The sequence below is a fragment of the Dendrobates tinctorius genome, unplaced genomic scaffold (genome assembly GCF_039654945.1).
Source record: "Dendrobates tinctorius isolate UK_male_01 unplaced genomic scaffold, ASM3965494v1 ptg000011l, whole genome shotgun sequence".
NCBI lineage: Eukaryota > Metazoa > Chordata > Amphibia > Anura > Dendrobatidae > Dendrobates > Dendrobates tinctorius.
In genome coordinates, this window is record NW_027361679.1 from 123,155,533 (window position 1) to 123,227,621 (window position 72,089).

General features: G+C 45.7%; 2 protein-coding genes across 3 annotated transcripts; both read left to right on the forward strand.

Moving 5' to 3' along the window:
- The first annotated feature begins 2,978 nt into the window (after positions 1–2,978).
- ATP5F1D (ATP synthase F1 subunit delta) lies at positions 2,979–30,731 on the forward strand. Its single transcript, XM_073547190.1, has 5 exons — positions 2,979–3,202; positions 4,987–5,140; positions 16,542–16,630; positions 29,749–29,877; positions 30,675–30,731. The coding sequence occupies exons 1-4, from the start codon at positions 3,080–3,082 to the stop codon at positions 29,869–29,871; spliced, it is 489 nt and encodes a 162-aa protein (XP_073403291.1). The 5' UTR covers positions 2,979–3,079; the 3' UTR covers positions 29,872–29,877; positions 30,675–30,731.
- Positions 30,732–47,628: 16,897 nt separating this feature from the next.
- On the forward strand, positions 47,629–54,675 carry MIDN (midnolin). Of its 2 annotated transcripts, none has more exons than XM_073547192.1 (7): positions 47,629–47,920; positions 48,935–49,022; positions 49,104–49,166; positions 50,259–50,612; positions 50,769–50,901; positions 51,551–51,814; positions 52,802–54,675. In XM_073547192.1, the coding sequence occupies exons 1-7, from the start codon at positions 47,724–47,726 to the stop codon at positions 53,056–53,058; spliced, it is 1,356 nt and encodes a 451-aa protein (XP_073403293.1). In that variant the 5' UTR covers positions 47,629–47,723; the 3' UTR covers positions 53,059–54,675. The 2 variants fall into 2 exon arrangements, with proteins under 2 accessions (XP_073403293.1, XP_073403292.1); XM_073547191.1 differs by having other exon boundaries at positions 47,631–47,920; positions 50,766–50,901.
- The last annotated feature ends 17,414 nt before the right edge of the window (positions 54,676–72,089 follow it).

A 72,089-nucleotide genomic window follows, 5' to 3' on the forward strand; every position in this document is an offset into this window, starting at 1 on the left:
TGCCTCTGTACACACTAGGTGGAGTTAACCCCGTATGTTCCTCTATTGTACCGCCAAATATCGTCCGCCATTACCAAGCAGCAGTTACCATCTCTGCACGGTGGACCCCGGGCTGCGAACGCACCTAAATAACTTCTTTATTATTTGGTGCGTTCCTCCAGCCCGTAACAGTATAATACACTCCTCATAGTGCTCTATATAGTATAATGCACCGCCATAGTTATCCATGTAGTACAATTCACTTCCCATAGTATAATGCACCCCATAGTTCTTCATATAGTATAATGTATTCCCCACAGTCCTCGATACAGTATAATGCAGCCCACATATAGTATAATGAAGCCACCCCACAGAGTATAATGTGACACCCCCATAGAATATAATGCAGCACCCCTCATATAGTATAATGTAGCCCCCTCATAGAGTATGATGCAATCACCCCTCATAGAATATAATATAATACAGCCCCCCATAGAATATAATGTAGTCCCGAATAGAATATAATACAGCCCACCTCCCCATAGAATATAATATAGCCCCATCAAAGAGTATGATGCAATCCTCCCTCATAAAATCTAACACAGATCCCCATAGAATATACTGTAGCCCCCCCATAGAATATAATACAGCCCACCTCCCCATAGAATATAATGTAGCCCCCATATTATATAACACAGCCTCCCCCATAGAATATAATGTTCTCCCCATAGTATATAACACAGCCTCCCCAATAGAATATAATGTATAATGTACCCTTCATAGTATATAACACAGCTACTATTTAAAAAAAACAAAAAATCAATCCTCACCTCTCCTCGTGCCCGCGCTGCTTCTGGCTCCGGTCTCAGCGGCTGCACTGCCTAGCACACAGTGGGTGCGCGATGATATGCCTGGTCTGTCTGCCCCTAACGCCGGCCCTGGCCTTAGGCCACGTTCACACTATCAGTATTTGGTCAGTTTTTTACCTCAGTATTTCTCAGCCAAAACCAGGAGTGGGTGATAATCCAGAAGTGGTGACGGGTTTCTATTATACTTTCCTCTGATTGTTCCTCTCCTGGTTTTGGCTTACACATACTGAGGTAAAATACTGACCAAATACTGACCGTGTGACTGTGGCCTCCTGCATGGGTGTTGTTACAGCATGACATCGTGAGCGCTGCAGCCAGTCAGATGCCACTAAAGGGCTGCAGGGCTTACACCTCCCTAAGACACTGGAGTTTTGGGAGCGAAAAAGCCTATTAATAGATGCTGAGTGTTATGTTACGCTGCTTTCAGTATAAGGCCGGGGTCCCACTAGCCTATCCCCGACAGCATCGGATGTGAGATGCTACTGACACTCGGCTCCAGCTCTGCTGCGAGTGTGATCCTATGCTCTTGCATGAGAGAATCGCAGCACAGCTGTGGAGGAGACGGAATAAGTAATTTCTCCAATGTCGGCGTCCGCAGGAATCGCACTGTACCCGGGTGATATCTGAGTGCAGTGCGATGTTTCACACGCACCCATAGACTTATAGGAGTGCATGCGATCCGATCAGAGCAGGAAAAAAACCGCCATTGAGAACACAAGCATAAGGATTAAATAGGTGCGAATACAACCTGATTGCATTCGTCCGATTTAGTCGCAAGTGGGAGCGAGCCCTAACGCTGACATTGCTGGAATGGCGCCAGTGCAAGAGGAGAGTATAAGGCCACGTTCACACAATGAGTATTTGGTCGGTATTTTACCTCAGTATGTGTAAGCTAAAACCAGGAGAGGAACGATCAGAGGAAAATATAATAGAAACCCGTCACCACTTCTGGATTATCACCCACTGATGGTTTTGGCTGAGAAATACTGAGGAAATACTGACTGAATACTGAACGTGTGAACGTGGCCTAATGTTTTTTATTTTTTTTTTTCATTTTAAGTATGGGACTACAGCATCTAAGAAGGGTTGTTTGAGTAGTGAGCAACCCCTTTGAGGCTAGTAGGTATTAACCCCTAAACGTCCCTAAAGCATTATGGATATTATATATTAGGGTATATTTAGGTGGCATTTTTTTATGTGGATTCTAAAGCAGATCCGCTCCAAAAGCCACACAAAGGAAACTCCATGGGAACATACTGTCTCCTGCATGGACAGGGATTTGCTTTAGGGGTCAATACATCTCTAGCCCTATGATGCTGAAGTCGATTTCTTATTCAACAATTTCTTTTTTTTTCTGTTTTTTTACAAGTTTAACATCAAAAATGAAAAAATCACATTAATCTAGTACAGTGCAGCTAGGTGCCCTGATGTGAAAGCGGCTACAAAAGTTATAAAACTGGCATAAAAATGGGCGTCAAAGTCAGCACTGGAGGGCATTATTGAAAGGGTGAAATGACGTTGGACCCCTGATCTCACACCACCATTACATACAGTGATGCCCCGCATCAGGGTAAGGTCACTTCAGCCCGGCCCAAATGGGTTCTGGGCACCAAAGTGGGCAAATAGCCAATATTCACAGATATTCAAATATGGGAGAACAGGCTATTCGCCCACTTTGATGCCAGTTCTGATGCCCAGATCCCATTTGGGCCGGCCGGGAGAGACCTGAATTTGATGCAGGGCATCACCATGTAACGGTGGTGTGAAATCAGGGGTCCATCGTCATCCCTATCAATAACGCCCTTCTGTGCCCACTTGGATGCCCATCTTTGTGCCACGTTTATAACATTTGTAGCTGATTTTATACATATTCCTGTCAGGGAGCCTCGCTGCATTGTATTATATTCCTGTAATTCTTTTATTTTTGTAGTTAAACTTGTAAAACAAAACAGACAAAAAAGAAACTGTTGATTAAGCATGGCTGTAGCTCCCGGTACGCCATGCCGAGCTCTGAGGTAACTGCAACAGTGACATCTGCTAGAGCGAACAACGACAGCCCTCCCGGGTCACGTGACGCGCATCACACGCCGGAACTTGTAGTTCCTGGTAAGCTGTGGGCGGTGCGTCACTGTCAGGGGTCGCACTACAAGTCCCGTCACTCCTTGCGCGCCGGCCTTGCTTCTTATCCGGTGTCCTTGCCTTCGGTCACAGTTTGCCCGCCCGGCTTCACCATGCAGTCTGCCCGCAGTTTATTGGGTCTTCGCCGGGTAGTACTGGGCCACGTAAGATGCTATGCCGAGGCTGCACCGGCTGGCTCTCCAGCGATGAGCTTCACATTCGCCTCCCCCAGCCAGGTTGTATGCGGTTTCTTGTGTTATTCCTGGAGTGCTGGGGCATGTCACTGTATAAGGAGGGCACACAGCCTTGGGTACAGCAGGGGGCACTAAGGCCTCAGTGGCCTGTCCCTGTAGTCCCCTAGGGGGTCAGGTCACTACTAATGCTCTGTCCTCTATAAGCACCACACACAGCTAGCCCAGTGGCCAGCCTCCATGGCACGTCCTCTTTGTAGTAGTCGCGACTGGTTGTAATGGTCGTGGCTCTGTAGCCACACAGGAGCGGCCCTCTCAGTCCGCCTGGACCCATCCGCTCTGTGGTCCTCTATAGAGCGCTGTGCTATCGGCTTCTCAAGGTCACGTTCTGGCATGCAATGTGGTAATGGAAATCGTTGCTTGTGAAGTCGCCTGACACATTTTCTCAGGTTACACTAATATATTGGGTGAACCGTAAGGGTATGTGCACACGCTGCGGATTCTGCTGTGGATCCACAGCGGATTTGGCCCTGCGGAACCGCAGCAGTTCTGCAGGCAGTGTACAGTATGTTATCCTATGGATTTTTCCGTGCGGAAAAGCTGCGGTTTTAAATCTGCAGCATGTCAATTCTTTCTGCGGATTCCACAGCGGTTTGACACATTCCATTGTCCAGGTGTCAAACCGCAGGGGAAAACCGCTGGCCAATCCGCAGGAAAACCGCAGGTCATTTTACCTGCGGATCCGCACAGAAAAGTCCGCAGGTGAGTCCGCAGTGTGTGCACATAGCCTTACACTGTGCAAAGACGGTTCACTACTTTCATTCTATCCGCTGCCTCTTAGAATATAAACACAGAAATGGTAGAATGCTGAAAACTTCTATTTCTGCTTAGAATAAAACACATCGGGTTAAAATGGGCCAACAAGTGATCACAGCGTACATGAGCCAGTACTGGATTTTTACAGTGACTTATGCAGCTTGTGCTTATCATCGAGCTTAAAAAAAAATCTAACATTTACCTATCTATGCCGACCGGTGTATGGAATAAGAAGGGCCGAATCAGCCATGTAAATCAGACAGTTCGGGACAATGCCGTACCCAAACTGGTCAGCTGCTCACCCAACCGTTACAGCTCCTTGTAGATCTATGCAGTTGTCAGTCAGGTCGGGAGACCCGATGGCCAGTCCGTGCACCGCTTTCCGATCTCTTTCCAATTTACATTACTCCCAAAAAGATTTATGGAAAATTTAAAATATCATTGTGGTTTAAACTTTTTATCATGAAAGTAGGACATTCAAGTAAACATGCGAATTCCTCATCTCAATTTATTGAAGCAAAAAGCCAATAGTGGTGGATATACATTCATCATCCGATTCTGAAGAGCATAGTTCTCAATGAAGCGGTCATCAGTGTGGGATGTGGCCAAAGGACGTCCACTTCTCTGCCTTTCTGTGACGCTTCCAGTCTCTCTGTATCTGTGTTGCAACCTGCTGCCACTTCCGTCTTAGATCATCCTGGTTGAAGCCTCACAATGGCGAGGTACTCTTACTGCGCTGATCGTAAGCTGGACATCATTGTTTCAGGCAATCTAGGCATTTATTATATTTAACACCTGCATTATAGGTTGGGATAAGCCATCCTGGTCTACTTGTACATACCACATGTGTTTTCATTGACTTGTACACGTTCACCAAGGTGAAAATCATGGCGGCACACTCACAACTGCGTCCCGATTCTCCACATTTGTGCTTCTAGTTTATTCTTTGTAGTTCATGCAGTGTATTGGTGTCATTTCTGTGGCTGTCAATGTGACCAGTGTCTTCTCAACAGGTCTTTTACAATGGTGCTAATGTGAAGCAAGTGGATGTCCCTACAACAACAGGAATGTTTGGCATCCTGGCAAATCATGTCCCCACGCTACAGGTTCTCAGGCCCGGCCTTGTCACAGTGTTGAGTGAAGATGGGACCACTACCAAATACTTTGGTTTGTATACTTTGTGTGCTCAATATTACAGGACGGGGTAGGAGAAATTCTCCACTATAAAGTATCTATAAGATAAGTCTTCTTGAGGCTGTGTGCCCACTGTGAGTTCTTGACACTGCGTATGTTCACTGCTTCAAAAACACAGCATCTTACATTTCTAGAAAAATGGGATTTATAGAAATCATCTCATGAAAACGCATGTGAAAAAAGTGCTAAAAAATGCAATACAAAAATAACCTACCGTATTTACATAGTAACATAGTATTTAAGGTTGAAGGGAGACTTTAAGTTCATCTAGTTCATCCCATAGCCTAGACTAACATGTTGATCCAGAGGAAGGCAAAAAAACCCATGCGGCAAACAGTAAGCTTCACATTGGGCCAGGAATAATAATTCCTTTGCGACTCCACATACGGCAATCAGACAAGTTTCCTGGATCAACGCCCTATCAAGGAATCTAATATATATACCTTGTAACATTATACTTTTCAAGAAAGGCATCCAGTCCCTTCTTAAATTTTAGTAGTGAATCTCTCATTACAACATCATATGGCAGAGATTTCCATAGTCTCACTGCTCTTACAGTAAATAATCTTATATTTTCGGTCTATAAGGCGCACTTTTTTCCTCCAAAAATGTGGAGTAAAATGGGGGGGTGTCTTATAGTCCGGATGTACCGGCTCTGGCTGAGGTGGGGGAGCGGTTTCGGTTGAGCAGCGAGTCACAGAGGCAGGTTCCGGCGGCTGCGGTTAACTCCTGTGCCCGCTGCTAAAGAGAAATTAATATTCACATATTCACAGTGTGGAGGGCAATGAATATTCATTTCTCTTCAATGGCATCCTGATATGATTGGCACCGATCTCGGTCCTGGTATGATTGGTCCCATCCTTTCCTTATCCTGGTATAATTGGCCCCCCACCCCCCATCCTGGTATGCATGGCCCCATCAGAAAACATTAATAAAACAAACCTTTACACTTACCTTCCAAGGGCTCCCTCGCAGTGTCCAGCTCCAATGCCAGCAACTGCTTTATGCTTGTAAGCAGCGCATGGCAGGAACATTATGTGCTGTTTGCAAGCCGAAGGGCAGCTGCCGGAATACTCACCGATCCCCACACTGTGACTGTGTACGCGCAAAGCAGCGAGTATTCAATGCTCTCTAGCATGCACCGTGTCAGCCAGAGCCTTCCTGCTGCTGCCGGTGGTTGCGTGTGCTGATACTTAAGAAAAATGAATATTCACCCCATTGCATGAATATTCATTTCTCTTAAGTATCGACACATGTGACCGCCGGCAGCTGCCGAAGTCTCCAGCTGACACGGTGCATGCTAGAGAGCAATGAATACTCGCTGCTTTGCGCGCACACAGTCCCGGTGTGCAGAGCACTGAGTATTCCCACAGCTGCTCTTCGGCTTGCAAACAGCGCATAACATCCCTGTCATGCTCTGCTTACAAGCATAAAGCAGTTGCTGGCATCGAAGCAGGACACTGCGAGGGAGCACCAGGAAGGTACGTGTAATGGTTTGTCTTTTTAATGTTTTCTGATGGGGCCATGCATATCAGGATCGGAATGGGGTCAATCATAACGGTAAGGATGGGGCCATGCATACTAGGATAAGATGGGAACCCTGCATACCATAATAGGGGTGAGGGGGACCATTCCTCCCAGGGTAGGGACGAGGGGGTGGGCCATGCATCCCAAGGTAGGGACGAGGGGGGGGACCATGCATACCAGGGTAGGGACGAGGGGGGGCCATGAATACCAGGGTAGGAACGAGGGGTGGGGCCATGAATACCAGGGTAGGGATGAGGGATGGGGCTATGCATACCAGGATTGGGGATATAAAGTACAGAATTGACCACATTTTTTTTGCGTTAATTTTTTTCCCTAATTTCCTCCTCTAAAACCTAGGTGCGTTTTATAGTCCGGTGCGTCTTCTAGTCCGAAAAATTTGGTAATTGAATATCATATACTCCCCAAACGTTAATCGTGGGGACTTAGTCTAAAGGGGGTTTTACACATAGCGATATTGCTAGCAATATCGCTAAAACGTCACTGGTTTTGTGACGTTATAGCGATATTGCTAGCGATATCGCTATGTGTGATACTGACCTCCGACCGGCTCCCCCGCTGGTTATCGCTGATCGCGCGGCTCCATTTCTCGTCGTCCGCTTCCCGCTGTGTGAGACGAGCGACGCGTGGAGGTGGGCGGGAGGACGTCAGGATCGGTGTGTGTGAAAGGTAAGTATCATCCGCTGCGTCGCTGCTGCATCGCTGTGAGGTCTTCCTGTGTGGAAGCTCACTAGCGATCATTTAGCGATGCACCAGCGATCCTGACCGGGTCGTAAGCTGGTCGGATCGCTGGTGCATCGCTAAATGTAAAAGGGCCTTTAGTATAGATCACCAATATTAGATCCGTGGGAGGCCGACAACTGGCACCCGCACCAATCGCCTATTTACAGCTCCTGCTGTGGCCATGTATATACAATGTACAGAGCCATAACAGCATGGTGTATTGGCCGTTCTTGGTACTGCAGCTCAGCTGCTATAGAGATGAATGGGAGGTGAGCTGCAGCACCAGAGAGCGGTAACTATGAAGCGTACAGAGCTGTGCTGTACAGTATTTATATTTGGCTGCAGTGGGTGACTCAAATAGCCATTCTGTGATGGTTATTAGACCCCACCCATCTGAGATATTGATGACCTATCCTTTAGCATAAACAACCAATTTAAGTACTTAACGACTCCTTTTAGTTGGTGCCGTTTCGCTTTTCCCTTTCTAAAGCTATAGTTATACCTATTAATTTACCTAATATTTGTCTAGTAACAACCATGAAAACAAGAGCACACTCCGACTTCAAATTTATAACCCGTAATCAAGAATGAGGAATGAGTGATGCTCTAAAAAACCCTTTTAGTTAGTCTAGGAAAATCAGACGGTACATGACGATAAAATTTAAGGGAGCCCGTCCCCTGCTTCATGTTACCCGATCTCTGTCTCTCCTATAGGGTGATGCAATGAAATCAGGAGCTGCACGTTCTCTGCCCTCTTCGCTCCAAAGCTGTTTACTACACTTTCAAGTTGTAGGTATCATTGCAGCGAGAGGACCCAGAATGCGTCTGGCCACTGTGTACACCCGCTGTGAGTTATGCACGCGCTCAGCCTGCACAGCCAGTGTTAGTGCACACATGGGGGGGTAGCATTTGCTTTAAGAAGCAAGTGCTGTCACCAGAAGCAAAGGAAGTCCTTAAGATACAAAATGAGGATGTGTAACAGTGCACTCAGCTCTTGGCCACACCAAGGGTGCACCAAAGCCCCCTTATTTGCATAGGCATTAAGTTATTTTCCAGTTTGTACCTCCAGACAGCACACCAGGAGGAAGTCCTTCCTTGATCTATAACTGGACATGATCACAGAGAGGATAAAAGGAACCTCCATCCTCCAGTGTTTTTCCTGTCCCTACATGGAATAGTTGCATGAAGTGCTCCTAGAGTTGAGATATCTTATCCTGTGGGGCTTCATTGTATGTGACTCTGGAGCGTCAATGGGGAGTTGCGCCCTTTTTTTCCCTCCCCTCCTTTCCTGTCAAGCAGTCCGTCACTGTGTCCGAGTACAGACTCCTGTGGGATGGTGGGGTCTTTGCTTTCCCTTCCCCCTGTCAAGCGGTCCAGGTCAGACACCTCTTTGGGTAGAGATCCCTCATCCAACAGCCAGCCAGTGCTCCTGCTGCATTAATGCAGTATTCATGGTCTTGTCACCACTTCCCTCCATGGTGGGCTCTCTGCATTACCAGCTTCTTCTGTTCTTCTAATGGCATCCAGAGCTATGGAATGGTGGGGAGGCAGCACAGGTAAGTGTACTGTATAAATGTTGTGTTGAACAGCTGGATACTATCTGTCACGCCGTGCTCAACTGGGGGCGGGACCTCGGTCCCGACGTCATCTCTTCCGGAGCCGCGGTCACTCTGGGGGTCCCGTCGGGTGCGCACGCGCAGCTCTCGTCCCCGGGTCTCCTACATGTCATGTTTGCGCTTGCACGCTCCTGTCAGTGCTGTATAGGGCTCAGTCCTCTCTATGGTAATGGAGGACCTGACCCGGAACCTGTAGTGGTCATGTGCTTTCTGGCTAGGTCCTGACCCGGAACCAGTAGTAGTCATGTGCTATATCAGATGACCTCCCCCTAGGGGAGGTGCCTGATTATTGTTGTGCTTCCTGGCTTGGTCTGCCGTGTCCCTGCCTGGCTGTGCGCTGTATTCAGGTCCCCTGTCTTGCACTCTGTTGTGCCTCTTGGCACACGCTCTGAATCTGTATTCTGCTTTGTACTTGGTTGTGCCTCCTGGCACACGCTCTGACCCTGTGCTCTGTCTCATACTCGGTTGTGCCTCCTGGCACACGCTCTTACCCTGAACTCTGTCTCATCCTCAGTTGTGCCTCCTGGCACACACTCTGATTCTGTGCTCTGTCTTATACTCTGTTGTGCCTCCTGGCACACACTCTGATTCCGTGCTCTGTCTTATGCTCAGTTGTGCCCTCTGGCACACACCCTGCTCCTGTACTCTGTTACACCTCCTGGCACACCTGCTGCCTGACTCAGTGCTCTGACGTGCTCCTTGCACGCATCCTGCTTCACTCACACCCGGACGAACGAAGTCTCTGTATACCACGTGTTCCCGTGTCCACGCTTTACACGTTCCTGCAGACACACTCACCCACTCGTGTCTCCTGTGAGCCGGCCGCCTGGTGCCAGCAGTCGTGGTGCCTCACCCCCTGGGGCTTGCCCCTGACACTCCCTGTATAGGGGGTGGTCTTCACTAGGTCAGCTCGCCCTGGGAGGGTTGGTGTCACGACCCAGAGGGTCCACTCCAGGAGTCGTCACACTGTCCACATGCCTGTATGCCAAAGCTGGGCCTTGGGACTCATGTGCTGAAATTGACTTTAGCTAAGCCTTGGACATCTGTGCTAAAGTTAGGTTGTTTCTTATGGTTTGACTTCAGTTTTCTGCCTCGTGTCATGGCCGCTGCACATTGCCTCATAATTAGGCTTCAGAGTTTAACTTATGCCAAGAACTCATGTTTTTCCTCATTGTGTAGTTGAATAACATTCAGATGTTTCCCCTGTTGTATCGCCAGACCGCTATCATTCTATTTGCTCCATCTGTTTGAGGGCACATGGAGTTAATACAGCACATTTATCTCTGAAGACTGTCCTTCAGCTGCATGTCATTAGTTGGCTTTTTCAGATGGGGCTACTGTGCAGGAACTCCAGGCCTCATAGCGCCTGACTGCCTTAGGGCCTCGCACTTGACACATTGTGTCTCTAGCCTAGACTCCGGTTGGAGAGGCCTCCTATTTCTGGACCAAGGTCCAGCTTTCTTTGTCTCTTTCCTTGGAACTTGGCTTAGCCGAGTGAGTAGCTATGCTCGGATTGGCTTAGTATTTCTTCTGTTGAGAACAAGAGTCTCAGTTCAGCTACTGTCCATGCTCTGTCTAGTCAGAGGTGTTCAGGCTTGGCCCTTAACTTCTAAAATCCGGACTCTTCATAGTCAAGGTTGAAGAGAGACGTATGTCAATCGAGTTCATCCAATAACATAACATGCTACTGATCTGGAAGTAATCTCAAATGAGGTAGGAGCTAATTTCCTCTGGTCGTGGGGGAAAGTTCCTCCTGATTTCACAAACTATCGGACTAATTCCCTTGGTTAAAATTCTGTCAGATTGCAGTACATAATCTGTAATATATTTATTAAGGAAAGCAATCAGGCCTCCTACTTTTGTCATGATTTGACAGTACAGTATCATGAGACTACTTGCAGTGGAGAACCCCCTGTCCAAGGGTACCGTTACACCTAGTGACTCACCAGCGATCCCGACCAGTGATATGACGTGGTCAGGATCGCTGGTGAATCGCTAGGTGGTCGCTAGTGAGCTGCCACTCAGGCAGATCTCACCAGCGACATCGCAGGGGATGTGGATCGCTACTTACCTGTCAGACGCGGCGATCCTGCGTCCTCCCGCCCGGCTCCACGCGTCGCTCGTCGTCACAGCAGGAAGCGCCGCAGGAAGCAGACGACGAGAAATGGTCCAGCAGCTTCTCGCGCGATCAGCGATTACCAGCGGGGGAGCCGGTCGGAGGTAAGTATCACATGCAGCGATATCGCTAGCAATATCGCTGTAACGTCACAAAATCGGTGACTTTACAGCGATATTGCTAGCGATATCGCAGTGTGTAACGGGGGCTTAATGGATCTTACAGTAGAGATTCCATAATCTCACTGCCCTTACAGTAGATAATCTCCCTCTGTGATTGAAAGACACCACCTTCCTCTAGACAGAGTTGCAGTCCAGGTGTAACTATCATTGGTAACTTCTTGTGCTGTTCCCTCATTTACTTGTACATGGTAGTGGGATGACCTTTATTTCAACCAGGCTTAGTGAGCCCATGTTTGATTTGCTTGTCCTAGTTACCAAAAATAAAAAACATGACATATTATGCCTGTGTTGACTTGTATAGAGTAAAATTCAAGCTGAGTCTTTCTTTTGTGGGAAACGGTTCTTCCCACCAGCCCCTGAGAGTTTCCAAGGTCCTGTGTTGGGAGCCACCGTAGATAATATCAGTTTGTGTTTTTTTTTTTTTTCCTCCTATAGATGCGTCGCCCCAGAAATAGTACATCCATTAGATGTGCCAATTCTGTAGCTTACCATAAGCTTTTCTCACTTGCCCTGGTGCTTTGGTAAGTGGGATTTAGGGTTAATATCCACTGCGTAATGTCTGCTGACATCAAAGTCCAGGGGTTAATAATAGGGGGCTATCAGGCACCCCCCATTACTAACGCCATAGCCAAAATTAATAAAGACAGGCGCAGAGAAAAGTTCTTTAATTGAAAGAATCACTCCTTGATAATTACCCCATTAAACCCATTTATTACCATAGAAAAGCAGGTTGGTCACCTGTCTGCTGTAAATGCATAATAAGGACTTTTCTCGGTGTGTGTCTATAATCTGTTATTAATTGGTTGGGAACCTTTGAGTGTTGTCCCCTTCCCAGAATAGCAACACCAGCCCCCAGCTGTCTGCTTTCCATCAGCTGGTTAATAAAAATGAGGATCCCACTCCAATTTTTTTTTAAATAATTTATTATTTAATAGGTTTAAAAACACCTTTTAGTGCCACATAAACTAGCATCCTTAAGTATATTTTATTATATGTAATGCGCTTGTGATAGTCAATATCTGCAAGGACAACTATTCTATCTATATATGATTGCTTTATTACTTAGAAAGCTAGCTTTAAAGAACAAAGAATGACAGTATGTAAAAAGATGTTAAAAATGCATTGCATCAGCATGTCGTACAGATGACCCACAGATGTTGCTTGATAAAAATCGCATTGTACTCGCATGACACTCGCCCTACATTTCAGGGACAATATCGGAGCGTTATTTATGCTGATTAGTGCGAGTCCTTAGTCTGAGCCCAGGAGGACTGTGAAAGAACATTCCCGTGATAACCCTTTCACAACGTGCGCTGTATATATACGGCAAGTCTGAAGCAGTTGTATGGAGCGTGCTTACATAACGAGCCTGGCCCATACCCGGCATGCGATGGTTTTGCTACATATAGCACAAACGATCGTATGATCAAATCTGTGGCATCGCTGCAATAGCATATCTTCAAACCCCCTAAGGGGGCTAACAAAATCAGTAAAAAAAAAAAAAAAAGTTTAAATCACCATCCCTCCCCCCAGTGAAAATAAAGATATTAAAAAAAAAAATACAAATGTGATATCACCACGTCCAGAGAATTCCGATCTATCAAAATATATACACAACTAGCTGAAGAGCCCGGCGCTGCCCAGGCATAGTAACTAAGGTTAGTTATAACAAATTATAATTATACTCCATCCCATAGTCCCGTGCCCATATACCCATCATACATATCCACGATCCCATAGGCCCGTGCCCATATATCCATCATACATATCCTCCATCCCATAGTCGCGTGCCCATATACCCATCACACATCCTCCATCCCATAGTCCCATGCCCATATACCCATCATACATATCCTCCATCCCATAGTCGAGTGTCCATATACCCATCCCACATCCTCCATCCCATAGTCCCATGCCCATATACCCATCATACATCCTCCATCCCATAGTCCAGTGCCCATATACCCGTCATACATATCCTCCATCCCATAGTCCAGTGCCCATATACCCATTATGACATCATCACCATGGCAACCATTATGACATAACCGTCACCATTGCAACCTATAAAGACATCATCGTCACCATTGCAACCATTGTGACAGCATCTTCGCCATTGCAACCTATTATGACATTAGCGTCGCCATGGCAACCATTATGACATCATAATGAGGGGCGGGGCTTGCAACCTATGATGACATCAGCGTCGCCATGTCAATCATTATGACATTATGAGGGGCGGGGCTTGATACACACACATTTTTTCACCATTATGTAGATAGGGGCAAAATTGTTGGTGAATTGGAACACGCAGGGTTAAAATTTCACCTTGCAACATAGCCTATGACGCTCTCGGGGTCCAGACGTGTGACTGTGCCAAATTTTGTGGCTGTAGCTGTGACGGTGCGGATGCCAGTCCCAGTCCCACACACACACAAACACACACACACACACACACACACACACACACACACACACCTTTATATATTATATTAACCCGATTGGTAAACACCGTAAATGGAAAAAATTCAAGAACGTCAAAATTATATTGTTTTGGTGGCCACAGTTTCACAAAAAATGCTGTAACACGTGATCAAAAAGTCAAATCTATGCCAAAATGGTCTCACCTCGCAAAAAATCTTATCATGCAGCTCCATCAGACAATGAATAAAAATGTTACAGGTCTCGAAAAATGGCAATGCAACTTATGGCTCTGGGAAGAAGAGGAGGAAAAGACAAATTCAAAAACGACAATGGGCTGTGGCGTGAAGGGGTTAAGCACATGGGAGTTGTTGATCTGCAACATTCCTGTTGTGCTTGTTGCATTTGCTATCATACTTTTGCTGTTAAGAGGTGTTTAACCCATTACTGACATCAGACATACTAATACACCGATGTCTGTATCCCCCGCTTTGATGTGGGTTCTGGCGGTGAGCCCACCTCAAAGCCAGGACATGTCAGCTGTTTTGAACAGCAGACAAGTGCCCGCAATAGCTACAGCCGGAATCACGATCCGCCCGCTGCTATTAACTAGCTAAAAGCCGCTGTCAAACTCTGACAGCGGCATTTAACAAGCGCATCCGGCCGGAATTGCGCATACCAGTGACCTGCTCGACGTGATCGCGGGTCACCGGTGTGTCGGCATGAGAACCAGAGGTCTCCTTGAGACATCTATAGTTGTTGATGCCGGATTGCTGTGAGCGCCACCCTGTGGTCGGTGCTCCTAGCAAGTCTTCAATTCAGCTACATAGAGGCGATCTGAGCATTTGCCCAGAAAGGTGTGGACTCAGTATAATGGCGCCGACCTGAGACTGCCTGTCGGTTACTCAGCACAACCCTGCTGACAGGTTCCCTTTTAAGACCGGGATCACGCATGCGAGAAACTTGGACGAGTCTCGTATCTTAATTGCCAAGTATTAAGATGAGAGACTCGTCTTGAGTTTCTCGCATGTGTGATCCCGGCCTAAGGTCTATTCTATGGCTGCAGTGTTATAAGTATAACCTATCCAACAATCACTGTGGTTCATTATTTGTTTTAGGGTACAAAAGGGATGAGACTCTCTTTCCATTTCTGCTGTATAATTTGTTTACCACATTTATACTGAACATTTGCCATTATAGACACATATCAGACACTCACTACAGTGATTAATCTTCACAATAACTAGAATTGTCTATTTTCTTCTTACAGATTGGTTACTACATCTACCCTGGTTTTTGGCTGGGATTTTGGTCCTTTAGGGCTTCTGTACCCACTCTGGTGCTACTCCTGTGTTGCTGTCCAGAGGGACGGACTGGAAAAGGGGAATTGGACCTATCGGTAATTCTGTTTCCAGAAGTCCCTCAGGACAGTACCCTTAGGGTATGTTTCCACGGTCAGTAAACGCTGCAGATTGAACGCAAATAATTATAAATACCACAGTCCAATGTATTGGACACGGTGATTCAGCATGGTTCAATGAACACAGGCGGAATCACCGCACGTACAAAAGTCGGCAGCGCTTTGGGCGGCGTTGCATCCAAAGCGCTGCCAATACTGACCGTGGAGACGTACCCTGAGTGCCCCTCCCTTATGTTTGTCTTTAGGCTTACACAAGATCGATCTTCCTACAGATTTTTCATTCATCAAGTCGCCATGGCTTGAGATCGAGCTGAAGGCCCTAAAGCTAGAGTCACACATAGCGACTCACCAGCGATCCCGACAACGATATCAACGTGTCAGGATCGCTGGTGAGTTATGTGATCACTGGTGAGCTGTCACACAGACAGCTTCACCAGCGACGCCGAGCGCGCAGCGTCGCTGTGTTCGTTAGTTACCAGCGCACTGATGCAGGGAGCTGGTAACTAGCGTACACATCGGGTATCCAAGGGACGTGCGTCCCTTAGATACCCGATGTGTACGTTAGTTACCAGCAGATCGCTGGTCTCCCGCCTGTCACATGCAGCAATGCGTGCTGGCCAGCGGGAGACCAGCGACAAAAGAAATGTCCAGCGGTTTCCTACAGCGATACCGGCGGGGGGGGGGGCGGTCGCTGATCGCTGTCACACACCGCGATCTCGCTGGTGAGATCGCTGTTGTGTCACAAAACTTGTGATTCCGCAGCGAGATCGCTATGTGTGACGGGGCCCTTAGTGTTTATCTTGCATATAAGTTCTAGTGGCTCGGTTAGACCATTTGCATCCATTTTTCTGCAGGAATTAAAAAACAAACACTGGAGGTGGAGGGGTCTTTTAACCTCTCTGTGATCCTGTCCCATCACAGGACAAGGACTACTTCTTGATGTGCTGTCCTGAGGGACTCCTGGAAATCAAACTTACGAGTAGGTCTAATTTCCTTTTTCTCAAGCACTGGTAGAGCACCATGAGAGGGGGCTGAACTCAGTTTCAGTTTTGTCCTGATTATCTAGTTATGCATTTTCTGAGGTTTTGAGAACTTATATTATGAATTTAAGGAGCTATATCCCATGTGCTGTACAGATAGTTTTCAATGAATTTGGGGTGTGACACTCCCTTTAATAATTCTTAATAAGGGCAAAATAATCACTTGACCTTTTGGATTGTATTAGTTTTAAAATTAGTTTTATTGATAAACACTTATGATCTTTAATAAAAAAATGAAAATCACTATTTTTTTCACTGCTACATACTTGTATTAATGAAGAATTGCTTTAATATGCTATTGTTGTCTTTAGTGAGCAGCGGTTCAGTGACTGTGAATGCGGATTCCTCTGTGCAGCTGTTGGCTGAGGAAGCGGTGACTTTGGAAATGCTGGATCCAAGTGTAAGTTTATACCGAGTAGAGAGTCAAACAAGTGACACTAATAAATACTTCCATGTCAACCTCTTTACAGAAGTTGGGGAGGAAGCCAGTATTTACTTATAAATCATTTTGTGCACTGTAGAGAGAAAAAAGGAGTAATGCTTTAGGCCATGTACACACGTTGCGGATTGTGCTGCGGATTTTTCCGCGTGGATTTGGAAAAATCTGCAGGTAAATCCGCAGGTCAAAAGACCTGCGTTTTACCTGCGGATTAGCCTGCGGTTTGACAACTGGACAATGGAGTAGGTGTAAAACCGCTGCGGATTCCGCACAAAGAATTGACATGCTGCGTATTTAAAACTGCAACAAAACCGCAGCGTGTAAACTGTTTTTAATTTTCCATTGACTATAGTGGTACTGTACACCGCAGCAGAAATTGCTGCGGATCTGCAGGGCCAAAAATGCTGCGGATCCGCAGCAGAATCCACAACGTGTGCACATGGCCTTAAAGCGCACACGTCACTACAGCTATCTGTAGCTGTAATATCAGAGGTCCCACTCGCCTTCATGCAGAAGTGACGTGAACTGGAATTTTCCTTTAAACGGAATCTGTCACCTATTTTTTCGACTATCCGCTGCCGGCACCGCCATCAGGGGCTTATCTACAGCATTCTGTAATGCTGTAGATAATCCCCCGATGTAACCTGAAAGATAAGAAAAACGAGTTATATTATACTCACCCAGGGGCGGTCCAGGTCCGGTCTTGGTCCGATGTGTGTCACGGTCTGGTCCGGCGCCTCTCCTCTTTTAACGATGACGTCCTCTTCTTTGCTTCACGGCTCCTGCGCAGGCGCACTGCTCTGCCCTCAACAGGGCAGAGCAGAGTTCTGCAGTGCACAGGTGCTAGACCTCTCTTACCTTTCCCGGCGCCTGCAGTACTCTGCTCTGCCCTCAACAGGGCAGAGCAGTGCGACGGGAAGCAAAGAAAAGAGGCCGTCACCGCTAGAAGATGGGAGGAGCCAGACCGCGACACCCATCGGACCAAAACCGGACCGCCCCTGGGTGAGTATAATTCGTTTCTTTATCGCCTTATTGGGGGACACAGAATACCATGGGTGTATGCTGCTGCTGCTAGGAGGCTGACACTATGCAAAAACAATGAAATTAGCTCCTCCCCGGCAGTATACACCCACCGACAGGCACCAAGCACCTCAGTTTGTGCTTAGTGTCTGTAGGAGGCGGACCGGGATCTCCCCAGATCCGCATTTTTCTTTTCAGGTTTAGTCTGAACTTTTTAATTTTTCCCTCTTTTGTCTTTTAGGTTATTTTCCATCGGGAAACAGGGTGTAGTTGTCACCCTGATTTCCCATATCATGCGGCTGAGCGAGCAGTGTGGTGTCATCCACATCGCAACTCTCAGTACCGCAGGCAGGACTTTTCCCTTTCGCCTTCCGGTGATAAGGGTTGTGGACAGGTGGCTAGTCCTTGCCGAATCCCCCTCCTCACCCCTCTCTCGGGACAGGGCTGAGAGGAAGACGGCGATCGCAGGTATTTCAAGCCGTCTTCTGCAGGATGCGGGTACAGAGGACTCCCTTCCCCCCAGCGGCCTGCCGTTTCCCCGTGGGCCCCTGTGGTCATCCTCTTCAGGGACATCAGGTAAGTGCCTGTACGTTCCCTCCGGCCCCGCATAAGCTCCGTGAATGGCAGAAGTTGTACCTTTGTGATTTCAGGTCCACAACTTTTGAATTTCCCGCCCTCTCTGCCTGCCGCACACTCAAGCCGCTTGTTTCTCACTCCCAGGGAGACACTGGGGATTCCTCCAACAGCGTCACAAGCAGGGGAGGCAGACTTCCCAGGGCCACTGTCAGATCAGCTCCGTTATGTCGGCGCTGGCATGGAGCTGCGGCGTCTTCACTTTCACTTTCACTTTCCCTCACAGTCTCCTCATCGCTGTGCTCCCTCCTCCCTTCCTGAGCGCGCTCTTTTCAGCGCGCCTTTACTAGCCCATCACAGGGCTCCTTTTCGTTTCATATGCCAGCCTCCTCCTTCGGCCATGCCCTCTCCTTCGCTGTTAACCAGTCATGGAGCGGCCGCTAAGCTCCGCCCCCAGCCTCCAGCACAAGGATTTCCTGGTTGTCTCACTCCTTCCTGCGCTGTTTGGGGGACACTTCAGCGTTTTCTGCTGCTCACAGAATCTCGGTAGGCTCTGCTCTGAGGCAAAGATTAGCTCTCCTCGGCAGTTATTCCTTAAATCCTGCGGCCATTCAGTGCAGTCTACTTATGCCCAACCCTTCAGGGGATCTCTGCTTCAGGCCCACCGCTATCTATTACGCCTGTGCGCGCTGTAAAAAGAAGTGGGCATCAGGTCAGTCGTCTCCATTCTGCCCCCCCTGCAGTCCTTCCAATATGTCAGCATCTCAGGAGCGCACAGAGTCCCGGGCGGAGGGCGCTCTTCCCTCCTCTCTCCCCCCGGAGTGGGCCGTTACAATGTCACAGTCTGTGTCTGACTTGACAAAAGTATCACAGTCGCTGGTCCAGGTTTTAGAACGATTACCTCAGCTATCCTCAGCCACCTCTGCCCCGACCACCTCTCGGGGTGAGTCGTCCGCACCTGACCGCGACCTTCAGAGAGACAGACGGGGAAGGTCTTCTAGGAAGCGGGCTCGGTCCACTTCGTCCTCGAGCTCGCAGGGCCCTTCTGCTCCCAGGCCTCCTTCTCCTTCCTCAGATGACAGCCTTCAGTCAGGCGATGATTCTCATTCGGAAGCTAGCTCTGAGGGGAACAGCGTTTCTAAAACGCGGGACATGGTCGATAGTCTGCTTGCAGCTATCTTCCAAACACTAAAACTTAAACAGGATGAGGCTCCAGCTCAGGAAAGCTCGGTTGTCCTTAGACGAGCCAGACCTCCGTCCCGAACCTTTCCCAATCACAACGATTTCAATATTACCTTAGCCAAACACTGGGAGCGCCCTGAACAACGTTTCTCAGGCCGCAAGTATTTGGACGTTCTGTACCCCTTTGACGCAGAACTGCTCTCAAAGTGGTCCAAGGCTCCAGAGGTAGATCCTCCAGTATCCCGGATAGCCTCTAAAACGGTGCTCTCTCTTCCAGACGGGGCGTCGCTCAAAGATCCTACTGACAGGCAGATTGAATCTCTGGCTAAGTCTATCTTTGAGGCATCTGGCGCCTCTCTCTGCCCTATTTTCGCATCCGCCTGGGTGGCGAAGGTCATTTCCGCTTGGGCAAAAATCCTTCGCAGAGGCATCTTAGCGTCAGCTCCTCAAGTCGAATTGGCAGATCTTGCAGATCAGATTAACCAGGCGGGAAAATACCTTTTGGCCGCCTCCTTGGACGCGGCCGGCTGCGTAGCAAGGGCTAACAGCAACATAGTAGCTGTACGCCGAGTCCTTTGGCTAAAGTCATGGGATGCGGACACTACTTCGAAAAAGTCGCTTACCAATCTGCCATTCCATGGCTCTAGGCTCTTTGGAGCAAAGCTGGATCAGATAATTTCCGATGCCACTGGAGGCAAAAGTACTTCGCTTCCCCAGTCTCGACCAAAACGTCCCTTCAACAGAAGGGGGTTTCGACCATTCAGGCCTTTTCGTCCCTTCTCTGCCACGGAGAGGGCCACTCAACAGGATCGGCCGCCTGCCACCAGGGAGCGGGATCAGAGGAAACCTTCCTACAAACCCGCTCCTCGCTGGAGATCTAGAGGACAATATTCCAGATCTGCAGGAGCCAATTCCGGCAGATTTTCGTCTAAGTGACGGGTCACCCCCACCTGGAATTTCTTCCAGGGTGGGCGGCAGACTTTCCTTTTTCGCGGATGCTTGGCTGTCCGTTGTAGACGACGCTTGGGTCAGAGAACTCGTCGCATCCGGTTACAAAATCGAATTTGCTTCACTCCCGAACAGACGGTTTTTCCGGTCTCGGCCTCCGCGACAGCGGGCCCAGATTCCGGGTTTTCTGCAGGCCATTTCCTCCCTTCTTTCCGCCGGAGTCATTGTTCCCGTTCCCTCAGACGAACGGTTTTCCGGGTTCTACTCCAATCTCTTTGTAGTCCCGAAGAAAGACGGCTCTCTTCGTCCTATTCTGGACCTCAAATTGCTCAATCGCCACGTGAAGATTCTCCATTTCAGGATGGAGTCTCTTCGGTCGGTGATTGCTTCCATGGAGCCCGGGGAATTTCTCTGCTCGGTGGACATTCGGGATGCCTATCTCCACATTCCAATATGTGTGCAACATCAGAAGTATCTTCGATTTGCGTTTCAGGGAGACCACTTTCAGTTCACAGCTCTTCCTTTCGGCCTGGCTTCAGCGCCCCGGGTTTTCACGAAGGTGATGGCGACTGTGATGGCCATCCTTCGCTCCAGAGGGATCCTCATCATCCCTTATCTGGACGATCTTTTGGTCAAGGGTTCGTCTCGCCAGGACTGTCTCCGGAGCCTTCAGATAACCCTGGACACTCTCAGCCGCCTAGGTTGGCTAGTCAACAAGGAGAAGTCCATTCTGGTCCCCACCCAGCGTCTGACCTTTCTGGGTATGGAATTCGACACGGAGCTAGCCCGTGTTTTTCTTCCAAAGGAAAAATTTACAACTCTGTCCAAGTGCATCAAATCTCTCGAGGCCTGCTCCCATTCCCATTCGGTTCGGCATGAAGGTCCTGGGGAAGATGGTGGCCTCCATGGAGGCAGTGCCCTTTGCGCAGTACCACCTTCGCCCTCTCCAGCTGTCTCTGCTTTCAGCCTGGGACAAGACCACGATGTCCTTGGACCGTCCTATTCGGCTTCCTCTCAGAGTGAGGCAGTCTCTCACTTGGTGGCTACGGCCAGCGTCAGTTCTCCAAGGGAGGTCCTTCCTTCCTCCTCAGTGGCAAATCATCACCACCGATGCGAGCCTTCTAGGATGGGGAGCCGTGTTCCATCAGAAAGCGGCCCAAGGACGCTGGAAGCCACAGGAGTCTCTCCTTCCAATCAATCTTTTGGAGATCAGGGCGATTTTCCTGGCCCTTCTTCACTGGCAGCCCCTCCTTTCCGGCAAGCCGGTCCGCATTCAGTCGGACAACGCCACGGCCGTGGCGTACATAAACCATCAGGGGGGTACGCGCAGCAAACAGGTAATGTCAGAAGTGGCCAAGATATTCCGCTGGGCAGAACGTTACGTTCCGACAATCTCTGCCGTCCATATTCCAGGGGTGGAAAATTGGGCAGCCGACTTTCTGAGTCGCCAGGGCCTAGCGTCCGGCGAATGGTCCCTGCACCCCGCGGTTTTCTCTCAGATATGCGACCGTTGGGGCACCCCGGATGTCGATCTCATGGCATCTCGGATGAACCACAAGGTACCGCAGTTCGTAGCCAGGTCCAGGGACCCTCTAGCCGTCGCATGCGACGCACTGGTGACTCCGTGGTCCCAGTTTCAACTTCCGTATTTGTTCCCGCCTCTGGCATTGATCCCTCGGGTGGTAAAAAAGATAAAATCGGAAGGCGTACCAGTGATTCTAGTTGCTCCAGATTGGCCAAGACGGCCTTGGTACGCGGAGCTGGTCAACATGCTCGCGGACGTTCCCTGGAGGCTTCCGGACCGTCCAGACCTTCTCTCGCAAGGCCCCCTTTACCACGAGAATTCTCAGTCTCTGAGTTTGACGGCATGGCCATTGAGACCGCAATTCTAAAGGAATCAGGTCTGTCCAGTCAGGTTATTCAAACTATGATCAGAGCCAGGAAACCAGCCTCTTCCCGCATTTACTATAGGTACTGGAAGGCTTTTTTCCGTTGGTGCGATGATAGAAAAGTCTTCCCAATGTCGTTTTCTATCCCGTCTATCCTAGGGTTTCTTCAAGCTGGGTTAGACGCGGGTCTGTCCCTCAGTACGCTCAAGGGCCAGGTTTCCGCTCTCTCTATCCTCTTCCAAAGAGAGCTAGCTTCTCTACCACAGGTCAAGACCTTTCTACAAGGGGTTTCCCACGTGGCTCCCCCTCATCATTCGCCAATAGACCCGTGGGATCTCAACCTCGTTCTTAACGCGCTCCAGAAGGCGCCGTTCGAGCCTCTCCAGGACATTCCTTTGTCCCTTCTCTCTTGGAAGGTCACCTTTTTGATCGCCATTTCCTCCATCAGAAGAGTTTCTGAATTGGCGGCCTTGTCATGTCGTTCCCCTTACCTCATTCTCCATCAGGACAAAGCCGTCCTCAGGCCCGTTCCTTCTTTTCTTCCAAAGGTGGTTTCCGCTTTCCATATCAATGAGGATATCGTCCTTCCTTCTTTTTGTCCGGCTCCATCTCATCCTCTTGAGAAGTCTCTCCACAAACTGGACGTAGTTAGAGCCCTGCGTGTCTATCTTGCCAGGACCTCTTCCTTCCGTCTGTCCGATTCCTTGCTAATCATCTCTGAAGGTCGCCAGAAGGGCCTTCCGGCTTCCAAATCCACGATCGCTCGCTGGATTCGTTCTACCATTCTGGAAGCGTATCGTCTTCAGGAAAAGCGGCCCCCTCCGGGAGTAAGAGCTCATTCCACCCGGGCTGTGGCAGCTTCGTGGGCTGCTCGTCACCAGGCTTCGGCCATGCAAATTTGCAAGGCTGCAACCTGGTCATCTTTGCACACCTTCACGAGGTTCTACAGGGTTCATACCCAGGCCTCGTCTGATGCTGTGGTTGGTAGGAAGGTTCTGCAGGCGGCGGTGGCTCACCGGCCGACCTGAGCCTTTCGGTTACTTTCGTTCCTTTTTGCTGTTCCCACCCTTGGGACTGCTTTGGGACGTCCCATGGTATTCTGTGTCCCCCAATAAGGCGATAAAGAAAGATGGATTTTTGGTTCTTACCGTAAAATCTTTCTTGGAGCCTTCATTGGGGGACACAGCACCCTCCCTTTTTCAGTTGTACCGTGTTGGGTCTTAGAGTCCCCTGTTGGGTTGGTACATATGGTTCGAGTTTTTTCTCGTTGCTTCTCCTACTGCTTTTTCACCAACTGAGGTGCTTGGTGCCTGTCGGTGGGTGTATACTGCCGGGGAGGAGCTAATTTAATTGTTTTTGCATAGTGTCAGCCTCCTAGCAGCAGCAGCATACACCCATGGTATTCTGTGTCCCCCAATGAAGGCTCCAAGAAAGAGATTTTACGGTAAGAACCAAAAATCCATCTTTTTCTTCTTTCAGGTTTCATCGGGGGCTTATCTTCAGCATTACAGAATGCTGTAGATAAGCGTCTGATGGTGGTGCTGGCAGCTGATACTTGAAAAATAGGTGACCAATTCCCTTTAAGGTTCTTTGTTCTCATTGTGGCAGTGTTTGGCAAAAATTAGGTCGCAATATGTGCCACTCCTGGTTTCTTTTGTTGTAAGATTGCTCTGCATATGAAGTTCCAAATGATTTTTCACTTTGCAGTTACATGAAATGATTGTTGTTCTCATTTCATTTTTTGCACTTACCGTATATACTCGAATATAAGCCGAGATTTTCAGCCCAAAAAATTGGGCTGAAAGTCCCCCTCTCGTCTTATTTTCGAGTCATATACAAAGGGGGTCAGAGGGGGAGGGGGGGGCGGGGGTGTCAGGTCATACTTACCCGTCCTGACGCTGTGTCTTGAGCCCCCAGCTTCTCCCCGTGCTCTCTCTTCCTGCCTTCAGCGGTCACGTGGTGCCGCTCATTAAAACTAATGAATATGCGCATATTCATGAGTTTTAATGAGCGGTACCACATGACTGCTGAAGGCAGGAAGAGAGAGTGCGGAGAAGCTGGGGGCTCAAGACACAGCGTCAGGATGGGTAAGTATAGCGATACTCACCTGTCCTGCGTCCATGGCTGCTTGCTGCTGTCTGTCATCGGTCAGTGACTTCAGACAGCAGAGGGCGCGGTGACGTGGTTAGTGCGCGCCGTGCCCCCTGCAGTCTGAACGTCACTGACTGATGACGTGGCAGATAGCGGTGAGCAGCCATGGACGCAGGACACGTGAGTATCTCAGGTGCCAGCAGTGACACCGGCACCTGACACCCAGCGACGGAGAGGTATGTCTTTTTTTTTATTTTTACATGCAGCAGCATGGGGGCAGCATATGGGGGAATAGTCTATGGAGCTTCTTATGGGGGCAGCATATGGGGGAATAATCTGAGCTTCTTCTGGGGTCAGCATATGGGGGAACAATCTATGGAGCTTCTTATGGGGACACCATATGGGGGAATAATCTATGGAGCATTTCCCACCCTAGGCTTATACTCGAGTCAATAAGTTCTCCCAGTTTTTTGTGTCAAAATTAGGGGGGTTGGCTTATACTCGGGTCGGCTTATACTCGAGTATATACGGTATTTTGTTTCTATGCAAAGTTAACATAAAATTAGAAAAAGCTAAAATTCTTTAGATGAAAGAAAGCATTCAGTTCTTGTACAATAGCTCATATCAAAAATACAAGTCTATATTGTGATCATTGCGTGTAATATTAAATCCATGGGTGAAGTAGAGTGTTCGCCAATTGAAGCGGGTGTCTCCTAAGACAACTCCATTTCATTTGAGAAATGACCCATATAGGTAAATATATAATTTTGCTGTATTTGGCTAATTTCATATATTTTTGGACTAGAAGATACATTTTTTTTTTTTTTTTTTTTTTAAGCAAGAAAAAGATTTTTGCTAAAACTGTGCACATTTACAGACAGACTGTAGACAGATTCCCATGATTGAGAAAAACACTGACAGTGCCCCTATACGATCACAGAAAACTATGAAGCGGCAACGTTCTCTCTCTTCCAACTTTACAATGATCAGCCTGTTCGGCGCAGGGCAGAAATCTACCTGGACATGCACATCACTAAAGCTACAAGCATAAGATAAGGTTTTAGTGTTCCACGCAGTGTATTTTATGGGGGTGGATAAATTGAGAATCTAATCCCTAACATAAGAGGTTGTTCCTTAACACCGTATAGATTAGGCCATTTTTCATTTGCGCTTTAATTTTTTCCTTTCTTCAATGAAATTCAATGAAGCAAGGCTGAAAAGCTGCCCCTGCCCACACAAGGCTCTGTATAAACAATATCTATATACAGTGAGTTGCTTATCACAGAAAGGGGGCGTATCGGACCAGAGCTCACACCAGCTAGTCTCAGCAATGATAAGCTACTGATGCTAAAACAATCATTGCAAGAAAACAAAATCCAGGACCACTGAAATCTGTTTTAAACCCTACCTCGTGCTGTCTTCAGATTACATGGCAAAACACCTGCTGACTTATTCCCTTTAAAGTGTGGCGACCAGGAAGAAATGAATGCTCAAAGGAGCTGCTGGCTGTAAGACTTGAGAGCACGCACTGAGCCACTACAGTCACTACTCATGGCACCGCTCGCTGTACTGTAAGTGGCTATAAGCACAAAGCACACCCCAGCACTTTGACAGCTCGCTCTACACAGATAAGCAGCAGAGCTGGCCATCAAAACGGCTGGCCACTCGAGGTATAGTGAGTGGTGACTTTAGCTGCTCTTTGCACACCCCCATGACCGAAAGCCGGTGGCCACCGGGAGGAAATAGGTTCATTTTCTACTGGTAGCTGCACTTTCAGTAAGGCAGTGCGCGTCATAGTAACACAATTTACCTGCAGGTTAACCAGATATCTGGAGGAAAAATGTTTTCAAGGTGATAGGTTCCCTTTAACTTTTTATTTTTCCATCTGCATCACTCTCGAGAGCTTCTTTTTTTCTGGGTCCATTGTGCTGTAAAAATGACCTGGTACCATGATTCTGTACGCTGAGTTAGTGCTTGTTGCTTAGTGAATTTTGACATTTCAATTTTTTTTATTCTCTTTACACCGTTGGCCTTTTTTGCTTAATATTTATATTTTAATAATACTTTTACAGACATTGTTGCTCCGACTGTGTTATATAGAAACCTAAGAACACAGAAGCACACTGTGTGTTTCAAGACATATGCAAACAATGAGTATATGAATTTTAAATGGAATTGCTGGCAAATAACTATTTCTAAAATGGGGATATTGGCTCACAAATTAGCCAATTCATGTGAGCCCACCAGCCACAGCAAGATGTACCATTATTTGGTTTATATATTTTCATAGCAGCTTGCACCTGTTCACATTTTCTTCATTCATTAGGAGGTGCTGGTCAGTCTTTGTTAGTAGCATACAATTGGTGGTCACTGCTTTCATATTTGGTAGAGCTCTACTCCCATCAGTCTAAGGGCGCATTCTGACATCATTGATGACTTTTTTTTTTTAATGCAAAAAGACAGTCTAGTTTGTCTGTGTTGGGTTACATTGAAGAAAAATTAATACTAAACCAAAAAGGTGGGCACCACAGAATTATATGTCTAATAAATAACACCACCGGGTGCAACTTATGCACTAAGGAGTTGAACATGGAAGCCAAAAGGAGAAAAGTAGCGCTGTCATTTGCAATACTTTTCTCTTTTTGGTTATTTGTAAAACTTCTGCCTATGGCAATGTTAAAAACAGAAATAGTCTGTGATTTTAACAGAACCGTATACTTGTACATGTGATTTTGATCTGTGAGTTCTATCAAAATCGGACATGTTTGCAAGACTATTTTCACTGACCCACGGTTCTCAAAAAAGATGTAGACATATTATCTGGTCCATATACTATAGTAAGAACTTATTTTATCCATGAAAAACACTAATGGAAACGCGTATATGAAAAACAAACATCTGAAAAAGACCCAAGGCTGTTGTTCATTCGTTCTCGATGCTATCAAGCAATCAATGTGACAGCCCCCTGCACCATGTCAATGATAAGAAGTGGGCTGCTGCAGGGAGAATAACACTAAATTTTCTCCCTGTAACCCTCTGCTCCAGTAATCCTGACAGACATCATTTAAACACCATTTACCTACAGACTGCAAAATCTGCAGTTAAATGGCGTTTTTGGAGGTGACTCGGTTCCCTTTAAAGCACCACTCCAGCATGGTGTGTGTTTTCTGTTTTGTTTTTAATTTTTCAGCACTGGAATAGTGATCCTGATGTAAGTTTCCGGACACTAGCATTATACTTACCATCCTCTGTCTTCAGCTCTTCCCTGTACTGCTTCGGTCACACTCTGCCATCTTGTGACTGGAGCTTCTGACTGATTGGAGCTCTCAATTCCAAGGCCCCCTTCACATGTCAGTGTTTTCACAACGTGTGGTGATCGTTTTCACAAGTACCGGGGACACTTGCATACACAAACCTATTATAATCTGTGGGGCTACGCACATGGACTGTGTGACCCACATGTGGACATGTTTTTTTTTTTTTTTTGTTTTTTTTTTTTGTTTTTTTTTTTTACCACAGCACAGATGTTAATACGTTCTGCACATGAATGACAAAGTGTGACATCCCTGTGCCGTCCGTGTGACACATACCGGAATAGAATGCAGAATAGAAATAACAGATGTTTAGGTGTTAGATGTGCGAAGATAGGGATATATATATATACATATTAGCTTTGCTGTGTAATTCTCTGTATATGTATTAAGCAAACGAATGGAAAAAAATGTCATGGGAATCCCCCTTTATTTTTGATAACCAAACCAGAGAAGGTAAAGCAGACAGCTGCAGGCTATCATTGGGAAATTCCATGGTTATTGGGCTCTTCTCAGCCTAAAAATACCAGCCCGCAGCCACCCCAGAATTGGCACATCCATTAGATGCTCGGCTCTTCCTGATTACCCCGGTGCTGTGGAAATCAGGGTAATGGTAGTTGGAGTTTGACAGCTGTGATTTGTCAACAGAAAATCACATTGTATGATTTTACATACCATAATTAATTTTTTTTTTTTTTTATCTTTATTTTTTATCTTTATTTAAGTACTGTGGGTTTTTTGTATTTTATTTTTCTGGGTATATTTTTTATTACTGGGTTGGTTTGATAGAAACCTTTCCATTATTTACCTTGACAAGGGTTGATGGCAGCCATGAATTTTGACATCACATCAATCATCAACTACAAATACATGTACCGTGAACTACACACAGCACGGATTATATATGTCCGATATCTATCTGCACATCTAATACCTAAACATCTGATTTCTATTCTGCATTCTTTTCCAGTACGTGTCACATGGATAGTGCACACGGATGCCACACATGGCTACGGATAGCATCGGCACTGGTTTTTCCAGTACCGGAATTATCAGGATGTGTGAAGGAGACCCAAGTCTGCGTGTCTCCATCTGGCGTCGCTCTGGCTTTCATAGACTTGCATTTCAAAGTGACCTACGGCTCACCCAACAAACACTGGAATGATTCATCAGGTCACAACCTTCAGAGCAGCGCCGATGAAAGATAATGGTGGCTGGTAAGTATGATACGAAGTGCAGGAAACCTAAGATTACTTTCAAAAGCTTCAGTGGTCCTTTAAATGCTACGGTCAGAGTTTGGCAGTGACATCTAAATAATTAAGCTGCAGTAATCAGAACTAGCTTGGGTCGCTGCTGTTAGGTGCCAGATGTGTAAATCCACTTGTGCCTGAGCCCACACCATACAAGTGCACCGTGACTGATGTACCAGTACGACAGGGCATGCTAAGGGATTCACTTACTTCCAAGTTTTATCCCTCTGCAATTTTACTATTCCTCATAAATCTACTTCTGGCTCTGGAAAAAAAAACTGCACCAAGAAACCTGCCAGTAGTGGTGATGTTACTGCAGCCTGGGTTTGCTGCTGCCAATCACTTCACTCAGTGGTTGTGCAGAGGTAGACAGCACATGATGTACAGTAGTCGTAACTGCCCTGTGTCACCAAAGATGGGGGCTGCAGTGAAGTCATCATTGGAGCAGTGGGGGGTAGGCCTGATTTTCTGGATTTAGATATAATTTACAAAATTGTGTGTGTGTATATATATGTGTGTGTGTGTGTGTATATATATATATATATATATATAATATTCAATAGAAGTTAACTCTAGTAAACAGCTGTAAGCAAATTACAACAAAAAACACAATTTAAGTAGAAGTACTATTACATTTTCAAATTGGAGCAGCAGAAAATTGCACAAAGATACCAAATTTATCAAGGTAGTGAACGCAATGTGATCTTCTAGATATGTTCTTTGATTAACCAGGACATCTTGGCCAATGTGTGATCAGCTTTACACTGAATCGCAATGCTGTAACAATTGCTTTCCTTATGTCTGCTTTTTAATAGACTGCAAAGTCCAACCTTGAAAAGGCCGTGGCAGAGCTGCAGAGTGCTGGAGATGAAGTAACAAAGGCAGAGGCACAGGTTAACCTAGAGGCTTGTGAAGCCATTGTTAAGGCCCTGGAATAAGCCCAGGTTGGTATCCCAGCATTTCTCAATTACACACTTGTTTATTGCACTAACCAATGCTTTTCTTACTAAGCGAGTGGAGGTGGTGTGTGTATTTCCCAGCTCTGCTTCATGTATTCCTACTACTCTTGTGCTCTACGGCTGAATCTGTCTGCATGGTGTACACAATGCTTCCTCATACTTGGAACGTCTGTCCCATGGTTTTAACCTGTTGTTCCCCCCCCTCCCCCTGCGCTCTCCCACCCACTTCTGACACATCACTCACCCACCTTACATCTGGTATCCCCATGGCTCTGCACACGCCACATTCTCTCACATCTCTTCTATGCACATGCGGACAAGTGCTCGCTCCTTCTTTGCTTGTACATCCTCCTCATCCCTCCCTTTCAGGTTGCACGTTCCTTCTCCTGCCATCTTCTGCATGCTTGTGTCTTCCTCATTTTTTGTGCTAACAAAGTGTATGTCTGACAACACAATTAGGTTTTATGTACTCCATTGTAACACAGTAGACTTTGCATTTTCCGTGGTTCGGCTTTTCCCTTTCATTCTCGTGTTATATGGAAATATCACTGCTGTGCTGTGTAGGTGCCTTCCTGCAGGCTCTGCCAACCTCTCCATCCCACTGCTGCTAATCGGTATTTTGGTGCATCCTGCTCTATAAAATTCCCTTTAGTAATGATTAACTCTCTGCTCAGAGCTCCAGTTTACCACAAGGTGGTGGTAATGTGATATTTCTCATGCACTGCCACATACATATTGGTTGATCTAAACTCTATATCAATTTTTTTTTTCTTCTTTTACAGGGGTTTTGTCTGTTTCTGGCCGCCTTGTCCCCCAAAATAATAAAAATGTCAAACTGCTGACTTGTGTGCTTCTTTGTATTGTGTGACATACTGTTTTAGTGCCATCTTATATTTCCTGACCTTTCGGCTATTCTCACAAGAATGCTATTGCATAATGGATTTAAAAAAAAAAAAAATCACTGGGAGCTATGTGGGCTGATCTAAAATCTGTGTTCAGTGCAGGCAGATTTTACGCCTAGATTATAATTTCTAATACTAGCGAAGACTAGACAGGTGACCTTTGTAAGGTAAACACTTAAGCTGACCATACACCCGAAATGTCACTGTCCCGATCTCCTCTGACACCATTTTCTTCACCCTTATCTATGCTTGCCAGTCCGAGCCCCCTTGCTGGGTACAGACAGCACCTCCATATCCATTATGCTTCATTTCCAACCCTCCCAAAAAATTTGATTTAAATTTGTTTTACTGAAGAATTTGTCATAATGTTAAAGACATAGAGCAATGCAATATAAAACTGGGCTCTGTTAAAAACGTCTGTGAATATCTATCTAGGACAATGCTGTAGATAGATCAGACGTTTAACACTGGATAACTGCAATACAGTAAGTCATTAATATACAAAACATTGCACGCATCTAGTGTGTCTAAATTATGACTAAATCAGAGGTCAATATATGCATCATTTTAGAGAGGAGTACACTCTGCTTACCCCATCCCAAGTATGTGGAAACCTGGACTACATGGGTGCATGTAGTGTGAAAGTGAGCAGGTCCGTGTGTTGGATCCTAGAATTTCCCCTGGATTCTATAACCCTCCTAAACAATTTCATTGGGAAATTGATTCTCACCGGATTCTGGTGAAATCTGCAGGTTTGGTTGTCTGATCAGTTAAAGTAATCAGGTTTCACTTTGTAATATTGTTTTTGCCATGAGGATGTTGCTCACAGGGCATAATACATTGATTGCTGCCTAAAGACCTGGCTTCAGAGAAACCCAAATCTGATTATCGGCAATGCTCCATGTTTCTCTATACGTTGCTTAGGCTTGTGCTCTTGTCGGCCTGAAATATTGCCCCATGTATAACCAGCCCTTGCTACATAAACTGCAACCTGTTGTAACAGGAACGGTGGAACTGTAACGCATGTGTGGCGGTGGCGCCTTTTCAGGTCCACCACTTCTCGGGTTATGAAGCTAGGTGCAGGTGAGACTCGCCCTGGTTTTATCATGCATCATTCTGAGGTCATATCAGGTCCTGCCACCAGTCCTCCTTGTGTGACTCAGCTAGGCCATGGGACAAGCCCTGCTGTGATTTAACTCCTTCGGTCTAGATATACTGAAGAGACTAGCTGGGTCACTGATTAATCACTTCCTCCTGTAAAGCCATTTGATTATGTCGTGTACATGTCAGATCGGATTGGCTTTCTTAGTAGGTAACTCTAGGTAAGACTGTTGTGACCATGGCTTCCCCATGAGATCACACATGATTCACCCTGGGGACGGCTTAATATACTCATGTGTAATGAGTGCTGTCTTTACAGCTAGGCATTAGCTTAATTTGGAGTGTTGCAGGCAGGGAACAGGTTAACTTCTGCTTCCCCCCCAGCACTCCTCCTTTGTCCTAGCTCCCTTACAGGCTGTTCTGCTTTTTCTTGGAAGTCCTCTCTCCCCCCCTCCTCAACGCCTTCCCCTTCCTTCTCCCTCCCTGTTCTCTCCTTTTTCTTATCCTCCCTCCTCTCCAACTCATACTTCTGTCAGTCACCTCCCCTCCACGTCACACTCACATAGGCTTTTTACAAGGCTTGGAGTGTGACGCACAGTATTAACCATTTACGCTGGTGGTCTCCATTGCTGAACTTCTCTCACATCGAGTATTTTTTTTATTTGTTCCATGGATCCTGGCAGGATTACTCAGGAATTAGAGACAGATTCTGTTTAAGCCTGGTAATATGTAAAGTGTGACCGGTAGGAAAATAACAGAGTACAGAAATGACACACGTGTGACACATATGATCAGAGACACTCCTTTTTCTAGGAGATCCAAATTTCAGGAATTCATTGCTTCCTTCTGTGTCATTGTATGGAATGTGCACATCCTGTGTGTCACTACTACCCACTCCTCCAGCACACACCTGGCCAGGTGACAGGATTTACTGGTGACTGATATGGCGGGCCACCCATGCCAAGCAGGAAATTTGTATATTAATGAGACGGGTAACTACTTCATTTATGTTAAGTATTAGGCACTAGTCAGAACGATCTCTTCTGACAGCGGAATATTGTGAGTATCCCCTCATGCATAATGTATGCCACAGTAGACATGCAGAAGCATACATTGTATATCAAATAACTTTACAGTATCCCAATGTACGAAGGACTGCAGTAAACTTTTATAATGGTGAAAGGGTACGTAGCCGGGGGGTGGTGTTGCACAGATCCACTGCTGACACCAGTTGGTCACCGATGACACTGGAGAGTTCACAAAGATCCCACCACTGTCACTAGTCATGGGAACTAATCCCTGCCTATGCAATTGGCTGACGATTGATGGACGAGACTGCTTCTACTACGACTAGGTCAGTTATCGGTTATTGAGAAACTGACAGTGCACATATGGTGTATACAGCATGAAATATATACACACATACCTCGATACGGTCACTGCCCACTCCACAATAACTAACAAAAAAGGAACCACTACTATCTACCACCACCAGTCGTTTATATCGGCCGATTGGACACCTCCTACAGGTAGTAGCGTAAGGTCTCGGGTACAGAGCTATTTAATTTTATATATTTAATTCAGAAAGGTATGCAGTGTTTATAGAAATGTACAAAGATGATAAAATATAGGAACAAAACTATACAGTATATACAGTTACATGTAATAAAAAGAAATAACGAAAGAAAATGACTAAATCTGAGGTCAAATGGCTCAGACATTAGTGGAGGTACAGTAATATCTCCAGTTGTGAAAATGGAACACTCTAACAGCAAATGTATGTCTTCCACAATGAACGAAGACTGAGACCTAAACTTTCTTTTTTATTAGCTTAATGATACGCACACATACCTCTCCAACCCTTGATGAGCCCACATGGGGGTTGGTGGTGGGGTGTGCTAGCTCCTTCAGAATTCCATGAGATCCCCCATCTTACAGGATATCTTTGCCCCAAGTGGTAGATAATGTTTCCTATCGTGTCGTTGTTTTATAGAGCTGAAACATGACATGTATAGAACCATCCATTGGCCCGTTATTAAGCTGGAGGGGTTCTATTGGCCCATGGTGATGTGAGTGAATGCGTTATGTCTGTCCCTTCGCTACGGCTTTGAAAATATATCTCCCATAAATATCGGATCAATGCAAAATTCCAATATTCATATCTGGCCACCGAAGACAAAAAAAGTCTCAGTAGTTCTTTGACCAGAGGAAACATGCCTGAGAAGTGTACTTACCTGCCTCTGATTAAACAAAGCTCTGCCTCGGTATTATCCCAGAAAATCTCCCTGCTGTAATGCACTGGCCACTGCAGTGAGCTAAAACTTTGATGGAAATTGAAGTCTCCATTCTCTCTTCCCATTATATTTTTTTGTCTTCATCAGTTATTAGTTCCATGTGTTCAATATGAGGTTGATATGTCCTTTCTGGAGATGTCTTTGATTTTAATTTCTATGACATAAAATAATATGTCACTGGATATAAGCCCAGCATATGGCAAAAGATGACCCTTTGTAAATGCAGATACATTGGGCCCCATGAATATGTTTGATGCATATGCTTAAAGCGAACCTGTCACCAGGTTTGGTGATACGAGTTACAGCCACTTCCTTTCAGGGCTTATGTATAGCATTCTATAATGCTGTAGATAAGCCCCCGATCCGACCTGGAAGAGAAGAAAAATAACTTATTATACTCACCTGTAGGGCTGTCTGGTTCGATGGATGTCGCAGGTCCTGATCTGGTGCCTTCCATCTTCTTGTGATGCCGCCCTCCTGCTTGCTTCATGGCTCCGCAGACCTGCGTAGGCCTACTTATCTGCCGGGTTGAGGGCAGAGAAAAGTCCTGCAGGTGCTGGGAATAGTCAGAGGCCTAGCACCAGTACTTTGCTCTGCTCTCAACAGGGCAGATAAGTACGCCTGCGCAGGAGCGCGATGTTGGGGAGCGATGAAGAATCAGGAGGGCGGCGGAGCAAGACGATGGGAGGCGCCAGACAAGGACCTGCGACACCTCTCAGACCGGACCGCCCAGTAGGTGAGTAAAATAAGTTATTTTTCTTTTTTTGCAGTTCGGATCGGGGGCTTATGTACAGCATTATAGAATGCTATAGATAAGCCCTGAAAGGCGGTGGCCGTAACTCGTATCAGTTGAACCTGGTGAGGGGTTCCCTTTAAATAATAATAATAAAAAAAAAAAAAAGGGTCTAAAAAGATCCTTGTATAGACTTGAATGACTTTCCATTTCTGTTCGGTTTATGTATAAAGTCGTGACGTAGTTTGGTACTTGATGATATTGCAATTGTTTTGGGTTTTTTTAATCTCTACATTTCAAAAGTCTTGACTTTATTCTGTTAACATAGAGCTGTAAGATGCTCTGTTTTGTGTGAGAAGAGTGGTATTTATAAATGCCCCCATTTTGGGTTGCTTTTTTGTTTTTTTGATGCAGGGTGAAAAAAAGTAACTTAGGCTGTGTGCCCACGTAAGCGTTTTTGAAGTATTTGTCCCTGTCAAAACGCTTCAAAAACGCATAAAAGAAGCATCCCATTCATTTTAAATGAATTCCGCACGTTGTGCACATTGATGCGTTTTTTTTCCACTCAAAAATGCTTAGCAGCCAAAAACGCAGCATGCTCATTAATTGTGTGGAAATGTCTGCGTTTTTTGCTATTTTCTATGAGTCAGAAAACGCGCGGAAAAAAGCGCATAAAAACACGTGGAAATAAAACGCGCGTTTTCTGGGAAGGTGTCCGGTTTTGAAGCAGAAATTTTCTGCATACGTGGGCACATAGCCTTAGCCATTTTTTACTGGTGGTCATGTTTTTTTTAAGGTTTATTTTGTGCAAGGTCTAGTTTTGCAGAATAAAGTGTAAAGTAGATGACTGACTGCTCCTTTTAGTCAGAAGGTGGGTTGATCAACCTCCAATTTACGTTGCGAAAAAGAGATTGGGTTCTTATTCCACTGGAGCAGGCCACATTACTATTACATCTGAAAATTAGTATTGTATAAAGAAAATAGCACACCAACAATAAGGTTACTTTCAGACTAGCGTTCGAAGGTGCTGCGCAGGGCCGCCACTAAGCTCTGCCCCCGGCCGTGCCTCATGTCAGCTCCTATGATCGCATGACGCTGCATGCGATCAGCGTACCCTATATTTAGCGTTGAGTACGCTGGCCGTGCGCTGGTATGACTTTGCAGGTGCTTGCGCCCTTTTGCGGCTGCGTCGAGCGCACAAAAACGCACTCTGTTGCTTGAGTCTAATGTCTTAAATGGAATTTACTAATATACAATCAAATACTTAGCAATATTTTTTCTTGCACATGATTGAGAGTGGCCATCTGAGAGCATGCTCTGTAACCTGTGCGGAGAAGAGGTGGTGAGCTCTTTCCATTCTCTTCAGAATACTGTTACACTGTATTATGGACATGTAAGTGTAGATTTTCATTATAAGCTCATTTATAATAATGTGATGACTACCGTATTTTATAATGATCTCTACAAATAAGGAAGTGCCGGTGTGTTTATAAATGGGGTGTCAGGTCACAGCGTATTGTTGACATATGTACAGGATAGGTCATCGATACCAGGGTGGGGTGGGAGGTAATCTGACAACCCAACTGAAGTCAACCGCTGATTTGATGGGGTGTCAATTATTTTAAAATTTATGAAAATTAATTTTTTAAAAAATAGTTTAATAATTTTCATTATAAAAACAAACTAGCTATTTTTTTTTATGATAAACCATTGCCTGTAACACTAAACCTAGACCTGGATGCTGAAAGTAAATGAGAAATTATAAGCAGAAAATGTTTCTATAAAAATTGATAGGATTTATTTAATGATTATCATTATCTGGAAACCGAATAGTGGAGCAGCAGCGTGAACCAGCCTTTCGTGCATTCCTAGATGAAGGTTTTGGGGTTTTTTTACAGGAAAATGGGCTATATTCTACGTTGTTCCCCAGTATGACTCCTGGCTTTTCTTCTACCTTGTCACTTGAAGTATAAGAAAAGATGATGGAGTGGTAGCCCTATAAGTGAATTGTTAGCTTAAATGTCAACCCTCTCTTGTTCAGGATGTTGTAACGCCGACCTTCCTGAAAATATCCTGTGTGACGTGCAGGGAAACCCTTGACGTTGGGGAAAAGACAGGGGGAAGGGCCCAGTACTCGGCCGGAATATAGAACTGCTACGCCATTTCATGTCTGATAGATGAGTAGCATTTAGAATAATAAAAAAAAAATCAGTCACCTCATCAGAGAAGAAAAACAGCAGCCAATGTTCAAAAGTAAAAAAAAAAAGGCTTGAAAGAAGTACTCCTTCATAAATATCCAGCCATACAAAGCACGAATATCCTGTTATTTTTCCCATCTTGGAAGTGACCACTCCAGCCAGTTACTGGCCTCCTTACTGGAATTACTGTTGAGGTCACATTGCTCCCGGGATGTAACCGAAGAACTAGGAGGAACAATGACCTAGGGTAGAGCAGACTGGTTTTGTGCTGGCAGTCCACCACAGTGAACCTCAGGAGGTTTAACCGCTTTTGCTTTAGGAAGGGTCACCTGTCGGGAGCCTCCATCGCACCCCTTTTCATTTTCCCTAGCTTTTATTCTATTAGCCGGCTGATATTGTCTCCTGAAAATTTTAGGCTTCAGAAGGGGGCATGGAGGTAACTACTGTAAGCATCACCCTGTGGAAAAGTCAGGGCTAATGGGATGATATCAGAAAGTTTTGCCTCAAATAAGGAAACCTGTCAGGAGTCTCTATTGCTCTCCTTATATGCCTTAAGCCCCCGTCACACACAGCGAGATCGCTGCTGAGTCACAAGTTTTGTGACGCAACAGCGATCTCACCAGCGATATCGCTGTGTGTGATGCTTATCAGCGATCGGCCCCCCTGCCAGATATCGCTGATCGTGCTCGAATGGCCTGGACCTTTTCTTTTGATCGTTGGTCTCCCGCTGGCCAACACGCATCGCTGCATGTGGCAGGCGGGAGACCAGCGATCAGTGAGCTGGAGCCTGGTAACCAAGGTAAGCATCAGGTTTCTAAGCACCGCACGTCGCTTAGTTACCCGCTGTGTATGTTAGAAACCAGCGCGCTGGTGCAGGGAGCTCGTAACCAAGGTAAACAGCGAGTTTCTAAGCACCGCGTGGCGTTTACAAACCCGATGTTTACCTTGGTCACCAGCTCCCGTCACCAGCCGCTGGTTTCTAACATACACAGCGGGTAACTAAGCGACGTGCGGTGCTTAGAAACCCGATGTTTACCTTGGTCACCAGCTCCCTGCACCAGCACGCTGGTTTCTAACATACACAGCGAGTAATTAAGCGCCGCGTGGCGTTTAGAAACCCGATGTTTACCTTGGTTACCAGCTCCCTGCACCAGCACGCTGGTTTCTAACGTACACAGAGGGTAACTAAGTGACGTGCGTCGCTTGTTACCCGCGTGTCGCTGGTGAAGCTGCCTGTTTGACAGCTCACCAGCGACCATGTAGCGACACACCAGCGATCCTGACAAGGTCACATCATTTTCGGGATCCCTGGTGCGTCGCTATGTGTGACTGGACCCTATGTGTTTGCTCTGTTAGCCCGCTTATTGTCCCCTGAAATTATAGGACACAGAACGTGTTGCAGTTTACGAGGATGAAATTATGCCCTTTATAGGTAATGTCGAAAAGTCTCTGCATCCAGTTATATTTTATGCCACATTCACTTGGTCAGTATTTTACCTCAGTATTTTGAAAACGAAAACCAGGAGTGGGTGATAATCCAGAAGTGGTGACGGGTTTCTATTATACTTTCCTCTGCTTGTCCCACTCCTGGTTTTGGCTTACAGATACTGAGGTAAAATAGTGAACGTGGCCTTACAGAAAGCTTTGGCTGTTGCTCCACGTTACTAATTGGGAAAGGTTGCTCGTCTTCCTTATCAATCCTATCCGACCTGTTGACTGTCACTGTCAGGTTCAGATTTGTAAATATTGGCGGAAGTACATGAATATATAAATCTTAAATTTACTCCAATACGGCATAACCTTGAGTATACCGGATTGAGTAAGCTGGAGGTATTCAATGGATGGGAAGATCTGCTGAAAAAAACACAACTGACGTGTGAATGAGACCTAAAGAGCCAATCTTGCTGGGCGGCATCCATCTGTTATCCTAACATCAGGAGTGAGGGTGACTCATAAATGTATAGTGTAATTTCTGTGGAATGCCTATGTTGTTTCAGCCATTCTGGGTGTAACCAATGGACACATCACTCTTGTCATCACCTATGAGTGAGGAGGCAAGCAGCTAGGCAGTAGCTGACATTCTCCATATACACGAGGGAACCATTTACTGTAAGAACAGGTTCGGGATCATGGAATGATTCACATTTTACGTTGGAGACCCAAATTACTAAGCCATACTAACGACATTGATAGGGGAGTACCAAAAATCAGAGTGGATTATATGAAATCCGCATATTGGAATCACAAATATCTTCTGTTTATCTAAAGCTGCTTTCCCACAGCCATAATACGAGCACACTTACGTCCACATTATAGTGGTAAATCCGGACCGCTGAGCTGAAATCATCCGGGGTTGCCCTTATGGGAGATCTGTGGGGTCAGCGGAGCTGGGAGAGCTTTGGGTCATGCACCCTTAATGCGGACACTTACTACAGCTTTCCTAGCCTGCGTTCACATGATCATGTGTGTATCCGCAGCATCTGGGCAATTCTATACTAGATTATGGGGCTTTCTGAGCCGATAGCGGGGCGCTCCACATTGGCCAAAGCGTAGACCTAGGAGACTGCAGATGGACATGTTACTTTTATCTGCTTGCTGTTTTTAGTAACCTGAAGTAGTTAAAAGACTTTTTACATAGAAATGCTTATGTGCCTTCTTTTAATAGTTCTTTTTTTTTTTATAGGTTTTCCAGGCGGTTTCAGTGCAGAATCATGTGTACATACCCTTCTTTTGCGATACGCCAGCGTCTTTTCTCTAGAAGGGTTTTCATTTTTGAAAAACTAGTAATTGATGTGTCCCATCCTACTTTTTAGTTGCTGGCCTTTCCAGCCGTACTTCTAAACAGTTAATGATTTAGTGCCTATATTTTGAACAATGTTGTATGTAGAATGTGTGCATTCACATTAGTCTGTACCCGACCTGGCACGTGTAGTCTCGTTTCCCTAGATCTGGTTTGTGTGTACCACATCGCGTGCTTGGGCTGTGATTGTCCACGTCAGGAAGTGCTTCCAATAAATGTCTGGCTGTAGAATTTATGCCAATAATACCACATTTAATAATAATACATTTAGTTGCCTTTTGATTTTTCAAGTGGATCCCAACAAAAAATGTGGATCAAGGATTAGTTTAATTTTCAATGTTGGCCTAAGGCTTCCACACTGAAGAATTTAGGAAAAGTATGTGATCCCTGTGTTGCCGTGAATTTCTTTTGTGCTTCTTGGTAACCCAAATAATTATTTTCTAGTTTTGGTTCAGGTGCGTATGAAGTTTACAACTTTTATTTTTATACTGGAAAACTGAGACGCCATAAACATGTATGCACCGATCGGCATTCTCCGCTCATGGCCCTAGTTAGAAATGTAGAAGGCACTCTTTGAAAATCACGATTATTGGTAGTTGGGCTGTCTTAAAACACATAAATGATCATAAAAAGTGTCCAAAGGCAGGCGGTGTGATGAACTAACCTTGTACTTATCCATTCTAACCCAATCAACTCTGGTGCCGCATCTGAACCTATACTCGCTCTGCCCATTAGATCCCCCCACCAGTCTTTATGTACGTGGCTGCAGTGACACATAACTGCTCCATCAAATCTGTGGTCACTCGTGTAGATGGCACATCATCGCATCAGACAAGAATATATAGAGCCAGAGAGGAAGCACGGGAGTGGCAGGGGGATTATTGCATGGGAGTGGCAGAGGCATCATGGCACCGGAGTGGCAGGGGGATTATTGCATGGGAGTGGCAGAGGGATTATAGCACATAGTGGCAGAGGCATCATGGCACCGGAGTGGCACAGGTATAATAGGTGGCTTTTGGTTGCTTTGTATCAAAACGCCTGTTTTTGGTCACATTTTTATTATCTCAAAAAAGTCTTTATCTTAAAGCAGGCTGCTTATCTGGCAGTCTGATTACTAGGGATCCGCTTCCAAGCACCCACACGCTTTGAGGCTTCATGTAGATGTCCGTTTTTCATGTTACACGTTCTGTCTGTGTTTTTCAAGGATGGAACACGATCATTATAGTCTATGGAGCTGTTCACATGTTTGTGTTTTTTGGGAACTGTGCGTCTGCAAAATAAATCATGGAGAGATGTTGGTTTTTGATCCAAGTATCAGATCAAAATCACCCATACAAGTGTGCGGGTACATGACAAGGACTAAACACTATTGATGAAATTCTGACACACTGATGGAAATCTGAGCCAGAGCACTGATGTGAATAAGTCTGCGATAAAAACGGACGTCTGCATGAGGCCTCAGCAGGGTCGTCAGGCAGCGTGTGTTTAGCGGTCTGTCTCAAAGTACGGTAATAAAGCTTCAGTTTAAAGACCGCTGAACTGATGGCAGGGCATAAACCATCTTCCCTCGGCTGTTGTGGCCATATTGGCTGTGTATTTAGGTAACACTATAGGGTTGAATTACATGGGTTGTCTAGGACTTGGGGTGCATTTACAAAAAAGCAACTTTGCCTTGTTCTATGACCACCGATGGGTAATATTTACCGAATGGTGGTCGTTTAATAGCCTGTTACTGGAAGACCCCACTTCAGATGCGCACTCAATTATCTGCAAGAGCTAGGTCAAAGCACAAAGGCTGCAGGACAATGTGCTGCTAAAATCAATCTTTTGTGCGCACCAAAATATTTCACCTGACAAACAAGGGTTAAGCATATTCGTCACTTGATTGGCAGCCTGATTAGAATTATCGTTAAAAGATAATCGTGTGGTGTAAATACTACTTTACATATTGTTGGCCTTTCCATAGGGTAGGATATCGATACCAGATCAGTGAGGGTCAGACACCCATCACCGCCCAAGTCGCCTAGTGCTGCACATATTCAAGTAAATAGGAGATAAGGTGCAATATTCGGCAACAGCCACTAAACAATCTAAGGGTCTGCTGAACTCCGCCTTGTACACTGCTTATATACGGCAACTTCTGGAGCCGAGAACAGCTGATTTGGTGGGGGCGCCTGGTGTGAGAACCCCTCCGATCTGATATTCATGAGATCTTAAAAGATTTCAGTCCAGGACTTTGATACTTCTAAGAGAAAACCATTGAACAGGGATAACTCCAAAAATTAGCTTTCCCCAGTCTTGCACGCTCGGTGCCTTGGGGTGATCCTCAATTCTGCCCTCTCTTTGAAACCACATATCCAAGCCCTTGCCGCCTCAAACTCAAAAATATTTCCCGCATCCGTGCATTCCTCAACCATGAAACCACAAAAACACTAGTGCATGCCCTTATCTCCCGCCTCGACTACTGCAACCTCCTACTTGCTGGCCTCCCCTCTAGCACTCTGACACCACTCCAGTCTATCCTACACTCTGCTGCCCGACTTATCCACCTGTCTCCCCGCTATGCCCCAGCCTCCCCCCTATGCCAGGCCCTTCACTGACTTCCTATTGCCCAGGGGCTCCAGTTCAAAACCCTAACCAAGACATACAGAGCCATCCACAACCTGTCTCCTCCATACATCTGTGGTCTCCCAGTACCTACCCGCACGCAACCTTCGATCCTCTCAAGATCTCCTTCTCTACTCTCCCCTTATCTCTTCTTCCCTCAACCGCATACAAGACTTCGCCTATGCTTCCCTCATACTATGGAACACTCTACCCCAACACATCAGACTCTCACCAACAACGGAAACCTTCAAGAAGAACTTGAAGACCCACCTGTTCCAACAAGCCTACAGTCTGCAATGATCCTCAGTCTACTGAACCACCGCACAACCAGCTCTACCCTCTCCTAGTGTATCCTCACCCATCCCTGTAGACTGTGAGCCCTCGCGGGCAGGGTCCTCTCTCCTTCTGTACTTGTGTGTCCCTTGTCTTACACATGTTTATGGTACCTGTCTATATTTCCCCTTTTCACATGTAAAGCGCCATGGAATAAATGGCATTATATAAATGTATAATAATAATAATAATAATAATAATTAGTAGAGTGTGTCCTAATCGGAGGATTTTCTGTTGCTAGATGTAAAAGTTGGTGACACCTTGATTACCACACCATAAAGATCTTTGTGAAATTAGGAAAGCATTGCACGGGGGTTGGGGAGAGGAGCATGGGGTTTGTCTGGCCACATTTCTCATTTCCATATAGTTCTTATTGCAATAAACCCTGCTTTTGTGCCTCACAAAGGGAATAACGGAGTGAAAGCTCCACAAGGTCAGAGTGACCTGTGGAAGGAAGAGAAGCTTCCGCCCTACTGTACACTGTGTCCTTTGTCAGGCCAGGATGTGTGTGTCGCTCACAATAGCAGCTCGTGAGACATGGGAAGTGAGGGCACAGAGAGGGAAGTGTGATCCTTATTAATGGATTATTTCATATGAGGCACTACCCCTGATCTGTAAGCACTGCGGCAGCCCACGCAGGAGACCCCCCGAGCATTGTGCATTGCCACGTGGAGACATGCTTGCACTCTTGATGTCAGTTCATGTCTAGCACAATGGACTCATCACTGGGACACATTTGGTAGACACATTATTTGGTAACCCCCATGGTAAGGGCCCGGTGTACTCGCAGTGCCGTGCTCTGCTACCTCCATCAGTACCATAGACTTGTGTGCGTCTCCAGCCACTCCATTCAGCTAATCTTGGCACCAGTGTTTCATCTCGATGAACATGGGAAACAGGAGCTAATGGTCACCTGCAACCTAATTTCCATAGGGAAGCTTGAGGGTATGTGCAATGATGGTGTTCAGTAGAACGCTAGTATGAATGGAGCCAAACAGTTGATGGATCTGTAAACCAAGTTTATGACTATCTCCCCTGTCCTGTTAGTGTCCATATGGATTCTCTGGTTACGTGACAGCTCTGGCTTCTGTCCTGCTCACAGTACGAGGATGTGATACTAGCTGTCATCTATTGGTGGGACATTTAGGTTTTAGGCTCAAGTTCAAACTAGAAATGAAAGCTGGAGGGCATTAGACATATCCTCAAAATCTAGTGTCTCTCCTCCAGTGCAGCTGAATGCTAGGTTCAGGACCTTGGAGCACACATTTTGGGTGGGGAGAGGATGACTGTGCACCCAGGGATTCCTGTTCAGAAGTCAGACAATGGACTCAGACATAGCTGATCCCTACTGAGGAGGGGAGGATTATCCTGCTGCTGGGTCTAATGGGATCCAGTCCTGGATGCGGCATGTGACTTGGTGCCTAAAATATGACACCACTTATTTCATATTCCAGACAATATACAAGCATGCTTCTGTACAGTGTGTATGTAAGATTGTACAGAGTACCCCAGTATTACGCTGGTACAATCTTACGCCCTCACACCGGTGCTCTGTACAATCTTACGCCGTCACACCGATTCTCTGTGCAGACTTATGCCACCACACCGATGCTCTGTGCAGACTTATGCCACCACACCGGTGCTCTGTGCAGACTTATGCCACCACACCGATGCTCTGTGCAGACTTAGGCCACCACACCGGTGCTCTGTGCAGCCTTAGGCCACCACACCGATGCTTTGTCCAATCTTACGCCGTCAGACCGGTGCTCTGTGCAGACTTATGCCACCACACCGATGCTTTGTCCAATCTTACGCCATCAGACCGGTGCTCTGTGCAGACTTATGCCACCACACCGATGCTCTGTGCAGACTTAGGCCACCACACCGATGCTCTGTGCAGACTTAGGCCACCACACCGGTGCTCTGTGCAGACTTATGCCACCACACCGGTGCTCTGTGCAGCCTTATGCCACCACACCGATGCTTTGTACAATCTTACGCCGTCAGACCGGTGCTCTGTGCAGACTTATGCCACCACACCGATGCTCTGTGCAGACTTAGGCCACCACACCGATGCTCTGTGCAGACATAGGCCACCACACCGATGCTCTGTGCAGACATAGGCCACCACACCGATGCTCTGTGCAGACTTAGGCCACCACACCGGTGCTCTGTGCAGACTTAGGCCACCACACCGGTGCTCTGTGCAGACTTAGGCCACCACACCGGTGCTCTGTGCAGACTTAGGCCACCACACCGGTGCTCTGTGCAGACTTAGGCCACCACACCGGTGCTCTGTGCAGCCTTAGGCCACCACACCGATGCTCTGTGCAGCCTTATGCCACCACACCGGTGCTCTGTGCAGACTTATGCCACCACACCGGTGCTCTGTGCAGACTTATGCCACCACACCGATGCTCTGTGCAGACTTAGGCCACCACACCGATGCTCTGTGCAGACTTAGGCCACCACACCGGTGCTCTGTGCAGCCTTAGGCCACCACACCGGTGCTCTGTGCAGACTTAGGCCACCACACCGGTGCTCTGTGCAGACTTAGGCCACCACACCGATGCTCTGTGCAGACTTAGGCCACCACACCGATGCTCTGTGCAGCCTTATGCCACCACACCGGTGCTTTGTGCAGCCTTATGCCACCACACCGGTGCTCTGTGCAGCCTTAGGCCACCACACCGGTGCTCTGTGCAGACTTAGGCCACCACACCGGTGCTTTGTGCAGCCTTATGCCACCACACCGGTGCTTTGTGCAGCCTTATGCCACCACACCGGTGCTCTGTGCAGCCTTAGGCAACCACACCGGTGCTCTGTGCAGACTTAGGCCACCACACCGATGCTCTGTGCAGCCTTATGCCACCACACCGGTGCTTTGTGCAGCCTTATGCCACCACACCGGTGCTCTGTGCAGACTTATGCCACCACACCGGTGCTCTGTGCAGCCTTATGCCACCACACCGGTGCTCTGTGCAGACTTAGGCCACCACACCGATGCTCTGTGCAGCCTTATGCCACCACACCGGTGCTTTGTGCAGCCTTATGCCACCACACCGGTGCTCTGTGCAGACTTAGGCCACCACACCGATGCTCTGTGCAGCCTTATGCCACCACACCGGTGCTTTGTGCAGCCTTATGCCACCACACCGGTGCTCTGTGCAGACTTAGGCCACCACACCGGTGCTCTGTGCAGCCTTATGCCACCACACCTGTGCTCTGTGCAGTCTTAGGCCACCACACCGGTGCTCTGTGCAGACTTAGGCCCTGTGCACACGGTGCAGATTCTGTGCAGTTCTGCAGATTTGGCCCTGCAGAACTGCATGTACAGTACCATTTAAGGCTATGTAAAACAAAAAACGCTGTGCACATGCTGCAGATTTTTCCGCGCAGATTTGGTGTGGAATAAAAGAAGCAGCATGTTGCTTCTTTTGTGCGGTTTTGCTGCAGTTTTCCACCTGCTCCATTCTAGAAATCCGCAGGTGAAAACTGCAGGGGAAATCCGCACAAAAACTGCACTAAGGGTATGTGCACACGTAGTTTTTGGGTGCTGCGGATTTCGTAAAATCCGCAGGTAAATTTCAGGTGAAAAGACCTGCGGATTAGGCTGCGGGTTTCCCCTGCGGTTTATCACCTCTACAATGGAGATGGTAAATAGCAGCAGAATCCGCAGAAAGAATGACATGTCATTTCTTTCTGCGGATTTGAAACCGCAGCAAAACCGCGTGGAAAATTCTGCAGCATGTGCACTGCGGTTTCCATTTTACATAGAGTAAAATGGTACTGTACAACGCAGCAGATTCTGCTGTGGACCCGCAGGGCCAGACACGCTGCAGATCCGCAGCAAAATCCGTAGCGTGTGCACATACCTTTTATCTGCACTAAAAGTGCAGGTAAAGCGCAGGTCAAAATCTGCGCAGAAAATTCCACAGCAGAATCTGCAGCGTGTGCACGTAGCCTTATGCCACCACACCGATGCTTTGTCCAATCTGTCCCACCGGTATGGAAACCGCACAGCAGCACTGTAGGACAGAGGACAGGGCTGTGGTGTGCATGATGTCTACCATCGAAACCTTCAAAAAGAGCCTGAAGACCCACCTCTTCCGACAAGCCTATAACCTGCAGTAACCACCGATCGACCAAACCGCTGCACGACCAGCTCTACCCTCGCCTACTGTATTATCACCCATCCCTTGAAGATTGTGAGCCCTCGCGGGCAGGGTCCTCTCTCCTCCTGTACCAGTTATGACTTGTATTGTTTAAGATTATTGTACTTGTTTTTATGTATACCCCTCCTCACATGTAAAGCGCCATGGAATAAATGGCGCTATAACAATAAATAATAATAATAATAATAATAATAATACAGAGAATCTTCTGCTAGCCCCCCACCACACATGTATCTATGTTAGTCGGTCATGAACTCTGCAATGGAGGAGAGCACTACTGTGAGCATGCTGCATGTCTTAGGGGCACATGAGAGGGCAGTGAGCCCGGCGGCGGTCAGTGGGGGCTCTCCTGCCCCCGGCCTCTGGGGAACGCGGACTTTTGGTCCTCCCTGACATCCGCCTGCTCCTCATTCTCTTTGTTTTATATCCGATTTATTATGAATGGCCTGGGTGGGTGTGGCTACAGTCAGACGGGGCGGGGCCGCGAGCAGCACTGTGCACTCGTGTTCGGGATAGGCTGGAAAGCTTGGGGGCGGGCTGCCGTTATTGCCACGTGGGGGAGGTGAAAAGGCGCCGTGATTGGTCTGAGGGCGGGATTTAGTGCGGCCGCTCAGGAGGGGGAGCTCGTGTAACTTTGTGTGCTAGTTTTACACCGGAGATCAGAGCGGAGCTGGAGAACGATCGCCGGATGGAGCAGCAGCCCAGTGTCCGGAGCTGCACGAACGTCGGAGGAGAGCCGCTCATGAACCTGAACGTTCACAGCACCACCGGCACGCGCTATGAGCTCTCTGTGCCAGCCGAAGAAACGGTGGACGGGCTGAAGCGTCGGATCTCCCAGCGACTGAAGGTGCCTAAGGAGCGGCTCACCCTGCTGCACCGGGAGACGTGAGTGTCAGCGCCGATGGTGGACGGGTGGCGGCCCGGCCTTTGTCCTGTCACCCCGGGAGGTGCGGGGCCCCGGAGTTTCCGTCCTTTGTTCTGCACCCCAGAGAGGAGGGTCTTTATGTAGCGAAACTTCCACAGCCTGAATGGCTGCTGCCCCATGTGCCCGCAGGGTCTGCCCACTGCCCATTATGCCTTTGTCCTGGGGATGCCTGGGCTGGGAACTGCCCCCCTAGCATGGTGACCTCACCCACATCCCGCCCCCGCTGCTCTGGCCGCAAGGTCTCGCTGGGTGCCCCTGATGGTGTAAGCCTGGTCTCTCCTCAGGCAGCCAATGGCTGGATATTGTGCTCTACCCACAGCCCATTGTGCCCTTGTCCTGGGGATGCCTGGGCTGGGAACTGCCCCCCTAGCATGGTGACCTCACCCACATCCCGCCCCCGCTGCTCTGGCCGCAAGGTCTCGCTGGGTGCCCCTGATGGTGTAAGCCTGGTCTCTCCTCAGGCAGCCAATGGCTGGATATTGTGCTCTACCCACAGCCCATTGTGCCCTTGTCCTGGGGATGCCTGGGCTTGGAAGTGCCCCCCTAGTGGGTGACCTCACCCACATCCCGCCCCCGCTGCTCTGGCCGCAAGGTCTCGCTGGGTGCCCCTGATGGTGTAAGCCTGGTCTCTCCTCAGGCAGCCAATGGCTGGATATTGTGCCCCCTGGTGCTCTACCCACAGCCCATTGTGCCCTTGTCCTGGGGATGCCTGTGGGCTCCATTCAGTGCTGGGAATTGCCCTTCTAGCAGGGTGACCTCACCCCTGGTGCTCTGGCCACAAGGTCTTGGTGGGTGCTGTAGTGGAGCCAAGGTGTAAGCCTGGTCTCTCCTCAGGTGGCTGAGTCCTGGGAAGTTGTGACAACATAGCAGGGTGACCTCACCCTAAATCTGACCCCCCCAAGTGCTCTGGGTGCCCCTGATGGTGGGTGTTGGCAGTGGTGCAGAGGTGTAAGCCTTGTCTTTTCTCTCCTCAGGCGGCTGAGTTCTGGGAAGTTACAAGATTTGGGAGTTGCGGACGGGAGCAGGCTGACCCTCCTGCCAACGGTTGAGTCTGGCCTTATGGTGAGTTGACCGTCAGATAGTGTCGTAAGAGGCCATGGCTAGCCTGCCCTGTAATAACCCTGGTCTCTCTTCCCCTTCTAGTCCCAGATGTCTCGCCCAGAGCAGTCCGTAATGCAGGCCCTGGAGAGCCTCACAGAGACGCAGGTGAGTAACCCTGAAGGACAGGCGGGGGGGGGGGGGACAGGTGGGTGGTAGCCCGGTCTCTGTGATGTCACCATGCTCTGTATGACGCACATCATGCCATTCCACTGACAAACAAGCCGGTTACTAATCAGATGGTGCTGAGGGTGGTGACTCCTTTCGGTGTCCCCTCCCTTGTGCAGTTCCCATACTCGGTCTCTTAAAGTCCCAGCTCCCTGCTATGTGGTAGTGCTAGGAGTCGCCTTCACGTCATGGTAACCTTTTGCCTGCATGTTCTGCAGACTCTTTGTTAGAAACGTGCATTTCCTTATTGCACCATCACTGGCGGCTCTGCTGCTCCGTACGCGGTGGCCTTTGTGCTTGTCTCCTTGCCCTGTGTGCCTTCCCATCTCTGTACCTTCTCCCCCTACTCCCTCCCTTGGCCTTGTTCTCCCCACTGCGTGCTGGACTCTGCTATTTTTAGCTGTTCCTGCAGGCGTGGGCCGTAGGGGGGTGAGTCAGAGAGCGGCCTGATAAAACCGGGAGAGTAGCTGCATTCATATATACATGAACAGTACATGATGTACCTGCCATACACACAGGCTGTTTATGCATTGTCTCCAGCTCTTGTAGGGTTAATGTTCTGCTCTTTGTCCAGTAATGCGGGGGTGGGGGGAGTCGTGATGTGGGGGAGGGGTGCTGAAATCATGACTGTTTGTGTGATTGAGTCGTGATGGTGTACTGCTTCTGTGTGGCTGGTGTTTGGTCCCATTCTGTCAGTTGGCGAGGCCTGTTACCAAGGCCTGCTGAGGATTACGATCCACTGACCTGGTATGTGACATCTGAGTATGGACCAACCACAGATCTGCTGACCTGAGCTCAGCAGTCTCGTATGTGCCGGTCGGGATCAGAGCTGAGGCTGGTCCATGTATAGCGGTCCATACTAGGACCTTGAGTACTGGTTGAGTGACTAATGCAGCGTTAGACTACATTGCCATTTCATTGGCCATACTGAAATTGAGGTCTCCCTTTGGATATTCGTGCTCCAGGTCAGCTGACTCTAATCCATGTTTTTTGCTATAATCTAAAACCTTTTGGTCTGTTTTTATCCTGAAGGTGAATGACTTCTTATCTGGCCGCTCGCCACTCACTCTTGCTCTTCGTGTTGGGGATCATATGATGTTTGTACAGCTTCAGTTGGCTGCCCAACAAGCGGGGGGCTCCCACCTCCAGCACCGCCATCTAATCACCAGAGGAAGTGAGCACAATGCTGCCCCTCACTTCCGCACCCTGCATACAAGCGCCACACCTGTCCTCTCTCGACTGGCAGGTTGTACACAGGGTTCTTCTCAGCCTACTGAGTCAGCACCGGCTTCTTCCACCCGCTGTGATGCACCTCATTCTTCATCCCTCACCACCAGCGTCTTCCGCTCACATGGAGAGGGTGTGGCTGTATCGCCCTGTGCAGAGGTGAGTACACTGGCAGCTTTAACCTTTTAATGGAAGATTTCCAAACCATCTTTGAGGTCTTCTGACAAGTTCTTGGGCTTTCTCATCTTGACCTTTGGAACAAATGAGCTCTTTGGTGGTATTAATGTGTTTTTCTCATCACCTTTCTTTCAGCAGGTACCATGTAGCAGCACCACTCGAAGTAGCGAAGCTGGTGGTCCTTCCCAGTCTGCACGATCCCGAAAACCTGGTGCCATAATAGAAAGTTTTGTCAACCATGCTCCTGGTGTCTTCTCAGGGACATTTTCTGGTAAGTATATTTCTAGTTTTGACTTTAGAAGTCCACAGCATCAGTGGAAGTAACAGGGCAGATATCTAGTGGTCACATTGAACACCCTCTACCATATGGATTTTTATGGCCCAAGTCCCAGAAAGGTTATATTTGAAGGTTAGCACGTTGGTGATACAGAGCTCGGCATTCGGAGAACTAATGGATCTACAGCAGACTAGCCGGTTTTCAATCAAAACTGCAGCACACAAATTTCAGTGACTCTTTGCTAGAATCGGGGGTCCTCTACCCCCTGCGTGATGTCCTTGGGGTGGAGAAAACATTGTGACATTCTCTTTTTTTTTTTTTTTTTTTTTTTTTTTTTTTTTTAAACACGTGGTCACTACTTTAAAGGAGACCAGATGGATGTCCTTGCTTTAAACTAACAAAGCGTGTATTTTGCTCTTTGGTATCTTTACTGTTACCATATGCCAAATTGACCTAAATGGTGCCTAGTGGGTGATGTTGTTTTTTTTAAAAAAAAAAACAAAAAAAACTTTGAATGCTTTGCTACTGTAATAGAAATGATGCCCTGAAACCCCCTTTTAATCATGGCTATATAGCTGGCATTTCTGGGGAATGTGATTGTTGGCTGTGTGTTCCTTATCTTACTGGTCTAACTGTTTTGCAGGCACTTTGCACCCTCACTGCCAGGATAGCACAGGGCGTCCTCGTCGAGACATTGGGACAATTTTACAGATCCTTAATGACTTGCTGAGTGCTACTCGCCATTACCAGGGCATGCCACCCTCGCTTACAACACTCCGTTGCCACACACAGTGTGCATCCCAGACCAGAAACTCCAAGGCTACCTCTACACAAAGCAGGGACCCCCAGAAAAGCAGCCAACCAACACCACATTCCCAACCCCAAGTTCGTCAGTGCAAACCTACTGGTGAGTAATCTGGAGCTGCATGCTAGAACTACACAATTTCCTTTGTGCAGTGGTGAGATATATGGTAAATGTCTGTGTCCTGACTACTGAAAGGGTTACCTGACCTCTGTTCTGTTAGCAGCAGGGAGGGACTAGACCAAGGCCTCTTATAAAATAAAGGCCTTAATTCCACCCCCACCCACCCTGTCAGTAGGTGTACTGGAATGTTCTCACATTTAATGTTAGGTTTAAAAGGAAAACTGTCCACTTGTGTAAGAGTCCCAGGCCCAGTTTTGGGTGCTCTGGGCCCTGCTGGGGCTAGTATGCGTGCTCCTACACTCAGTGGTGGGTGGCTTGCTACTGGGGTAGAGGCCTTTCTTGGTCTGATGCTCTCCTTCTGTTGGAGGAAGGTGTACACATTCTCACACTGACTCGTGTTGTCAATTGGTATCCAGACAGACTTGTGAGGGGGGACCTCAACCCCTACAGAGGGTGGGGGTGAGAAGGGGGGAGGGTGTGCATGCATCTGGCCGCTTTCTGTGTGTTTTGTGTTGGAGAACAAAGAACGGCTGAGTGTGGGAGGGGTGAGCAAATCCCATTATACTGCAGGAAGCTGTGGGAGCTTCATGATAAAAAAATTCAATGCTTGTGTGCATCTGACAATCCACAGGCTGCTTAACTGTAAGTAAAAGACCCCCTATTGCACACATGTCCCGTTGGATGGAGAACCTTGCACTGGCATAGATGACTGACCTAAGCCATGAGAATATTACGTCATTGTAGGTTCAGAGGCTTCTTTTTATTTTAGTCTCTCCTTTGTGCTCGGACTTCAATAATCTTTCTTTTAAATGCGTAGACTTGGACATTTGGTTACTAGCATTTGTTACTTGAACCTATACATATTCATATAAACCTGTAAGGGGGGGGGGGGGGGGGGAACTGTAGCACCTAAACTGACACTTTTTTTTCCATTTTAAGTTTAATATTTTAACTTGTCACTCTTAACAGGGGATCGTATGCGGCAAACAGAAAATAGGGCAACTCGCTGCAAAGTAGAACGCTTGCAGTTACTTATGCATCAAAAGAGGTTGCGTCGAAAGGCACGGAGAGACTCCAGAGCTCCTTACCAGTGGCTTCCTACGCGAAAGTCTAGCCGGACCAGCAGTACATCGAGTGGAGAAGGGGCCATTGAGATGGACTTTGAGGACTCGCTATGGAAACCAGATGTGAAGGCTGAACTAAACTCAGAATTTGTGGTGGCATGAGGCATGTTCCTTCATGCTTTGCTACACAGAACTGCTTCAGCTGTAAATGGAAAATCTAGGACTAACATTGGATTAAAGATGTTGTGGTCATCAAAGGAAAACAATACATGGTCAAACCTTACGTTTTTCTTTGGCTTGAATAACAAAGTCTGCCTTAAACGCTTCTGTCACAGGCGTTGCAGGTTTGGACTGTATCTTTGTGTTGTGGAGTGTGAAGGCAATAATGCACACTCTGGTTCCTGGAAATGGTGTTTACCCCCTCCCAGTTCCATAATACATGAATGCACAGACGTTCAGAGCTTCTCTGAATCCACCGGCTCTTGACTAAACCTCAGACATGCTGCTGTTCAGGATGTTCCTGCTCCTATTGGACTTCATACTTGGAATGACCTGGGATGAGGTTAAACAGGGACTTGTTTAAAATGCATCATTCCCTGAATCATCACCGTTTTGTCGTATGTAGCATCGTTTTACTATGCTATTGGCCGCTTTCCCTCCTCTGCCTGGTTTTGGGGTGGGATCCGTTCTGCATGCTGTGGCTCTCGCCCCACCTCACCCGTTAAGTGACTCTGAGATGGGGACAGTAGCAGGGAGGGAGGCATCGTTTTGTGCGGTGTCCAAGCTTTTTACGTTTTATCATATTTACCTCACGTTGATTTTTTTTTTTTTTTTTTTTTTTTTTTATATTCCTTGCTCCTGGATCAACAGTTTAGCTTTTTTTATTTGAATTTAAATTGGTATTTTTATTAAACCATCTCGGAGCAGAGTATATATCTATTTTTTATGATGGGGTTAATTCTGTATGCAGTATTGGTAAACCTGGTAAGCTGTGGTTTTTCTTTTTTGCTCCCTTTCTGTTGGCTTCCTCTCCTCAGAGATTATTCTCTCTTCCCCCTTGCACCCACTGTGCCTACAGTGACGTACTGTTCTGTGTACCAGGTATTTCCTGGCAGTCTGTGCGTGAGAACTGTTCGTGTGCTTCTCCCCCCACTTGTGGGCGTTTCAGGAAGAGGTGCTGTCGCTGACATTCTGCAGCGCTGTGATGTAGGGTGGCTTCGCTTCTGGCCCTCTTCCTGTTCTCCATGTTGCCATTAGAGGAGTGGGTTGGTAATGTCACAGTCTGTATAGACAGCAGGCAGGACGTGGGCACTGGAAGAACCCGCTGCTCCTCTTGGTCTTCTAGGTTTTCTTTTCTAGTCTCGTGTTGTAAGAGTGTCTTCAGAACCACCACGTTCAGTCTTTGTGTCTCAAGTATGTGTGATCTGTTCTGCTTGTATCCCATCACTTTATCTCCATGTGCTCAAAGCATTGACTTCATTTTGACAAACCGCTTGAGTCTTGGGCTTTTTGGGGTGCAGAATGCATCCAGTTTATAGCCCTCATTTGCACATCTACTTTGTGTTTTTTCTTAATGGTTTCTAAACTGTTTTTTTTGTATAATTTTTGTACCTCAGGGTTACCCCCACTTACTCACAGGTACACTGCTTTTCTGGTGGTACTGAAGGGTAAGAAAAGTGCTGGGGCACACTTATATGTAGCCAGAAATGGAAGTACACTAACCAGAAAAGTAGAAATTCAGTTAGTTTTGTCAAAAATAAAATATGTAGCAGGAATAAAGTCTTCTGGTATTTTGTAACTTTTTTTTTTTTTTTCTCTTCCATAAAATAGAACCAATCTGAGATCACTTCCAGGTACAAAAAAAGTGTCATTGTGCTATGATTCTTAAAGTAGCTAAACCTACCCTTGTCCTTATGACCCATATTATTACTTACAAATTTTTAGGGAGGGTCAGGGTCCCCTGAATGGCTAGAGCAGAGGGACAATGGAACAAGTGACTTGCACTATATCTTGGCAGCAATGGAATCCTACTAGAGATATTCTAGTAAACGTTCCCTCCTGAAATAACGCCTGTTCTCTTTCAAGAAGTCCAGCAAATCATGGGTTAAAAGCAACTTTTTATTTTAATGTAGTATACAACCTATTGCGGAGTTCAGTTGCATGTGGCACTGCTCATGTCTGTGCTATACGCTAGAGTTGAGCGAATTTTTCAAAATTTGATTACGATCGGCAAATATTGTTTTTGCAATATTTGCTGACTGTCTTTGGAGTGAATGGGAGTAAAAAATAACTGAATATGTTCGGAATCGATCATCAAACATAAATTCAGCACAAATGAGGTACCAATATGGCAAATTCAGATGCGGCGATCATTTCCAAACGTATTTGCTCAACTCTACATATACCCATGAGCAAGCCTGACATGTAATGGCACTGCCAGCCACGGGATTTATGTGTTCTCACCACACTGCACTCATAGGAAACTATGGGGTTGGTAATCGGTTTCCTAGAAGCAAATTTGTACCCTGCTAGAGGGCAGGATCTAAGTGATTACGCACAACGCATGGGCACAGCACAACTAGGGCTTTAGGGGAAGGAAAAGGTGGGACAAATTTGCATTTTTAACCTTCCTAATGTATTGTTTCATCAAGAGAGGAGTAGTATCAGATATGGCTTGGTGCCCGTTTCTCCTATTGAATGCTTAACCTCACTGAAAAGGTATCTGAGTAGGGAGAATAGCTGTTGGTCAAACAACTAATCAGCGGCCTGTCTTATGAATGGGTCGCCTAGAGTTTAAGGGGACTCTGTCAGCACAGAATGACTGTTCGAGCCCAGTAAAGGCACTCGGTGTGTCCTGGTTGGGCCAATCACTTATATACACCTTCTCACCTGCTTGGTTTCCATCTATCGCCTCCCTGTCTTTGGGTTTTTGAAGCCTGAGCTGTCAAAGAGGTGGGTGGAAACAGGGAATCCAAGCAGGTTGGAAGGTGTATATAAATGATTGGCCCCACCATGATGCACTGAGTGGTGGGACTTAGGTTGAACAGTCATTCTGTGTGGAGAGCGCCCCCTTTACTGGGCATCTGTCAACAGAATAATAAGACCACAGCGTACAGTAGTGCAGGGTAATTCACTCCCTTTTTTTTTTTTTTTGTGCTGCAGTTTTCATAAAACTATTGTTTGGGTTGAGACACTGAAATTCTCCTTATTCTATCTTCCATGACCTGCCCTCCTGCTGCTGATTGACAGCTTTCCTCTGTATAGGGGAAAAAAAGTTGCAATGTTACCCAACACTTAGGGTGTGTGCACACGTTGCGTATCCAGCCCTGCGGATCCGCAGGAGTCTCTGCTGCGTTGTACAATACTACATAAGTCTATGTAAAATGAAAACCACAGTGCACACGTTGCAGTTTTTCCGTGCAGATTTGCTGTGGTTTCAAATCCGCAGCATGTCAATTCTCTGTGCGGATTCCGCAGCGGTTTGGCACCTGCTCCATGACAGGTGTCAAACCGCAGGATAAAGCGCAGGTCTTTTGACCTGCAGATTTAGACAAATCCGCAAGGAAAATTCCGCAGCAGAATGCGCAATGTGTGCACACACTCTTATGAGTAGTGGAGACACTGGTTTGTGCATTACCTTGAGAACTGTAGCGCTGCAACTCCTAACAGTGATTTTATGTGCACCTGTAAATCAAGATCCAGAACACTGCAACATAAAGAGGTGTGTGATGTTAGTTACTAAAAATGATCTGAATACAGAGAGAAAAATATATACAATCATTATGTGATGTAGTGCAACAACCATGTTGATAAACAGTTTATTTCTATAGTGCCAACATATTTCACAGCCCTTTTACATTTTGAAGAGATGTACAGTCAGATATTACAGAATAACACATTCAACAGATACCAATAGGTGTGAGGGCCTTGCTCGCAAGCTTACAATCTATGAGAAAACAAGGGAGACATGAAAGATGGTTGGTAACAATTGCTTGTAATGTACGGTCCAGCCATTTAATGTAATAGTGTGTTCAAGTAATGCTCTGTGAACCGGTAACCAACCAGAATGTTTAAAAGTACAGCCAGAGGGCTATTAACAGCCTGAAGGGTGTGAGAACAGATGATATGAGGGCTCTGGGTTTGAAGAAAATTTTGTATAAGGGGGGGGGGGGAAGGATAGTTGGATAAGTATGTTGAGGTGATAGGCCAGTCTAAAGAAATGTATTTTTAGGGCACACTTAAAACTGAATATTGTGGAGTAATCAAATTGTTCTGGGTAATGCATTCCAAAGAATTGGCGCAGCATGCAAGAAGTCTTGGAGACGGAAGTGGGAGATTTGGATTATGGCAGATGTTACTCTTGGGTCATTAGCGGAACAGAGGGCAGAGGTAGGGTGGTAGACTGAGACGAGGGAGGAGATGCAGAATGCTGCAGCATGGGAGCGCTTTGTAAGTGAGAGTGATAAGTTTATATTGAACTCTGCAGCGGATGGGTAACCAGTGCAACGACTGGCACAGGGTAGAGGCATTGGTGTAACGGTTGGTAAGGAATATAATCCTGGCTGCTGCGTTCAGGATGGATTGGATGGAATTTAGTAAGAGGGAGACCGATTAGTAGAGAATTACAATAGTCCAGATGAGAATGAATAAGAGCAATAGTAAAGAGTCTTTGCAGAGTCAAAAGCAGGGTGGATAAAAATCTTGATTTTTTTAAAAAAAATCAAAAAAATCAGATTTTTTTGATTTAAATCAGATTTTTTTGATTTAAATCATTTTTCTTTTCATAGACTTTAACCATCCCAGTAAAATGTCTGTTAAAAAAATAGGTTGTAAACTAATTGCCAGACTTACCACTAGTACTAGGCTCCTGGTGCATAAGAAGCTGTGGGGGTTCATTGACATTAGTTGTATCACTATCAACATCTTCATTTCCCTTCTGGTTGCAGTTTTCATAATGTGATTTAAAACGGCAAACAAGTCCTTGGATATCCTTTTGACAGTATTTGCACTTTGCTCTTGCACCTTTCTTTCCAAGATCTGCTGCTGGCATCTCAACAAAATGAACCCAAATAGGGTCTCTCTTACGACCTGCTGCCATGGCTCACACAGATCACTTATGAAGTTTGATTGTTACTACAGCCTGAGCCAAGCACTGCTGATGTTACTACAGCCTGAGCCAAGTACTGCTGACTATCCAACAAGTTTGGGCATGTCAACTGAATGCAGGGAAAAAGAAACTAAACCAAAACTGAAACCAAGCTAGAAGTGTGGAATTAAAGGGGCAGTATGAACAAAATGTGGAGGCTATTAATAGTTTATACAATTAAGACATGCTGCTTTTAAACACCTACCTATTGCCATATAGTAAAACAAAAAAGATTTTTACTTACTTTGGGGTCCCCCCCTCACCCTGGCGTTAGATCGTTGCCCCTAGTTTCGTCCGTGTAACTATGGGCGCACATGCACACTGCTCTCACTTCTCATTTTAATCGTGATTTATATTAAAAAAAAACCTTTTGATTTAAATCAGTGATTTAAATCATGATTAAAATCATGATTTAAATCGATCCGATTTAAATAGAAAAAAATCTTTTGATTTAAATCGTGATTTAAATCATGATTTAAATCGGCGTGATTTAAATCAATCCACCCTGGTCAAAAGTAAGAAAAGGTCGAACTCTAGAAATGTTTTTGAGGTGTAGATGACATAAGCAAGCAAGTGATCGGATGTAGGAAGTGAATGAAAGATCTGAATCAAGTATGACCCCAAGACAGTGGGCATGTTGCTTGGGAGTATTGGTAGATCCACACACAGAGATGGCAATATAAGTAGACTAGTGGAGGGAGGAAACACATGGAGTTCAGTTTATGAAAGGCTCAGTTTAGATACACGGAGGACATGATGTTATAGACAGCGGCAAGTCAATCACTGGTGTTTTGTAATAATGTAGGGGTGATGCCACGGGACAATGTATATAATTGTCATCTGCATAGAGATGGCACAGAAAACCAAATCTACTGATGATTGTCCAATAGGGGCAGAATACAAGAAGAGGAGGGGGCCTAGGACTGATCCTTGAGGAACCCTGACAGTAAGAGGTAGTAGGAGAAGTGTGTGTCCTTGAGGCCGATAGAACATAGTGAGGAGGAGCTGGTGATCGAATGCTACAGCGAAATTATTATGCATTTATATAGCGCCATTTAATCCATGGCGTTTTACATGTGAAAAGGGGAAATGACAAGGGACACAAGTACATAAGGAGAGGGGACCCTGCCCGCAAGGGCTCACAGTCTACAGGGATGGGTGAGGATACAGTAGGAGAGGGTAGAGCAGGTCGTGCGGTGGTTCAGTAGACCGAGAATCGCTGTAGGCTTGTCGAAACAGGTGGGTCTTCAGGTTCTTGAAGGTTTCCGTTGATGGTGAGAGTGATGTGTTGCGTCAGAGAGTTCCAGAGTATGGGGGAAGCACGGGAGAAGTCTTGTATGCGGTTGTGGGAAGAAGAGATAAGGGGGGAGTGGAGAAGGAGATCTTGAGATGATCAAAGGTTGCGTGCGGGTAGGTACCTAGAGACCATGTCACAGATGTATGGAGGAGACAGGTTGTGGATGGCTTTGTATGTCATGGTTAGGGTTTTGAATTGGAGCCTCTGGGCAATAGGAAGCCAGTGAAGGGCCTGGCATAGGGGGGAGGCTGGGGAATAGCGGGGAGACAGGTGGATTAGTCGGGCAGCAGAGTGTAGGATGGACTGGAGCGGAGCCAGAGTGCTAGAGGGGAGGCCAGAGAGTAGGAGGTTGCAGTAGTCGAGGCGGGAGATAAGAGCATGCACTAGTGTTTTTGTGGTTGAGGAATGAGCGGATCCGGGAAATATTTTTGAGTTGGAGGAGGCGAGGGCTTGGATATGTGGTTTGAAAGAGCGTAGAGTCGAGGATCAACTCAAGACACCGAGCATGCGGGATTAGGGAAATAAAGCAGCCATTGACATTGATGGATAGGTCTGGTAGAGGGGTAGAGTGAGATGGGGGAAAGATGATGAATTCTGTTTTGTCCATGTTCAGTTTGAGAACCAGGAGAATCAGCATCTGACTACTCACCATTAGATTTAGCTGTTAGAAGAACATTAGAATCTGGTGAGGGCAGTTTCAATATAGTGTAAAGAGAGGAAACTGGATTGTAGAGGGTCAAAAAGAGAGCAGATTAGATGGGAGTGGACCAAGCGTTCCATGAGTTTAGAGATGAAGGGAAGATTTGAGACAGGTGTATAGTTAGCAGCACAGTTTTGGTTGAGGGATAGTTTTTTAAGTAATGGATGTGTGCTGGCATATTTAAATGAAGAGGGAAAGATATAGTAAGAGAGGTTGCTTCTATTTTTGTTTGGTGAGTGGTGACAGCTGGGGAAATGGTCTGGAGGAGATGTGAGGGAATAGGGTCACTGGGACAAGTAGTAGGGTGTGAAGATGTAAATAACCTTATCACTTCTGTGACTGGTTCAAAGACAGAGTGAGATAGATGCAGTGGGGGAGAGAGGATAGTGCATGTTATAAAGGTATTGGGAGAATACTTCTTGTCGGATATGGTTAGGCTTTTCTTTGAAATAATTGGCCTGATTGTCAGCGCTGAGGTCGAGAGTCGGAGTCTACACTTTAAAAAAAACACATAAAAGCCACCCAAATTAAAGGGGTTTTCCACGGAAAAAGTACATTTTAATCAATAGCTCTTGGAATTGTAAGAATTTCCACAATTGGATGTGTTCTTTTTTATAAAAATGTTCCTGTGCTGAGAATGTGTCCCTGCTATGTACTGTGTAATGGCTGTGTCTGACCGTGCAGGAAATGCTCTGATCACATCGCCTGGGCAAGGGAAGAGCAAAATAGTATACAAACATTACAGCATGGGATCACAGATAAATCTTTCTTTGGGGTAAAACATTGTTTAACTCCTTTCCTACCTTGGACGTATTCATACGTCCCTGTGAAAAAAAATTATTTTTTTTTTAAAAATCAAAATATATTTTATATATAAATATTTTTTTATAAAAAAAACCCCCAAATGTAAACAATATTTGATATTGCCAACCTATGAAACGGTCCCACTAGTTAACCCTTTTAGTGAACACCATAAAAAAATAAATTAAAAACAATACGTTATCATACCACTAAATAAAAGTGGAATAAAACATGATAAAAAAACGAATATAAATAAACATGGTTCCGGTAAAAACATCATCTTGTCCTGCAAAAAACAAGCCATCATACAGTTCCATCAGCAGAAAAGTAAAAAAAGTTATAGCTCTCAGAATAAAGTGATGCAAAAATAATTATTTTTTTCTATAAATAGTTTTTATTGTGTAAAAGTGCCAAAACATAAAAAATATATAATCCACCACACACAAAATGACGTAAACACCCTGGAAAAAAATACTGAATTGCTGTTTTTTTGTTCATTCTGCCTCCCAAAAATTGGTATAGAAAACGATCAAAAAATATCATGTGTCTGAAAATGGTACCAATAAAAATGTCAACTTGTCCTGCAAAAAACAAGCCCACACATGACTGGGCCAAAATATGGAAGAATTATAGCTCTCAAAATATGGTGATGCAAAAACTATTTTTTGCAATAAAAAGTGTCTTTTAGTGTGTGACAGCAGCCAAACATATAAAAAGATAATAAATGGGGTCGCTGTAATTGCATCGACCCGAAGAATGAAGTTGCTTAATGATTTATATCAGTGTAACGGCGTAAATAAAATAAAACCAATTCTTCACTTGCTGAACGCTTACATCGGGGTTTCCGTGCAAATCTCTGAAATACGTGATTCAGACAGAACCTCTAGTGGAAGATTCCCTATAAGGCGTCTCTCACACTTCAGTTTTTTGTGTCAGTTAAAATCCGCCAAAAAGGCGGAAAAGCGGATCCGTTCCTAACTGATGTGAACGGATGCCACAGGAGCCGTTTTTTTTTATGGATCCGCCGAATTTTAAAGGAACCCCTGTCCGAGAGAGAGAGAGAGATTTTCATCCGCCAGGATTTCAGGGTTAAATTTCCGGCTGACTTCCTTTCTCCGGGCATGCGCACTGGAAAATGCATATCCTGCAACCAAAACAACCTTGCAGGGTCCGTCCAGGCATGCCGGCGGACGCTAAAAAATTGGCGGATCCGCAAAAAAACGGATTCAACGGATGGCCCCATCCATCAAGATCCGCCGGTAATGCAACTCAATGGAGAAAAAAAACGGATCCGCCAAAAAAAGTAGCGGATCCGTTTTTTTTCAAAAACTGGCGGATTTTGACTGATGGTCAAAAACGGTAGTGTGAAAGAGGCCTAATGAGGCAGATGGAGGCACTGTGGATGCCGTCTGACCTGTGATCTGGCGGTGTTAGGCCGGGGTCACACTAACCGACGCAAAATACGGTCAGTATTTTACATGCGTAATACGGATGAATGGCCCCTAAACAGTGCTCCGTATGTCATCCGTAATCAAGGTGTGGTCGTGTATTTTGCGCATGTCAGCATCCGTATGTAATCCGTATGGCATCCGTATGGCGAGATTTTCTCGCAGACTTGCAAAATGGACATATAATGGAGCCCTATGACGGGTTTCTAACAGAAACCAAAGAATAGATATAGACACATAGAATGCATATATATATATATATATATATATATATATATATATATATATATATATATATATATATATATATATATATGTATGTATGTATTCTATGTGTCTATATCTATTCTTTCGTTTCTTTATTAAACCTGTCAGTGTGAGTTTACTGTATCGTATTTAGCCGGCTTTGCTAAAAGACACCGGGTGCGTATTTCTCGCAAGTCACATGTGTGGTTCGTGTGTAATCCGTATTTTTTGCGCACCCATAGACTTGCATTGGCATGCTGCGATTGGCACGGAGCGTAGAATACGGATGAGAAATATACGGCTGGTGAGAGGGACCAACATAGAGAATCATTGGTCCGTGTCTAATGCGTGCTTTTAGCGCCTCTCACTCGGCCGTATTCCTCGCCAGTGTGACCCCGGCCTTAGTCTTTTAGGTGTGCATAAAAGTGCCGATGGTCACAGGTTTGTGCACTTCTGAAAAGAAGGACACTGCTGAACAGAGTCCAGAGTAGCTTATCTGCCTTATTATAGTGAATGGGTCCCTCGGGGGTTCATCTGAATCACGTCACTCAGATTTAGATGGAAACCCCAAAGCAAGTGCTCAGCATAGAGCACCAGATGAATGTGATCCCAAATGTTAATAAAAATGTTAATCATAGAATGCTGGAGTTGGAAGGGACCTCCTGGGCCATCTAGTACAACCCCCTGCTCAAAGCAGGATTCACTAAATCAGGGTTCCCCAACTCCAGTCCTCGAAGCCCACCAACAGGTCATGTTTTCAGGATTTCCCTTGTATTGTACAGGTGATGCAATTATCACCTGGACAATACTAAGGAAATCCTGAAAACATGACCTGTTGGTGGGCCTTGAGGACCGGAGTTGGGGAACCCTGCGCTAAATCATCCCAGACAGATGTCTGTCCAGCCTCTGTTTGAAGACTTCTATTGGAGGAAAATTTCCACAATTGGATGTGTTCTTTTTTATAAAAATGTTCCTGTGCTGAGAATGTGTCCCTGCTATGTACTGTGTAATGGCTGTGTCTGACCGTGCAGGAAATGCTCTGATCACATCGCCTGGGCAAGGGAAGAGCAAAATAGTATACAAACATTACAGCATGGGATCACAGATAAATCTTTCTTTGGGGTAAAACATTGTTTAACTCCTTTCCTACCTTGGACGTATTCATACGTCCCTGTGAAAAAAAATTATTTTTTTTTTAAAAATCAAAATATATTTTATATATAAATATTTTTTTATAAAAAAAACCCCCAAATGTAAACAATATTTGATATTGCCAACCTATGAAACGGTCCCACTAGTTAACCCTTTTAGTGAACACCATAAAAAAATAAATTAAAAACAATACGTTATCATACCACTAAATAAAAGTGGAATAAAACATGATAAAAAAACGAATATAAATAAACATGGTTCCGGTAAAAACATCATCTTGTCCTGCAAAAAACAAGCCATCATACAGTTCCATCAGCAGAAAAGTAAAAAAAGTTATAGCTCTCAGAATAAAGTGATGCAAAAATAATTATTTTTTTCTATAAATAGTTTTTATTGTGTAAAAGTGCCAAAACATAAAAAATATATAATCCACCACACACAAAATGACGTAAACACCCTGGAAAAAAATACTGAATTGCTGTTTTTTTGTTCATTCTGCCTCCCAAAAATTGGTATAGAAAACGATCAAAAAATATCATGTGTCTGAAAATGGTACCAATAAAAATGTCAACTTGTCCTGCAAAAAACAAGCCCACACATGACTGGGCCAAAATATGGAAGAATTATAGCTCTCAAAATATGGTGATGCAAAAACTATTTTTTGCAATAAAAAGTGTCTTTTAGTGTGTGACAGCAGCCAAACATATAAAAAGATAATAAATGGGGTCGCTGTAATTGCATCGACCCGAAGAATGAAGTTGCTTAATGATTTATATCAGTGTAACGGCGTAAATAAAATAAAACCAATTCTTCACTTGCTGAACGCTTACATCGGGGTTTCCGTGCAAATCTCTGAAATACGTGATTCAGACAGAACCACCTCTCGTGGCAGCCTGCTCCACTCCTTGATCACCCAAACTGTCAAGAAGTTTTTTCTAATATCTAATCTGTATCTCCTCCCATTCAGTTTAATTCCATTGCTTCTAGTCTTTCTTTGTGCAAATGAGAATAAAGATAATCCTTCTACAATGTGACAGCCCTTGAGATATTTGTAGATAGCTATTAGCTATTAGTCTCCTCTCAATCTTCTCTTTTGCAACTTAAACATTTCCAAATCCTGCAGCCGTTCCTCATAGGACATGGTTTGCAGTCCAGTCACCATTCTGGTTGCTCTTCTCTGAATTTGCTCCACTTTGTTGATGTCTTTTTTAAAATGTGGTGCCCAAAACTGGACACAGTATTCCTGATGGTCTGACCAAGGAGCAGTAGAGGGCAATAATGACTTCACATGATCTAGACTGCTTCTGTTAATACATCCTATAACTGTATTTGCCTTTTTTGCTGCTGCATCACACTGTTGACTCATGTTCAGTCTGTGATCTATTAGTATACCCAAGTCTTTTTCACATGTGCTGTTGCTTAGCCCGATTCCTCCTATTCTATATATGCTTTTTTCATATTTCTTGCCTAGATGTAGTGTTCCCAATCAAAGCTTCAACTCAATCCACAAAAAAGCAAGACTCCACTCAGATCTGCCATCTGTTAAAGGAAATATAGGGGGCTTCCACGTTACTGACAGTACAAAGGCTCTGGAAAAGCAAAATAGCTCCTTGCCCCTCAAAAGAAATTCAGCAAATTCTGAGCTGCCAAATCCAAATGCCACCTCCCTACTGAGCCCCACAGTGTACCTAAACCACATATAGGGTCTGCATGTTTGGCATTTCTGAAGTGATGAGAGCCCACCTAATTTACAGGTGCGTGTCTCCAGAAACACGGGCTGGGCATAATGTACTGGTGACTGCAACGTACTGGTCACTGCAGTGTACTGGTCACTACAACAGCAGTTTGCAATTTTCATACGGCAACATTCATTGCTGCTTGTTTCTGGAAATACCCATGGAGTAAAAATAATCACTATATCTGTAGATAAATTCCCAAAGGGGTATAATTTCCAAATTGGGGTCACTTGAGGGGAGATTCTGCTCTTCTAGCAATTAGGTGCACTGTATATGGAGTCTGCAAACTGTTATAGGAAAATCTACTCTCCCTGAGGCAAATAGCGCTCTGTCCCTCCCGAGTCTCTCTGTATGGCTAAGTAGTACTGTACAGCCACATATGGGGTATTGCCAAGTTCAGTAGAAATTGTGGGACAAACTTTGGTGCCATTTTTACCCACTTCTTTTGTGAAAAAGTAAAATCTGGGGCAAAAACAAAATTTTGCTGGTAAAAATGTAGATCTTTTTTCTTCACTGCCCAATGGTATAAAATTCTGTAACACCACCTGTGGTGTCAATATGATCACTGTACACCTAGATGAATTCATTGTGAGGTGTAGAATGTGGAATGAGGTCACTTATGGGGGGTTCTGCTGTTCCGGCACTTCATGGGCTCTCCAAGTGGGTCACGACACCTGCAAATCGTAACAGTAAAATCTGCACCATAGTATGGCGCGCTTTCTGAGCTTTGCACTGTGCCTGAAAAATATTTCTCGAGTACATGTAGTATATGTAGGGTATTGGTGCACTCAGGAAAAAATGGACCTCAGTTTGTGGTAAAAAAAAATGTCCAATTAGCCTTTCGAAAAATTAAAAACTTGGGGCTAAAGCAATTTTTTAGTGATAAAATATCATTTATTCTTTCTTCATCGCTCAATGGTATAAAATTCTGTGAGACACATGCGGTGTCAATATGATCACTGCACCACTGGATGAATTAACCCCTTAACCCCCGGAGCTTTTTTCGGTTCTGCGTTTTCGTTTTCCGCTCCCCTCATTCCCAGAGCCATAACTTTTTTATTTTTCCATCAATATGGCCTTGTGAGGGCTTATTTTTTGTGGGACGAGTTGTACTTTTGAACGACACCATTGGTTTTACCATGTCGTGCACTAGAAAACGGGAAAGAAATTCCAAGTGCGGTGTAATTGCAAAAAGTGCAATCCCTCACTTGTTTTTTGTTTGGCTTTTTTGATAGGTTCACTAAATGCTAAAACTGACCTCCAGGTCATTACGAGTTCATAGACACCAAACATGTCTAGATAATGTTTTATATAAGAGGTGAAAAAAATTTCCAAACTTTGCTAAAAAAAAAAAAAGAAAAAGAAAAAATTGCGCCATTTTTTGAAACCCGTAGCGTCTCCATTTTTTGTGATCTCTGGTTGTTTGAGGGCTTATTTTTTGCGTGCCGGGGTGACGTTTTTAATGATACTATTTTGGTGCACATACTATCTTTTGATTGCTCGTTATTGCATTATAATGCAATGTTACGGTTACCAAAAAAACTAATTCTTGCGTTTTTACTTTTTTTCTCACTATGCCATTCAGTGATCAGGTTAATCCTTTTTTTTATTGATAGATCGGGTGATTCTGAATGCGGCGATACCGAATATGTGCATATTTGATTTAATCTTTATTGTTTTATTTTGAATGGGGGGTGATTTGAACTTTCACATTTTTTTATTTTTTTATATTCTTAAACAATTTTTTTTTACTTTTGGCATGCTTCAATAGTCTCCATAGGAGGCTAGAAGCTGCCATAGCTCGATCGGCTCTGCTATATAGAGGGGATGGTCAGATTGCCTCTATGTAGTAGAATTGCTGACTTGCTGTGAGCACCAACCACTGGGTGGCGCTCACAGCAATCTGGCACTGACAACCATAGAGGTCTCCAGGAGACCTCTGGTTGTCATGCCGATATACTGGTGACCCGCGATCACGTGACGCGGGTCACTGGTGTGCGCATTTCCGGCGCGATTGACGGAAACGCTTGTTAAATGCCAATGTCAGAGTTTCCACCCACGGCTATTGCGGGCACATGTCAACTGTTCAAAACAGCTGACATGTCCTAGGAAAGAAGTGGGCTCACCGCCGGAGGCCACATCTTTCCGGGTCTCGCTGTTTGAGGACATCGCAAAACCAGGGATTGGAGAAGCAGGAAGCCTGCATCAGCAATATGGATGAGAAGAAAATCCACATGGTCACCTGCAACACATGCTACATGTTTACGGATTTTCCGGCCCAAAAACTCAACTTTATCTGTCAGAAGTGCAAACTTGTTGCCCTCTTAGAGGAAAAGGTGCAGGGACTGAAAGAAAGAATAGCAACATTGAAGGTAATTAAAGAACATGATGACTTCTTGGATGAAGCAGAAGCAACCATTCAGGATTTGGAAAGTGAGAAAAGCTTCAGAGCACATACAGAGGCAGAAAAGTGGAGCCATGTGACGAAAAGAAGCAAACGGATCAAGTGCTCATCACCACTCACACAGCTTAGCAACCAATATGAAGCCCTCATGCTGGAGAACGAAAATGGCAGAGCTCAGGATGATACCGTATCTACAAGAGAAGACACACTATCAACAAAAGTTACTCTGTCAACAAAAGCGGAAACAAATGACACTCAAAAACACTCACGAGCAACAAGCAGTGCGTCCGGAAAGAAAAGAAGAGTGGTAGTTGTGGGCGACTCACTACTAAGAGGCACGGAGGCAACTATCTGCAGGCCGGACATAACCGCACGAGAAGTATGCTGCCTCCCTGGAGCAAAAATCAAGGATGTGGCCAACAGGATACCAACTATCCTCAAGTCCAAGGACGACTACCCTTTCCTACTGATACATGTAGGCACAAATGACACGGCAAGAAATGACCTACCAACTATCTGCGAAGACTTTGAAATTCTGGGGAAGAAAATAAAGGAACGGAACGTACAGGTTGTTTTCTCATCAATCCTCCCAGTCGATGGCCATGGCATCAGAAGATGGAATAGGATACTAGAGGTGAACAACTGGCGACGACGGTGGTGCAGGCAGCAAGGATTTGGATTCTTGGACCATGGCGTGAATTACCTCTACGATGGACTTCTTGCAAGAGATGGGATACACCTCACAAAACCTGGGAAACACACATTCGCCAGAAGACTTGCCACACTCATCAGGAGGGCTTTAAACTAGAAGAAGAGGGGATGGGAGGAAAAACAGCAGACAAGAACATGCAGCAGAAGGACAAACTAATCAAGGATACTAGATGTGGTAAAAAGGACCCAAGACAGGGTACTCAGAGGGAAGCTAAGAAAAATGAAGCAAAACTTCTTTCCTGCATGCTGACCAACGCAAGAAGTCTGACCAATAAGATTGAAGATCTGGAGTTGGTAATGTATGAGGAAAAATACGACATAGTAGGAATAACTGAGACATGGTTAGACGACAGCTATGACTGGGCGGCTAACTTGCAAGGATATAATTTGTTTAGGAGGGATTGTAAAAAAAGGAAAGGGGGTGGAGTCTGTCTATATATAAAGTCCACTTTAAAGCCCACAATAAGAGAAGATATACAAGTGGGAAATGAAGAGGTGGAGTCTCTATGGGTGGAGATACAAGAAAAGCAAAGTAATAAAATCCTCATAGGGGTTTGTTATAAGCCACCAAATATAACAGAAACCACTGAAAATGTATTATTGAAACAAATAGACAAAGCAGCAAATCACAATTAGGTGATTATTATGGGGACTTCAACTACTAGACTGGGAAACTGAAACCTGCGTATCTCAGAATGGAAACCAATTTCTGTCAGTGACCAAGGATAATTATCTGTCACAACTTGTGCAGGGCCCAACTAGAGGGACAGCCCTTCTGGACTTAATTTTAAGCAACAGGCCAGATAGAATAACAGAAGTACGAGTCGATTGGCACCTAGGGAACAGTGACCACGATATAATACAATTCCACTTGTCCTTCAGTAAGGTGCCCTGGAAGGGGGTTACGAAAACGCTGAATTTCAGGAAAGCAAAGTTTGACCAGCTTAGAGAGGACCTTCGCCGAATTGATTGGGACAATGTCCTCAAAAATAGGAGCACAGAAAATAAGTGGGAAATATTTAAATCAAATTTACACACCCACAGCGAGCTAGCCATACCGTACAGAAATAAAAGGGCTAGGAACAGGAGAACACCAATGTGGCTAAATAAGGATGTAAAAAGGGCAATAAATAACAAGAACAAGGCATTTAGGAAGCTAAAACAAGAAGGCAATAAAGAAGCATTAAAAAGTTATAGAGAAAAAAATAAAATGTGTAAAAAACAAATACATTTAGCAAAAGTGGAAACTGAGAGACTCATTGCTAAGGAAAGTAAAACAAACCCCAAACTATTCTTTAATTATATAAACAGTAAAATGATTAAAATTGATGGTGTCGGCCCTTTAAAGAACAATGAGGGTGAAATCATAGAGAGCGATGTGGGAAAAGCAAATGTTTTAAATACTTTTTTCTCAACAGTGTTCACACAGGAAAAGGATTTGCCAGTGGAAATGCAGACTGATAATGTAAACTCCCCATTAAGTATTACCTGCCTAACCCAGGAAGAAGTGCAGAACCACCTTAGTAAGATTAAAATTGACAAATCACCAGGCCCTCATGGCATTCACCCTCGGGTATTAAGGGAGTTAAGTAATGTGATAGACAGGCCTCTATTCCTTATATTTAAAGACTCTATAGAAACATGGTCCGTTCCTTTTGATTGGCGGCAAGCAAATGTGGTACCAATATTCAAAAAGGGGTGTAAAAGGGAACCTGGAAACTATAGGCCGGTAAGCTTAACATCTGTTGTGGGTAAAATTTTTGAAGGGTTTCTAAGGGATACCATTATGGAATATCTCAATGTTAATAAATGTTTAACTCCATATCAACATGGATTTATGAAGGATCGCTCCTGTCAAACTAACCTGATCAGCTTCTATGAGGATGTAAGCTCTCAAATGGACCAAGGAGAATCATTGTATGTCATTTATCTCGACTTCTCTAAAGCATTTGACACTGTCCCACATAAAAGATTGGTAAGTAAGATGAGAAAGCTTGGGCTAGGGGAAAATGTGTGTAGATGGGTAGGTAGCTGGCTTAGTGATAGAAAACAAAGAGTGGTTATTAATGGTGCATACTCAGATTGGGCCAGGGTTACTAGTGGGGTACCACAGGGTTCTGTATTGGGCCCCCTACTATTTAATATATTTATTAAAGATCTAGTGGATGGCTTGCACAGTAAAATATCAGTATTTGCAGATGATACAAAACTATGTAAGGTAGTTAACACAAAGGAGGACAGTTTGCAACTACAGACAGATTTGAGTAAATTGGAGAATTTGGCTGAAAAATGGCAAATGAGGTTTAACACAGATAAGTGTAAGGTTATGCACATGGGAAGGAGAAACAGATGCTATAATTATTTACTAAATGGGAAACTGCTGGGGAAATCAGGCATGGAAAAAGACTTAGGCATCTTAGTCAATAAGAAGCTAAATTGGAGTGCCCAGTGTCAGGGAGCTGCCACCAAAGCAAATAGGGTCATGGGATGCATTAGAAGAGGTCTGGGGACACGAGATGAAAACATAATTCTCCCTCTGTACAAATCACTCGTCAGACCACACTTAGAGTATTGTGTGCAATTTTGGACGCCGGTGCTCAAGAAAGACATTACTGAACTTGAAAGGGTTCAAAGGCGGGCTACTAAAATGATAAATGGAGTTGGTTCACTACAATACCCAGAAAGGTTATCAAAATTAGGTCTATTTACTCTAGAAAAGAGAAGACTTAGGGGAGACTTAATATATATGCACAAGTATATCAGAGGGCAATACAGAGATCTCTCCAATGAACTGTTTGTACCAAGGACTGTGACAAGAACAAGGGGGCATTCTCTTCGTTTGGAGGAAAGACAATTTCTGCACCAGCATAGAAGAGGGTTCTTCACGGTAAGAGCAGTGAGGCTCTGGAATTCTCTTCCTGAGGAAGTGGTGATGGCCAACTCACTGAATGAATTTAAGAAAGGAATGGATGCTTTTCTTTTGAGTAACAGTATAGAAGGTTACGAATAACAGAATATTATAGGTAGATGGTTGACCCAGCTTAGGGGAAGGAATTTTTTTCCCTATGGAGAAAATTGGCTTCTACTCTGTGGGTTTTTTGCCTTCCCCAGGATCAACAATGCAGAACAGCTGCACTAAAAATAGGCTGAACTAGATGGACATAAGGTCTTCCTTCAGCCTTCAAAACTATGTTACTATGTTACATCAAAGGGAGGGAGTCCGACATCGGCGTAAATATACGACCGATGTTGGAAAGGGGTTAATTGGGGAGTATAGTCTGTAAAGCGAGTTCACATATGGGCAGAGGTGTATCTAGGCTTTCTGGCACCCGGGGCAAGAATTTAGTTCGGCGCTCCCCCAAGTACATATGCGACTTGCAAGTATCCACAAGCTGCTCTCCCTAATGCTCTCAATGTTCAGTAAAAAACTGAAAGCAGGATGAGAGACTTGTTGTCACAAGACCATAACTGTGAAAATCGCATATGAGTGAAGTGTCAATGTGATGACTGAATTCTCACAACGAATGCACTGCACACTTTTAGGATTCTCCC

What these genes read in the sequence shown, in the direction of transcription:
- ATP5F1D (XM_073547190.1), top strand. Translation starts at nt 3,080, where the DNA reads ATGCAGTCTGCCCGCAGTTTATTGGGTCTTCGCCGGGTAGTACTGGGC. An exon ending in GACCACTACCAAATACTTTG is followed by an intron (nt 5,141 to 16,541) that starts GTTTGTATACTT and finishes TGTTGTCTTTAG; the next exon opens with TGAGCAGCGGTTCAGTGACT. An exon ending in TGGAAATGCTGGATCCAAGT is followed by an intron (nt 16,631 to 29,748) that starts GTAAGTTTATAC and finishes GCTTTTTAATAG; the next exon opens with ACTGCAAAGTCCAACCTTGA.
- MIDN (XM_073547191.1), top strand. Translation starts at nt 47,724, where the DNA reads ATGGAGCAGCAGCCCAGTGTCCGGAGCTGCACGAACGTCGGAGGAGAG. An exon ending in CTTCTCAGGGACATTTTCTG is followed by an intron (nt 50,902 to 51,550) that starts GTAAGTATATTT and finishes ACTGTTTTGCAG; the next exon opens with GCACTTTGCACCCTCACTGC. An exon ending in TCGTCAGTGCAAACCTACTG is followed by an intron (nt 51,815 to 52,801) that starts GTGAGTAATCTG and finishes CACTCTTAACAG; the next exon opens with GGGATCGTATGCGGCAAACA.